This window comes from Leucopleurus acutus (assembly GCF_964270905.1).
Source record: "Leucopleurus acutus genome assembly, chromosome: 13".
Taxonomy (NCBI): domain Eukaryota; kingdom Metazoa; phylum Chordata; class Mammalia; order Artiodactyla; family Delphinidae; genus Leucopleurus; species Leucopleurus acutus.
This window is the reverse complement of record NC_139155.1, coordinates 5,148,041-5,199,455: the sequence shown is the minus strand read 5'-3', so window position 1 is coordinate 5,199,455 and position 51,415 is coordinate 5,148,041. Positions and strand designations below refer to the sequence as shown.

The window sequence follows — 51,415 nt, the reverse complement described above, 5'->3', positions numbered from 1 at the left end:
ACAAGTGTGTTGCCCAGAACAGTGCTCTGTAATTTCCCGACCCATCCCCAGAACTGCCCCAGAACTGCCCCATTCTCACAGGATAAACAAACCCAGGGAAATTGTTCTATAAAAGCAAAAACGTCCCAATGTGCGTAGGACATATGTCGCTCTGAAGTTATTCGCTGTTGACCCTGACTAGGCGAGTACTTGTATTAGTGTCTCCTGTCTATTCTCAACAGTATATTGTTTAAGGTAAATCCTAAATAATTGATTGCTCTTGGAATAGAGTCTGGAACAGTACCTCCCCAGCTGGGCACCGATAGGAAGATTTACAAATGTTCTATTTTAAAAAGGCGGGGGAGAGAATTCCAGCATATTAAAAAGTCGTCTAATATTTATTAAGGTCTTTTTCGGCAATGGTATTTAATTCCAAAAAGAACTACATAATAGGTTACACATGTACGTCATCCTCCCATAAACTAAGCACAGTTCTTCCACACTAGTTGCTGATGAATGTTAGCTTCCTGTCCCCCTGCTTACCTCTTCCATAGGAATGCAAGGCCATGGAAGACATTTTTCGAAACATTCCAAATAGTCTTTAGCCTTTTCATATGATGGAATACATTGATTTTCAAATACTGCACTAGCTTTGCATCTCTGAAATAAACCCCACTTGCTTACGATGTATAATTTTTTTATTTGCTTTTTTAAAAAAGTGAATATAGTTAATACACAATGTTGTGTTAGTTTCTGATGTACAGCAAAGTGATTCAGTTATACATACATATGTTTTTCATATTCTTTTCTGTTATAGTGGATTACAAGATATTGAATATAGTTCCCTGTGTTATACAGTAGGACTTTGTTGTTTATCTATTTTATATATATATAGTTTGTATCTGCTAATCCCAAACTCCTAATTTATCCCACCCCCTTTCCCCTTTGGTAACCATAAATTTGTTTTCTATGTCTGTGAGTCTGCTTCTGTTTTGTAAATACGTTCATTTGTATCATATTTTAGAGTCCATATATAGATGGTATCATGATATTTGTCTTTCTCTGACTTCATCTAGTATGTTAATCTCTAGGTCCATCCATATTGCTGTGTCATAATTTCATTCTATTTTACAGCTGAGTAGTATTCCATTGTACATATGTGTGAGTATATATATATATACACATATACCACATCTTCTTTATTCATTCATCTGTCAATGGACATTTAGGTTGATTCCATGTCTTGGCTATTGTAAATAGTGCTGCTATGAATATTGATTGGGGTGTATGTCTCTTTTTGAATTAGAGTTTTCTCTGGATATATGCCCAGCAGGACTACAAGATCATATGGTAACTCTAGTTTTTTTAAGGAACCTCCATACTGTTCTCCATAATGGCTGCATCAATTTACATTTCCATGGTGTAGGAGGGTTCCATTTTCTCCACACCCTCTCCAGCATTTATTATTTGTAGACTTATTTGTATTGTTTCTGACCTGTGTGAGGTGATAGCTCATTGTAGTTTTGATTTGCATTTCTCTAATAATTAGAAATGTTAAGCATCTTTTCATGTGCTTATTATCCATCTCTGTGTTGCAGAAATATCTATTTAGGTCTTCTGCCCATTTTTTGATTGGGTTGTTTGCTTTTTTGTTATTGAGTTGTATGAGCTGTTTGTATACTTTGGAAATTAATCCCTTGCTGGTCACATTGTTTGCAAATATTTTCTCCCATTCTGTGGGTTGTCTTTTCATTTTATTTATGGTTTCCTTTGCTATGCAAAAGTTTATAAGTTTGATTAGGTGCCATTTGTTTATTTTTGCTTTTATTTCTGTTGCCTTGGGAGACTAACCTAAGAAAACATTGCTACAATTTATGTCAGAGAATGTTTTGCCTATGCTCCCTTCTAGGAGGTTTATAATGTCATGGTTTATATTCAAGTCTTTAAGCCATTTTGAGTTCACTTTTGTGTATGGTGTGAGGGAGTATTCTAACTGCATTGCTTTACATGCGGCTGTCCAGCTTTCCCAACACCACCTGCTGAAAAGATATGTAATTTTTATGTATTGCTGAATTATATTTTGTTAAGAGATTTTCTATCCATATTTATGAGAGATATTGGTTTGTAGTTTTCACTTTATGCATTGTATTTGTCTGGCTTGGCTATCAGAGTAATACTGGCTTCATAGAATGAGTTGTGAAGTATTCCCTTTTCTTCTATTTTTCTGGAAGAGAACGTGTAGAATTGGTGTTACTCTTCTTTAAAAACTTGATAGAATTCTCCAGTGAAATCATATGGGCTGGCAGATGTATTTTTCAGGAAGTTTTAAACTATGAGTTTAATTTCCATAACAGTTATAAGACTATTCAGATCTGTTTCATACTGGGTGAATTGTGGTAGTCTGTACTTTTCGAGGAATTGGTCCACTTCATCTTAATTGTCAAATCTATGTATAGAGTTGTTCATAGTTGTCCCTTATTATCTTTTGATGTCTGCAATGTCTGCAGTGATATCCTCTGTTTAATTCCTGGTAGTAGTAATTTGACCACTCTTCTTGTTGTTATTGTTGTCAGCCTTGCTAGAAGTTTGTCAGTTTTATTGATTTTTTCAAAGAGCTAGCTTTCTGTCTCTGATTTTCTCTATTGTTTTTCCTTTTTTTTTTTAAATATCACTGATTTCTGCTCTTTATTGAGTCCTTCTTTCTGCTTGCTTTGGGTTTCTTTCTTTTTTTTTTTTTCCTAGTCTCTTGGGGTGAGAGTTTAGATTATTGAAATGAGACTTTTCCTCTTTCCAAATGCATGCATTTAGTGTTATAACTTTCTTAAATGCTTTAAAAATAGTAAACCAGGGACTTCCCTGGTGGTCCAGTGGTAAAGAATCCACCTTCCAATGCAGGGGATGCAGGTTCAATCCCTGGTCGGGGAACTAAGATCCCACATGCCACGGGGCAACTAAGCCCTTGCGCCACAACTAGAGAGAGAAAAACCCACATGCCACAACTAGAGAGAAGCCCTAGTGCCACAACAAAAGATCCTGCATGCCTCAATGAAAATCCCGCGTGCCGCAACTAAGGGCCAACGTAGCCAAATAAATAAATATTAAAAAAAAAGTAAACCAGATTATGTATACTATTTTCCTAACAGTTTCCAGGTCTGCTGAACCTCCCCATGACTCTGGCAGAGCAATGAGTCTCTTGAGTGCATGGCTACCTCTATAATCCAATGTCAAGTCTGATTCAGATTTCAGTCCCAGTTCCAAATAACTCCATAAGTGGTTAAAACAAAACTTTGGTGCCAGTGACCTGGTCTTATCCCTGGATTAGTAACTTATCAAATGCGTGACTATGACCTAATCAGTTAACTCATCTAAACCACTGCTTATAAAATGCTTAGCACAGGGTCTGGCACATAGAAAGCAATCAACAGATTTTAGCAAGTGCTATTATCAATCAAGACTTCCTTATTCTAAAACACAGGTATAAGGAAACATCCTACGTGGAAGGTGCTCCAAGGTGAAGTAAATTTAGGCAAATTTAGAAACAAACAAACCTGAGAAATTAAAGGAACATAAGAATTTATAAACTCTTCCTGACCTCCCCTCCAGCAAAGAAATTTTAATAAACATTTAGAAAACCAACTCTACTCCTAAAGTTCCTCAGGTAAAATATACTGTAGAAAGCACTCAGTCTTTTACCATAAAGCACAAATAAGAAAACGTTATTACATTTTTTATTCCTTTTCTAATTCTTTCTGCCACTAATACACAAGAAACACTTCATCAGCTCTTTCCTTCCCATTGACAAATCATTATATTTGTCATAACCATAGAGAGCAGGTTCCCTCTTAACAAATGGGCACTCTTAAAAGATGGACTCCAAATTATCTACATGGATAATTTGTATTAAATCCATGTCTTTTAAATATGTTAGCATAGGTTAACTTTTCCCTTCTAAAAATATCTGTATCTCTAGTATGTATACCCTATTTAGTTGATTTCCAAACAATTCCCCATCTATTAGCAATAAGATCCAAAATTTTCTAAATTTTTAAAATTTTCATTCATCTTAAATAAAGCATTTATGTCTTGAAGTTTTTTTAATCCATGCATATTTATAACACACCAGAATGTCAGTTGATAATCTCTAATCAGTTGAATAGCAAAGGCAGAAATGAGCAGAAAATAATAGGTACCTGATCACAAAGTCAATACAAAGGTCTTAAGTTCATTGCTGAGGTAAGGCAACTTAGTAACTTCAGACAAAGACAAGTTAATTATATGTAGGACATCTTATTGTAAATACGGTCTTAGGCACATTTTCCTTGTATGTCCATCTTTAAGTAGGAGCAGGTAAATAAAAAGATTAGATGTTTGATTGTACATGGTTGCAATATTAAACTTCCTTTTAAAAATCTTTTTGTTTCCAGCACAAGTAAACAGAACAAGAGTAAAATGGTATAGATAAGGAAAGTTCCAGATATCCTATTTAACTCTGTAAAGCCTTCAGGGTTCTAGACAGTTCTATGAAATACAGCTGATAGTGTTATCATCATCAGGTCACCCAAGTCAGAAGCTTGGGAATCATGCAGGTCAGTCTCTCCTCTTTATCCCTACTACCACTGCCCCAGATTTGCCTTTCATGATTACCTGCCTATGTGCTTACAATAACTTCCTAACAGGCTTTTTGCCTCTAGTCTTGAACTCCTCAGACCCATCTTCCATGAGTAATGGATCCATAATTAAAATCTGATCATATCATTATTTGCCTAAGACATTCCAATGTTTCCCAATAACTAAAGTTCAAATTCCTTACCAGAACATCCAAGGTCATTCAAAATCTGTCTCTGTCTCTAGCTTCATCCTTTGTCATTTCCCCCTCAAGCGTTATAGCCTAGCAGCAGTGAGCTATTTTTAGATCTCCAACACACTGCATTCTTTCCTCACTTCCATACCCTTGCTCAAGCCCTGTCCTTTGCCTCTTACCTTAAGTTTACCTCTTACTCTCCTTACCTCCTTTCTCCTACTTCCTTTATCCTGGCCAAGGACTCAGGATCCTTTTTGACTCAGCTTAGGAGTCAACTGTGGAGGAAGCATGAGCTGACCACACCCTTCCCCTCCAAGTAGCACCCTCTCTGCTCCTTTATTCCCCAATCATGGCTATCATGCACTCACTACATCATCGGTCAACATGTCTGTCTTTCTCACTGGACCAAGAGTTCCTAAAGGACAGGAATGGTTAGTCACATCTGTATCTTCAGAACCTAGCACAGTGCCTGGCACTCAGCACGTGCTCCATAAATGTTTTTGAATGAATAAGGGTATAAATGTGATATAGGAGATGGCATGTGAGTACTTGGAAAAATCATAATTACACTATAATCATACTGAGAAATGTGGATTCATTTATCTGACACTAGCAAGAGTATTAGCCAAGTTTTTAACTTTTCCCAGGACACCTACTGAAATGGGGGTGGGGTGGGTAATCATCAGTTAGATCCATTATACCTGTAACTTGCCCTTGCTGACCAAGCTTGCTTTAACTGTCTTTACAAAAAACTTGCATGTACTCCAAGTGTCACACAGCCCAAATAATAAGAGATGTTTGCCCAAGTTGTTTATTGGGAACTTGGAGTCAGCTGTGTCCAGTTCAAGCTCCAGACAGTTAAGACTGGTTAAGATGGCGAAAATGTCTCACGTCAGGCCAAAAACTCCACCCTCAGAACATGCTAATGCCACCATTTTCTGAGCACGTGTCCCAAGAAGCCTGTAGCTTAGCTGCACAACGATGATTACCTCACCTTTTTCTTGTCTCTAATTACCTTTCCTCACACTCCCCGTGCTCCTGACACCCCAGCTTTATTCCATAAATATCCCAAGTCCCTTGCCTTTGGGGAAGTGGATTTGAGATTAGTTCTCCCATCTCCTCACTTGGTGGCCTTGAGAATAAACCCTTTGTCTGCTGCAAACCTCAGGGTCTCAGCGTTTGGCTTGCATGTCAAACAAACCTGGCTTGGTAACACTACAAAAAGTAAAACTGTTTTATTTCTTCCCCAGTTTAGGAAAGTGGGGAAAAGAAGCTAAATGCAGCAACAGCAGCATGAAAATAGTTTAAAATGAATGAGCGTGTGGACCTAACACCAGTCCAAGGTGCTCAATGCAGCCCCGTAAGTGTACAAGTAACATGAATGATGGAGAGGGCAGTGGAGTTCTCGAAAGCTGGGAGTCCCATATCAGAAACACAGCTACCTACCTAAAGAAAAATACCATCTAGGACCTCTAAGGCTGACGCTAGAAGGAAGTAAAAGTTTCTTCTTTCTAGGTATGCAACTGCATCCCTCCATATCCTTCCTTCCCTGATTCCCTCACTGATTACTGATACCACTCTCCACCGCCTACCACTACGCTACTCTCCTTGACACTCTAGCACAAGTGTGGATAAAGAGCCCTTTCTTTGCCTTCTTACAGCAGAGCCAGAATATTCAAATGAACTTTGCTAAAGGATAACCTAAAAGAATTTTCCACTATGAGAGCCTGACATAGTTCATTCACCTTTAATAAATGAAGCAGTGATGCCAATTCAAAAAGTCTGTCTGATTGTCAAATCTCAGGTGACTGTGAGGCGCACACCCAGTGAGGACCCTTTGTAGGGGCCCTTCCTTCTAAGTCCCAGTCTCCCTCTGTATGTTTGAGGGCAGATGATTATACTCTACCCATAAATACAATCTCAGACATCCCAGTTCTTCGAATTCCAGTCCAAGGTGCATGCTGAACCCAGCCGTAACGCCCAATCTAGGTCTTGTCATCTTAGTTCCAGTTTCCAGTCTAAAGATCTGACTCTTCCCCAGGTGGTTCTTCTGAGAAATGACCTTCATTTTCATGTGGTACTTGGCTACCCACAAAGTATGGTCTAATCTTTGCATGTCCTAACGGTTTACACATGATTTAACACAATGCAAGAATCTTAATCTTTATAAAAGATACATACAGGTAACTAGTGGGTGGAATCCTTAAGAGCATTCCTTCCCATTTTGAATGCCTGTGAGTGAGATAAAGGGAAACTTAAGTAACTCATATACTTGGAAAATTGAATAAGCTTGCCCACAAGCTTGTCATCAAAATGTATCCTGTGAGGAAAATTTTTCCCTGGATGAAAATTCTTGCTGGCCCTATAACATTCTGTGGTTTTTTGTTAATTAAAAATTATGATGTAATGTTTTATACACATAAATGGATGTGCATATATATTTTGAAGCATAGTACCATAAATGAACACCAATGAACCCTTCACTTGACTTGGGAACAGTGGGCTCCTCCGATATCCCATTCTTCTGCCTCCCCAAAATCATTATTATCCTGAACTGTGTTCATGATGTCCTTGCCTATTAAAAAAATTAGTTTTGCACATATGGATATATCAACAAACAATTTATTCAGCTTTCCTGGAGAACTATTGAGCTTTATAAAAATAGGATTATACTTGTATGTAGTCTTCTGGAACTTTCTTCTCCATTCAAAATTATGTTTCAAAAATTCATCCATATTGAATAGAAGGAAATACAAAACAAAAGAACAAGAATGGTCTTAGCAGCATTCTTCATAATAATTCTAAACTGGAAGCACTCAAATTGTCCTTCAACCTCAAGAAGGATAAATATATACACACAATGGAACTCTATCCAGCAATGAAAATGAATAAAATACTGCTGCCCTCAACAATATGGATGAATCTTATGAATATAAGAGTTTGTGTTGTATGATTCCATTAACTTTTCAAAACAAGCAAAATTAATGTATGGTATTAGCAGTTGGGACAGTAGTTACCCTAGAGGAAGTGGGTAAGTGGCTGGGAGAGGACATGAGGAGTACTTCCTGGATACAGGTAATGTTCTATCTTTAGATCTGGGTGGTAGGTATATAAAGGTGGTCATTTTCGAAAAAAATTCGAAAAACTGTCTAAGTGTCTACAGTAAGTCCCCTACATACAAACCTTCAAGTTGCGAACTTTCAAAGATGCGCACGTGCATTCACGTGTCCAGTCACGTAAGTTAGTTCACGTGTCTGGCATACATTGTTACGTGTGTGCATCCTCTACAAGTGGTTGTGCTTTTGTGTACTTTACTGTACGGTACTGCTGCTGTGCAACACAAGGAGCTTACTAATGACGACCCGATGGAATTGGAAGCTCAGAGAAAGGATGAAGAGAGACAAGAGGAAGAAGTAACTGAAGAACCGAAGAGATTCACCACGCAGGAAAAGGCAAGGGGATTTTCTTTATTTGAGGAGGCAATGTTAGCTTTTGAGGCACAGGACCCAAACGTAGAATGGTAAACGGAGGTTGCAACAGCCATTCAGAATGCAATCCAGTATTACTGTCACCTATGACGAGAAAAAAAGAGCTACTACGCAGACATCACTGGATCATTTTCTAAGAGGGTAGACAGAATTAAATCCAGCAAGGAACCAGAACCTGTGCCATCAACGTCAGGCGTGAGTGAAATGGCAGCTCGCCCTCCGTCTCCTACTGCTGACGATCCTTCAGCTCTACCATCTCCCACCTCCCCTCCCTCCTCCAGTCAGTAACTTCTTGTCTGTTCACTCGATGCCAGCCCCTGTATGCCAGCTGCTGTACTATACGACTGTACATTTCAAGGTACTGTACTGTAAGATTTTAAATGTTTTCTTTATTTTTTGTTTTATGTATTATTTGTGTGAAGAGTATTATAAACCTATTACAGTACAGTACTATATGGCCGACTGTGTTAGTCGGGTACCTAGGCTAACTTTGTTGGACTTACAAACAAATTGGACTTACAAACGTGCTCGTGGAACAGAACTTGTTCCTATGTAGAGGATCTGCTGTACTTATGATATGTTCACGTTTTAATTTTGAAAGTTTTATCCATATTATTGCATATAAACGTAGTTCGTTTTTTTCTTTGCTGTATAATATCCAATTTTGTAAATATAATTCAATTTATCTATCTGTTCCCCTGTCCCTGAACATTTGGGATTTTGTTTTTGCATTTACTTATTTTATTCAACAAACAATGCTGCTACAAACATATTTCTTGGTGCACATATGTAAGAGTCTCTTAAGGGGAAGTGTATATAAGTAATTTCTAAGTCTAAGGGTATGTTAATATTCAACTTCAGAAGATTACATCACATTGTTTTCAAATTTACATTCCTACATTCCAACAGTGTATGGAGATCTTATTCTGCATCCTTACTAACCCTTAAAATTTTGCCAATACTATGGTATTTCGTTGTGGTCTTATTTAGATTTAATAATTAATGAGGTTGAATATCTTTTCATAGGCTTATAAGCCATCCTTTTTCTTCCTTCTGCAAAATACCTGTTCTTGACCTTAGTGCTTTTTTCTATGACTGACTGTCTTACTCTAATTGATTTGTGAGAGTTCTTTATATAATCTGGAAACTAATCACTTGTGGGTTACTTTTAGGAAAATATCTTCTCCCAACTTGTGGCCTGTCTCTTCACTTTATTTTACTTTTGAAAAACAAAAGTTTTTAAAAGCTTTTTATTATAGAAATGTTCAAACACACCACAAAAGTGGAGAAGATAGTAAAATACATAAAAGCACAGATAATAATAGGAACCTTCACTCATTTTCAACAATTATCAAAACATAGCCAATTCTGTTACCTCTTTGTCACCACCCTCATCTCCCACGGGATCATTCTAAAGCAAATCCCAGATATGTCATTTCATCCATAAATACTTCTATACGTCTGTGAAATAAGGATCTTATAAGTATTACCTTTAGATGTTATTTTGTCATCTAGAAAATAATTCCTTAGTACAATTAAATATACAGAGTATGCAAATTTATGACTTTCATAAATAGTTTTTATAGTTTATTTAAATCAAGATCCAAATAAAAGCCATACATTTTCACAATACACACGGCTTATCAAGCCTAACTGACCCGCTTTAACCTCCGGCCTCGCGTCCCTACCTCTCCTTCCAGCTCCACTGCAGCCAGCTGGTCACCCTCCCGCCTGCCTCAGGCGTTCTGCTTGTACTCGCGATTCCCTCCCTTACAACGTCCTCCCCCGACCTGTGTGTGGCCGCCCACTCCCATCTCCTTTCTGTCCTACATGTCACCTTCTCCATGAGGCCTCGCGACCTCCGAAAGGGCCTCTCCCGGCACTCCGTCTCCCTGTCCCAGCGCACCTATCACCATCTTCCAGACCGACATTTTACTCACTTATCGTATTAATCTATCCCCCAACCCTCAAGTAAAATGTAAGCTCCAGGAAGGCAGGGAACGCTCTTAGTTCAATGCTCCATCAGTGGCTCCTACAAAAGCTCCGGGCACTCAGTAGGCGCTTAATAAATACCTAGGAACTAGCCCTTGCGCCCGGCTTCCGCTCCACGCCACGCTGCAGGGCCCCCCACTCAGGAAGTTCCACCGCCGGACATTCAGCGGATTCAAGGGCCGCCCTGCGCATGAGGCCGAACAGCCCGTCAGTGCGGCGAGCGCGGGGCTCGGCACCTGTGGCTCCCCAGCGGCCATACCGCGCACATGCATCCTACCTCGCTCTGCAAGGCAGCAAGGGCCTCGAGACGGGCCACAGCAGCGCCAACGCCGGCTCTTCTCTCGGGGAACCACGAGCGTCGGCAGAACAGCGCAGGCAGTCAAAAGCTTTGGCGGGAAAAAGTACGGCGCGCGGGGCATTCTGGGAACGCTCGGGGTTACGCTTGGGGTCGCGGGGGGCGCAGGGCATTCTGGGAGCGGTGCCTCAGAGACGCTGGGAGGACGCTGAGGATCGCAGGCCCGCGGCCCGGGAGACTGAGGTGAGGAGGCCGTTACCTGGGAGACCAACTTCTTGTCTGAGCCAGAGACTGAGAGGGCGAGCGGGGGAGGTCGCTGCAGGCCGGGCCGCCTCACCGCGCAGCTCGTGCGTTCGCGTCAGGGGACGACGGCTCTGAGGACTGCTTTGACAGGACGCGCGTGCTGAAGAGCTAGTTCTAGCTTGTGAAAAGGGAAAAGGAAAGGAGCAAAGAGTCGTTCTTTCACGAAGGCCCACAGGTTCCAACAGTAGGGCACCTTATTTAATCGGTAACTTGTAGAACCGCCTTTTAAATAAGGCGCTTCCGCTAAATAAAGCCCTTGGAGATGTTTCCACCAGTTCCATGCTGTGTGTTAAGAAGATGGGGCCCGGCGGGGCGGGGCTGGGGGAGCTGGCCTGTTGACCTTGGAAGCCATCCGTGGGCGCAGGAATCCGACCTGCAGGCAGGCTTCTTCCCACCGAGGGCCCCAACAGAGGGCGAAACTGCCGCTCCGGAGGCGCCGAAAGTTGCTTAGACCTCAGCGCCCGGGCGCGCACAGCGAGTCTGCTTCTCCTGGGGTTTCTGAGTCATCACATGGAGAGTCTTGTAGGGACCTGTTCCTTACTGGTAGCACTTCACCAGGGCAGAAGGGTGGTCAGAATTTTATTTTGGAGTCAGCAAGTTTTCCATTTGTCAGCTTGGACGTGAAAGATGCTAGTCTCCGATCAGTATGTTAATTAACAGTTTATCCATATATGTTATATATAGTATATCCGAGTTTCGAGCCTTAACGTTACAGTTCGTATACAATCTAGGGAAAAAACCCAAGCTTTTAATTTGTAAGTTTTGCCAATTATGAACTGAAAAAAAATTGTTTTAATGTAGTTCTAAATAGTAAAGTTAAATAAATTCTATATTCCTAAACAGGTCGGTGTTGTTTACATACAGTTTTCCGAGCACTCTTGGAAGATTGACAAGAGAAGGGGAGGACCACTCGCAGGAACTTCTTGGTGACTTTGCTGGAAGATATTTAAAGGAAAAGTGACGCAGAAAGTACTTTTAGTGGGAAATGTGTTTTAGAAATGGAAGCAACAAATCTCTAACTTTCGCCCATGTCTTTGACCTATTTCCATTCAAATATGCACAGTTGTACCTCTGGGCCCAAGCCATAATCAGTTCTTTGTTTTATATTTTACTTTATATATTATTGATGCCCTTTACCAAAACGCTTCAGAGGAAGTGAATTTTAGCAGAATTGTGAAGTAGATTGTGTTGGCCTTGGAACTTTGTACTTCATTTTTATTTTATTTATTTATAATTTTGGCTGCACTGGGTCTTCGTTGCTGCGCGCGGGCTTTCTCTGGTTGTGGCGAGCGGGGGCTACTCTTCGTTGTGGTGCGCGGGCTTCTCATTGCGGTGGCTTCTCTTGTTGCGGAGCACGGGCTCTAGGCATGTGGGTTCAGTAGTTGTGGCTCGTGGGCTCCAGAGAGCAGGCTCAGTAGTTGTGACGCACGGGCTTAGTTGCTCCACGGCATGTGGGATCTTCCCGGACCAGGGCTCGAACCCGTGTCCCCTGAATTGGCAGGCGGATTCCCAACCACTGTGCCACCAGGGAAGCCCTGTACTTCATTTTTTTAAAAAAATTTCACAACAGTAAGCATTTACATAGGAGAGTAGAAAAGCAGAGAGAAGGAAGGACTGTTTCTATTTTTAATATCAGAAATCATCTTGATTAGGTATTTAACACCTTGTGTGACTTTGTTTGTGTTAATCATTTCCAAGAGTACTTCCACTTTTAAAAGAATCTAAGTGATCTTTAATGATGAAAATTTCAAGCACTGTGGTACTTGAGTGAGAAAGATGTGTGGGGAGCAGAAGGGCATTGCCACTATTCCTCGAATGGCACCACAGAGACATTTGGCTACTGAGATCAGACCTAAGGCTGGTCACACTCCAGGTTCCAAGACTGATATGTTACTACTTTTCTTCTTAAAGAGAGAAAATATGCAGGTGTTTAAAGGTTTGAATTACTAGAATACCAGTTACCTTCCCTGGATGTATTTGTGTGCCCTAGAGAAATTGAGCTTAAATTATATGCTTTATTTTTACATTGCAGTTTTCTTTTCTGTCATAAATAAGATAGACTCCAAAGGTATGCTCTGTGAATTATCAACTGTAAAATGTGTCCCACGTAGAAGTTTGAAAGCCAGATAATCAGTGGAAAAGGAAACTAGATAAAAGTTTAGAGATCTCAGTAAACATTTTCTTTCGTGTAAAATAATGAAAATATATTCTTCAACTTTGAAGTGCTTTATAGAGGTAACCTAAAACAGCAGAAGACTTTGCTATACATTTTTATTTTTTAAAAATTATTCTTGTTGGGCTTCCCTGGTGGCGCAGTGGTTGAGAGTCCGCCTACTGATGCAGGGGACATGGGTTCGTGCCCCGGTCCGGGAGGATCCCACATGCCGCGGAGCGGCTGGGCCCGTGAGCCATGGCCGCTGAGCCTGTGCGTCCGGAGCCTGTGCTCCGCAACGGGAGAGGCCACAACAGTGAGACGCCCGAGTACCGCAAAAAAAAACAAAAAAATTATTCTTGTCATAGGGAAGATTTCATTTTCCTGAAAACAAAATGAAACTTAAGAATAGCCAGAAACTTTAGAAGGAATTTGTTAAATAAAAACAATATAGTAGGACTTCCCTGGTGGCGCAGTGGTTGAGAGTCCGCCTGCCGATGCAGGGGACACGGGTTCGTGCCCCGGTCCGGGAAGATCCCACGTGCCGCGGAGCGGCTGGGCCCGTGAGCCATGGCCACTGAGCCTGCGCGTCCGGAGCCTGTGCTCCGCAATGGGAGAGGCCACAACAGTGAGAGGCCCGCGTACCACCAAAAAAAAAAAAAAAAAAAAAACAATACAGTAGAAACATATCTAGTACCCAGAACAGAGTAGGCATTTAATACACATTGCTGGGGGGTTTTACATTATTTGTATTCAAATTATTCTATTTGTTGTGTAGAACTGCAGGTTTAAAATTCTAGCTTATATTTTTGGGGTGACAAAAGTGTTCTAAAATGTATCCTAAAATGTATCGTGATGGTTGCAACTCTGTGCATATAATAAAAACCATTTAATTGTACACTTTATTTATTTATTTATTTTTTTTGCGGTACGCGGGCCTCTCACTGTTGTGGCCTCTCCCATTGCGGAGCACAGGCTCCGGACGCGCAGGCTCAACGGCCATGGCTCGATGGGCCCAGCTGCTCCGCGGCACGTGGGATCTTCGCGGACCGGGGCACGAACCCGTGTCCCCTGCATTGGCAGGCAGACTCTCAACCACTGCGCCACCAGGGAAGCCCTAATTGTACACTTTAAATAGGTGACTTGTATGGTATATGAATTACATCCTTATAAAACTTGTCCGCCCCCTGCAAATTCTAGATTATCGTTAGAAAACCTCAAAGGTAAAATGTGAATGATATTTAACTGCTGATGTTTGCTAACTTGTTTTTATCATCTTATACTAACACAATATCAAATATTCTGTAATGAATTGGTATTGAAACCCTATTGGTAAAATAGTTTGCTACCCTTTTATTGTTGTTTATTTTTAAAGGCCTGATTACTGAGACATTCAGTCAACAAGAAAGTATGAATGACTCTAGGCAGCAGTCACTGTTCTTCATCACACTTCCAGATTTACACAAACTCTGTGCTGTCAGGATAATATTGAGTAATGGAGTGGCAGATAATGAGATGAGGAGTACACAGCTGAAGATATGCAGGTAAAAAAACACGTCTTATAAATAAGACTTTATAAACTTTTTGAGACCTTTAAGAGCTGTTTTAGTAGTATCTCCTTTAAAGCAAAATACTCATTTACTCAATCTGTTTACATAATTTTGAAATAAAGGAATTCAGTTTTGTTCTAATCAGGTATATTGAATTACATTTAGGGGAGGACTTGAAATACTTGAGATAGACTATCTCACTGTTGAGTTTTTATATTTGTGGCTTCTTGTCTGATATTTTAATTTAAATATTTTATAGACATTGATGAATTCAATCAGGGTCCCAAAACATAGAGATAGTAATAAATATATATGAAGTACCTACTGTTTTTGAAGCACTTTAGGAGATACTGTAAACATTTTAGATTAATATAATTTTTAAATTTTCAGGTTGATATAAGAGTATTTCTGAAGAGTATTTCTCCAAGAACTATCTTGAAATATGACCCAAGATAGTCTTCGAAAAACAGCTTAGTTGAAGCCTAAAGTATAACACTGTGATTACTGAGGTCCCACCATGTATTAGTCCCTTAAATTGTTTGAGACATTCAAAAAAGAACTCTTAGAATACGTAACAATATTATATCTGTAACTGAATTTCTTGGAGAGGAACAAACACGTATAAGATTGCTAGGGGCCAGAAATAAGACACTCTTGGGGTGTCCTCCATTTTGCTCTTATTTATAAAACTTTTCTCCTGCCCACTGTATATTTTCCCACTCAGGTGCAGCCAGGAGTCTATACCCTTCCTGCTAAAGTACAATTTGATACTCATTGAGCATTCACTTGTGACCCCTTTGGGAAACAAATAAGTAGAAAACCTTAAGAGAGATTTTTTGCTGTTCACCCTCATATGGGTCATGCCCAAAGAGAGGGGTGTTTTGACTCATCGTTCCAATCACTGACAAAGAGGCTGGAACAGAGACAGCAGAGACGTTGTGTCAGACAAAGGCAGGCCTTGCAAAAGCACGTACCTGCTGCACCACAGTTCCAACAAAGATGAGGCCACCAGAAACAGATTGACCCATCTCACCTTTTGATGTAATCCCATACACGCACACTCCTGGTTTTTAAAATTTGTTTCCTTGATGATTAATAATTTTGAAAATTTTTACATTTCTACCTCTATTCCCTTTTATGTTTTTCCCATTTTTTCCAACAAAATTATTGATGGTAATTTGAATTGTAATGATTGTTGTTGTAAGTTCATTTGGCTTTTGAATACTGAACTAAAACTGCTACACCACTTCATTCTGGCTTGGAAAAAAATTCCTTTTTGAAGAAAAAGCATCTAGTCAATAGTTCTCACACTAAAGTAGTTGATAACTTCACTGATGGGTGAATCCTTAGACTCTTTCCTCAAGTGCTTCTGACCACTACTTTAAAAAAAAAAAAGGAAAATGGAAGAAACAGGAATTTAAAAAGCTGGATTCTTCACAGTGGTTAGACTTTTTCAGGTCTATACTTAAGATAAAATTGGAGGTTTTTTTTTGTTTTTTTTTTTTTTGCTGTACGCGGGTCTCTCACCGTCGTGGCCTCTTCCCTTGCGGAGCACAGGCTCCGGACACGCAGGCCCAGCGGCCATGGCTCACGGGCCCAGCCGCTCCGCGGCATGTGGGATCTTCCCGGACCGGGGCACGAACCCGTGTCCCCTGTATCGGCAGGCGGACTCCCAACCATTGCGCCACCAGGGAAGCCCAAAATTGGAGTTTTAAAAGAGAAATTTTGGGGACTTCCTTGGTGGTCCAGTGGGTAAGACTCTGCACTCCCAATGCAGGGGGCCTGGGTTTGATCCCAGGTGGGGGAACTAGATCCTGCATGCATGCCACAACTAAGAGTTTGCATGCTGCAACTAAGAGTCCGCATGCCGCAATGAAGATCACACGTGCTGCAACTATGACCTGGCGCAGCCAAAATAAATAAGTAAAATTAAAGAGAAATTTTGGTTCACAGATGAAAGGAGTTAGGAAACAGATGCATGGACAAATTTTCATATTAATATATCTAAAACTTTATAATTCTCGTAATTCAAATCTTGCCTGATTGCTTACAGTGTTCAAGGTAACATGCTAAGTGTGGGGAGAGATACAGAAATCTATAATACAATCCTTGGCTAGAAGAAACTTAAACTTTTGATTGGAACTAGGCAATTTTTTTTTTTTTTTTTTTTTTTTTGTGGTATGCGGGCTTCTCACTGTTGTGGCCTCTCCCGTTGCGGAGCATAGGCTCCTGATGCACAGGCTCAGCGGCCGTGGCTTACGGGCCTAGCCGCTCCGCGGTATGTGGGTTCTTCCCGGACCAGGGCACGAACCCGTGTCCCCTGCGTCAGCAGGCGGACTCTCAACCACTGCGCCACCAGGGAAGCCCGAACTAAGCAATTTTTAAATGTTCTGGTAAAGTAAAAACAGAGTGGGCAGTCCACTTTGAAATTAATACATTTCATCTCCACAGGCAATTGCTGTTCTTACACCAAGATATCCTGACATCACCTGTACCTGAAATATTTACCCAAATTTGGGTGGTGATGGCGGTTAGTATTTTAACATTTTATAAAGTATTATTACTAATTATTGGGAGCAATATTGATAAACATTAATTCAGATATTAATTATAGCTCAAATTGAACATGGTTTATGAAGACAAATTACGTTGTGTTGTAGGTTGATCAAACCATTAACAGACTTTAACTTTGATATACCTGATGTTTAAGATCCATTTTTGTGGCTCTAAATTCATATTTAGTTTTCCCTGTCATTAATGTTAAGATAAAGATTATCAATGAATAAAATACGTTACAGCATAATTTCAAGATAGCACAGACTTAATCCTTTTCTTATATTTTATTCTTTAGAATTACATTTAATATAAAAGAAGAAGTTTCTTGTTCCAGCAGATCTCCAATTGTTTTTAAAGAACTTAGATCAATAGGTTTTTTTTTCTTTTGAATTTTATTTTATTTATTTTTTTATACAGCAGGTTCTTATTAGTTATCCATTTTATACATAGTAGTGTATATATGTCAATCCCAATCTCCCAATTCATCATACCACCACATGCTCAATAGTTTTTTTTAATTTGGAAATTTCATTAAAATTTTTTCTTAGTAAAATTAGAACAAGAACTATATTTCCAGTGCTGTATATAACTGGGAATGATAAATGAACTACCAAGAATCTTTATAAAAATTATATTATCCTGAGATTTTTGTCAAAAATCTTTCTGAAAATCCTCTTATTCTGAGATTTTAATTCCCCAGAATCTAGTGAAATCAATATTTAATAACAATGCTGATAGACCATTCAAAATCTTCTTCAGGTCTTTTATTTCTCTTCTAGGTTTTATGGTTGTATGTCCATCTTTTATCTTTTCATCCTTAATATAGCTTTTAAGAAAGACAAGCTGTTGGTGAACCAGTAGACAGTAAAGTCTCTTATTTGTGTTCTTTTCTACCTGAAAAAATTATGAAACAAGGAGGACATTGTTTTAGAGTTCTAGTAAATTCTAGTATCCTAATCTTAGCAAGAATAGTAAGAGGAAAATTGCCATCTAGAAATATGTTTTACTTTCTTACAAAGATATTACACGCTGTAAAAATTTTTACAAAAATATTTAAAATAGAAAATGGGATTATTATACATACTATTTTGAAACTTACCTTTTATTTCCCCATTAGCAGCCTGGGTATTGTTCTGTGTCAGTACATATATTTTACTCATTTTTAAGGATTTCATTGTATGGGTGTATAATAATTTAATTATTACCTTCTAATGCTCATCTGAGTTTCTAGTCTTGTGCTATTATAAACAATGCTTCAGAAAGTGGAAATTATATTATTTTTATTTATTTGGTAGTTTCTGTGGGTTAAATTCTTAGATGTTGGATTTCAGTACATTTTAAACTATAATCTACATGCTGCTAAATTGTGCTCTGAAAAGCTTGTACTAGATTACATTTAATAAATAGTGTATGAGAGAACCTATATTTCGACATCCTCACAAGCACTAAATATTAGCAGTCTTTGCATATCTGCCAATTTGTCAGGTTAAAAATATCAATAATATCTTCTTTTAATTTCTGTTTCATTGATTAGTTGGAACACCTTGGCCTTTTGAACTTTCTCTTGATCTTCCACTTGTGTCCATTTTCCTTATTCATGTTTAATAAATTATTGTTTATTAGGAAAGGTATTAAATGTTTATTATATGAACTTCATTGGCCTTTTCACTTATATGGTTTCTGGATTCGGGTCACTCCCAGAAAGGCTTTCCTCACTTTGGAATGTACCCACAGATTCTATTTCAGGAAGAGAATGATTATTACCTGCTTCTTTGTCCTGGGCATAGAAACTGTTGAGATGATGGCCCTCTGCTTTGCTCTGCTGTATAATGTTTAAATTCTTTATGTAGTGCATTATTTAATAATATATTTATGTTAAGTCCTTCTTATCAATGTGGATTTTTTTAATAGATACCATTTTATAAAGCTGGAAAACTTAATGCCTATATTGAAAAATATGGAGCTAAGGTAAGTTTTAAAAAGGATAATAATTCCAGACATTGTTTATATTGATTTTGTATTCAACTTCTTTTGTGAGTAAACAAAAACTGGAGTACCTTTCTCATAAGTTATTGCTATGCATGTGAAAGAACCCAACATTTTTTTTCCCAGAACAATTATTTTGTGCACATTTAGTAGAGAAAGACGGGAAGAGTCTTAATTTTGTTGGGTACTTTCTTGCAGGCATTTTATGTGGCATAATTTCACTTATCATCTGTATCTTCCAAGAATAAAATATCCCCATTTTTACGGGTGAAGAAAATGAAACCCAGAGAGGTGAAAATATTGTCCACAATCATATAGCTAATACGTAGGGGAACAAAACAGTATAGATTGTATTTCCCGTGGTGGTGAGTGTCTGGATCTTAGCAAGAAAAAAAAATGAATACGTGGAGTTGAGCACCTGTCATGTCTCAGTTGCTCAGGCCGTGGAGACTTTGAGGGAGCTCCCTTCATGTCTCTGCATTGATCTCTGAGGCACTGTATTCTTGGTTATTCTAGCAGCCCATCCAGGCATCACTGCTGGCCTCTGTTCCTAGACCTAGTGGGGTTAGGGTTAATGAGGTTTTCGGTCATCTCCAAGATGAGATGCTTTCTTTAAGTTCTAGGATGATAAGATCTCAACAATACCCGGAGATTGTTTGCAGTTCCCTGAGAAATGTTTGAATAACCTGAAAGCTGGTTTTAGCCATCATTTACAATCTGTGGGAAGGCAGTATTCTTTCCCACCCTTGTGGAGACTTCATGATTATGCTCAGTTTTTCTTTATATAGATATTTTCTACATGATAATAATCACAGCAGGTATCTATAATATACTGAGCACTTTACTTGTTTCTGGAGATAAAGCTGTGAACCAGATAAACTTCCAGCCTTCAGGAATCTTAAAGTAGGAAATAATTCCCTCCTTTTTACTTATTGGGTGACAGTTACTTTGGCTCGCTCACTTTTCTACATGCTAGCGAAGGCAATGGCAGTGTTTTCTTCTGGGCTACATTTGTAAGGACGTTTGTATAGCAAACAGCCCTGAGAAGTTTCCTCATATGCATGTGCTATTCCATATGTAACTGAATACTCAAGGAGGGACTCCGCTGATCTCAGAGTTTCTCTCTATGCAGCTCTCTTCTCTCAATACTTAACCCCCAAACTCTACCTTCTTTGGCCTCCCTAGACTCTAAGTTCTGTCTGCTCAACCCACAGAGCCCACTGCCTCTTCCAGGATTCCTCCTCCCTACACTGCAGCCTGGAAACCCTCTTTAATCAATATGCTGGGGGTACTCATGAATTTCCCATCTGATCATTAAAAATTCTGTACAAGTAGAGATACTCTGCTGGTTGCATGTGTGCCCATGTAAATATTTAATTGTTTTGTGATATTGAACTAGAGTGAACCATAATGAGAAATATTACAGTGTAGTTCTGGACTTGTTTCCTTTGTGTACAGCAAAATACAAAGTAAAGTTTAAGGTCCTAGCACTGGAGCTCCAAAAATTTAGGCTTATTGAGCCAGGATAAGGAGGTAGAATTTGCCCATTATAGTCATAGTTTCAAAGTGAATATATTTTAACACTTCTTTAACTTTAGAACCAGATAGGATTAGCTGTAGTGATGACTATAACTTATATCCAGGATAGCCCAGTTTGTTAGGTGGTGATCTAAACACACAGACATTTTTCTCTGAGTTTATAGGGACATAACAATTGCTGTGAACTTGCCCATATTTTGTGCTTTAATATTTTAGGTGGAGGCTCCACAACGAGTAATTCCTGTAATTCTTCAAAACTGCCTTTCATATTCACTCACAGCTAGACTTGCTCCAGCCTGGAATAAAGCTGGCCATCTCTTGGTGCAAGGTGACTTTATCTCTTTCAGTCATTGGGGCTTTCTGAACTAGCTTACTGCTATTATGTACATGTGTTTTTAATTTTAAGATATATTATTTTTAGGGAATGGTTTTTAAAGCATAGCCCCAAACAAGGATTCTCAAGCAAGCCCACATCAACATAAGTGTCATCTCCTTACTTTGGGATTATATCTAGAGGGCTCCTAGTGTTTCTTTGAAAAAAAATGTTTTTATTATAGAATACTTGATGTTTAAAGAGGAATAAATATAAGTTATGTAGCATTATAATAAAATGAACACAAATTACCAGCATTGTTGGAACCAAAAGTCTGTTCGAATTTTTTGTTGAGATCTGTTTTCTAAATATTTTATACCAGGAATAAATATTTGAGGGAAGAACTGGGTATTTCTGTCCTTTTAATTGAAGAGATACTTTTTGAGTGATTATATTTTTTCTCTGAATTGTCATTAGATATTCATATAAAACTTCATTTTATCTATTTATTCATTTATTTATTTTGGCTGTGTTGGGTCTTCATTGCTCCATGGGCTTTCTCTAGTTGCGGCGAGCGGGGGCTACTCTTCGTTGCGGAGCACGGGCTCTAGGCATACGGGCTTCAGTAGTTGTGGCACGCAGGCTCAGTAGTTGTGGCTCATGGGCTCTAGAGCGCAGGCTCCGTAGTTGTGGCGCATGGACTTAGCTGCTCCACGGCATGTGGGATCTTCCCAGACCAGGGATCGAACCTGTGTCCCCTGCATTGGCAGGTGGATTCTTAACCACTGCACCACCAGGGAAGTCCCTAAAATTGTATTTTAAAGCATTTTTCATAGCTTTGATAATTTTACATAAAAAGGTTATATTAAGCATGATTTATAAGTTTTAATAATATGGCATATCCTATGAATTTTTTAAGGAAGAGAATTTCTTTCTCAGATGGGAAAGCAAAGTGCTGTTGGTAAGTAAAAATACATAAGTTAATAGTTAAAACATTAATATAATAACAGTTTAAAGAATGGTACAGATGGTTAGGTTGTTAAAATCTTGATGATTAGGTTATATGAGAATTTAATCATATATTGTTATAATCACAGTTTTACTCAGGAAGTCACCTCTGGTTCAAAATATACGTTCTACTTACATAAGAAAAAAAATTCACTTCTCTTAATTGGAATAAAAGCTATATTTTTAATTTCTCTACTTAAAGAAAACTGTGACCAAAAAGGAGTTTAATTCTGCAGGCATTTATAAAGTATAGTTTCCAGAGCCATATCATAAGAATTCTTTAGTACTGTTGTAAGTAAAAACTTTCTTTTGAGTACATGATTCTTTTTCTTCTTAAAAAAAAAAGATTGTCTAAAGAGACACAGATGATCTAAAACACACAGTTTACAATATGGTTTAATCTAATTCTTTCATTGATGTGCATGGTTGTATTGCAGGTAGACATGTTCCTAAATAGTAGTCCAGAGATAGCAGATGGGGGAAATCCTGAGCCAAGTAGACATTATTGTCAGTCATGGTAGCTTTTACCACCATTTGGCCACAGCCTTAAATCTCAGACTAGCACATGTAATCCACAGAGTATTTTCTCTGAGTTGACTTCCAAGCTGAAGCCTATTTGCCCTCATTGCTCTGGTTTTATGTTTAAGTTGGACAGTGGCAGTCACTGTGTATTAGGTCTGGATGAACGGGTTCATTACCTAAATTTTGTTCCATCCCCAAACACTGTCAGGAGACTACAGCTGTCGGAGGTTAAAGATAACAGCTTAGGAGAGCAAAATTCCTCGCTCACGTGTTAGAATTTTTTCTTCTAGTTTTACTGAATGTAATATTATATGGCAAAACTGACAAATTGTAGATGTGTAACACTACCAGTACACCAGAAACCCCCTCGTGCTTTATTCCTGGTACCACTATCTGACTTGTATAAGTAATTTTAATCACAAGAAAGCAAGATAGAAGCCTTGGGGCTCTGAAATATCTGGAATATATCTGCCAGTATATTTGAGGACATTTGTTAGTAAGACTAGTGAAGTCAAAAGCATGGCCTGGTACCTCTTCTAATTTAAGAAGAGCCTTTATCTTTCACATATAATAGATGTCAGACTTCTAAAAAGTATTTGTTGAATTTTCCTCTCAATTGTGGGATGTCTCATTTTTCTTATTGTAACCCTACCCTACACATGCATACCCACATATGCTTTTGTCTTCTTTTAGATGTCTCATCTATAGACCATCAAATATTATATGGTGATTATTTGAATTTTACCATGTGGGAAAAAAATCCGTTCTTAACTGAGTTTCCAACTTGAATAAATTGAGCTAAATTAATTTCTTTTGTTACTAAAATACTTAATTTGATAGGATGGAGTAATAATTCCGGAAAGTTCATGGTTAATAATTTTATTTTCAGTATTAGACATCAATGTAACAGAAACTCAAGTTTGTCTAAGCATAGAAGCTTACACAATCAGACTGCCACCACCTCAGGTACCACATATTTTGATTTCTATAATTAACCTTACTATACTTACTGTATAATTAATATATTTATTATTAATACTGATATGCTAGGAGGTTTTAATTTTTAACAAGAAGAGTGATAAAGTTTTTATTATCAAAATCCATATTATTAAATGCTTGCTATATTGATATTGTCCTAAATCTGTTTATCAAAGAAAACACGATTCTGTCAGTTTAACACAGATCTAATTATATTACTCCCTTGCTCAAAAATCTTTTTAGGTAGCATTCAAGACTCCACAACCCTGCCCTGCCTCAGCACCCACTTCATGCCTCTTCTTTCATCTCCAAATATTAAAAATGCTATTTCAGCTCATACTAAATGCAATAACCCCCCATTGGCATTATTAGAGCTTTTTCTTTCTCATCTGTTTTTTACACATAACAGTTTTTTCCTTCTTAGTGGAAGGATGTATCTTTTATTTTGCTGATTCTCATAGCACCCAGCATAGAATCTTACACATTAATGGTAACTCAGTAAATGTTATTTTCCTTCTTCTATGACAGTGGTTCTCAACGGAGAAGGGTGGAGGGCAAAATTAGTGATTTTGTTCCCCGTGAGACATTTGTAATGTCTGGAGAAAACTTGGCTATCACAAAGTGGGAGGGGTGTGTTGCTACTGGCATTTAGTGGATAGAGGCCAGGATCCTGCTAAATATTCTATAGTACACAGGACAGCAACCCCACTCCCATCCCCACAAAGAGTTTTCCAGCCCAAACTGTCAGTAGTGTCCAGATTGAGAAACCCCACTCATAGCACAGATGACTCTTCCTTTGCTTAGAGTGCCCCTCTGAGTGGCTATACATTATGCTTATTCTGTAAGAGCCAGCTCAAATGCTACTTTATTCATTTCTCTATAATTTTTTGATTACCTGTTATGTTGAGGCAATAGACAAGTCAAAAACGAATAGGATCTACTTTCTGGCCTTCAAGAGTTATGTAAGCCAGTAGGAAAGCTGCCCTGAATATAAATAATTGGAATCGTTACTGAGTCAAAGCTCGTACTGCCTGCTGCACAATAGTCCAGTAAATTGAAAGATGAGGTGTTGGGCAAGGAGGAGTCACTTGCCAGCAGACCGAGACTGTGGTGGACTAGTATCCCAGAGACCCATTTTACCTGAGTTAGAGTTCAGGCTTCTTTTATACTAAAAAGGGAGGGGTGTGGCTACTTGTTGCAAACTTCTCCGTGCCGAATTCTTTGTTCTTGCAGCTGTCCACGTAGGTCAGGTCACTATGTTCCTGTAAACCTCCAACAAGACAAGTGTTATTCTCTGTTCCACAACTTTTTATCTCTATATGAACGAAAAGTGTTATACCTTTAAAGGTCAAACCTGGGAGGCAGAGCCTTGAGAATGGGCCATCGTGTATATTTCAAGTTTGTTCTTCTCTGTTACAGATTGGGCGGCATAACATGAGTATCTGGTACTGATGAGGAACCTTCCCAAGGCTCCAAACCCACTGTGGTCTCTCACCCTCTTTTAAACCTTCACACTACTCTTCACCATGCTCACATACTTATTTGTATTTTTATTTAGTTAGTTACTTTAATATTATTTATTTATTTGGCTGTGCCAGGTCTTAGTTGTGCCACGTGGGATCTTTGTTGGGGCATGCGAATTGTTTAGTTGCGGCATGCAAACTCTTAGTTGCGGCATGTAGGATCTTGTTTCCTGACCAGGGATCGAACCCGGACCCCCTGCATTGGGAGCACGGAGTCTTAGCCACTGGACCACCAGGGAGGTCCCCCTATTTGTATTTTTAGAGTTATACTCATTTCTGTATCTCCAACTTGCCTTATAATTAGCTTCTTAGGGACCAATATTGTGTTTTACTGCCCTTTGAATTTCCTACAGATGATACTTCTGTTTTATATATCTGAGATTTGAACCAATTAGAGAATGACAAAGAAGAGTATGACATATAGAGATCAGAACACCACCTTTATTACTAGGATGAGAATATAATTTATCATCCAAAATGAACACTTTTGAGAGTGAAAGGGGCACTAGCTAACCTAATGGGATACTGGCCCAATGTGTATGAACTGGGATATGTTAAAAAGTAAAATGAGATCAGTCAAAATTGTATTTATTAAGAATTTATTGTGCATAAAGCTATAGTTTGTGAACTGGGAGTCTTCAAACCAACAGTGGAATGAAGCTCAGAGGTGTGTTGTTATAGGACGGCTTATATAGCAAAAATGTGGAAGCTGTTTAATCTTTATAATGATTGGTTGTAGCAGTGGGGTTTCCAAATGACAGGGGATTGGTTAAAAGTTATTGTAGCATACCACTTTGGAAAACAGTGTGGTTCATTTATGATTTTTGGAGGCATTTACAAGAAATAATCTAAGTTAAATTTTGCTTGGGTTGCAGAATAAGCTAAATTAGGTTTTGCCTTTGTAGCTTAACTGGTGTTGTCTGCCTAAGGAATTTTCAAGTTTGGTCTCCATTTTAATTATTTTAACAGATATATGGTCACACTGTTTATTACCGAAAAAGAAAAACAGCTACTGGAGAATGTGACCTGTCTGAACCCTAGAATTAGGTAGATTGACCCACGAACTTATGGCAGTAACAGAAACCCACAGATTCACTTGGGAGATCAGGCACCATTCCCAGTATGACTGAGAGAATACAGAAACTCTTTGCCAGCAGGCCAGCTCCCAAGAGGATGAGGTAGGAGTTGTCCCAATTTTACCAATCAGATAAGCCATCCCATCTGCCCTGGGAGGGGTGAGTGAAGGAGGAGAGTGACATCATGAATATGTGTTAGTACATCGTTCTCGACATGGAAGCAAACACCAGAAATGGGGGCGATACGCTCCTCTCTTCTGTTCAACATTTACACTCAACAGATGCTTGTTCAGTTTATTTAAATTGATTCCCTAAATTATAATTCCTCATCAGTTCCTCTAAATCTCACTTTACTTATACTTTCGATATGTCATTTTTCACCTCCAGACTGCTATAAAAATTAGTTTCATATATGTCTTATGTTCCTACTAAGTTGTAATTTCTTTGAGAGTCTGGGTCCTGCCTTATTTGCCTTTGTTCCCAATATACTAAAAGATAATTGGATTGAATTTTCATTTTATCAAAATCTAGTATTGGTTATAGGTCCGGAGGGGGGAATAAAGGTGAGGAGGAGGATATTTACCATCTCTCTCCTTTCCAGTTCATCTTCTACACTTTCATTCTCCTTATTAAAAATCTACCATGGCTTCTATTATCAATAAGATAAAATCTCAACTCTTTAGTATAATATACCAGTCGACCCAAATTCATCTCCCCCATCATTGCTCTCCAAGTAGCCAAACTACTAATTGTTTCTCAAAGATAACATGGTCTTTCATATTTGCATGTGTTTGCTCATACTGTTCTCCAAGCTTGTCGTGTCCATTCTCTGGCTTATCTTCCCACTCGTCTTTCAAGGCTTATTTCAGATATCACCCCTCTGTGAAGACTTACACAACTCCCAAGACTCATCTCTCTCTGTGCTCCCCTGGCCATGTGTATCACATATTCTTGTCCACGTAACTATCTCATTAAACTTAGAAGTCTTAGAAGGAAGGGCCTGTGTCTTAATTGATTTTTCTATCATCAGAGCCTACCATACTACCTGTCACTCCAGTAAATATTTGTGGAATGAGTGGAAGGTTGAGTGGAGTAGAAGACTAATTTATATGTTGAACTAAGTGACATTTGTTTCTATATCCTATTTAACTCCTGTGGGCTACAAATTAGTAGTTTTCTAAATTCTGATCTTTGATCCTATCTAGGCAAATTTTAAGACAGTTTATCATAATTCATTATGAGAAATGGGATTTTAGCCTTTATCTTTAGAGTTTAAATGGATTCAAGAAGTATTTGAAACAATAATTTACTCATTTATCAAATTTTAGACTATTTTAAACTTTAAAATAATGCATTCCTGACAGTTAAGTGTTTAAAAAGAAGTTTATATGCATAAACTGCCGTTTTACTGGTTGATGCTTTACAATTATAATTGAATCCACAGTTACATGAGGAACATATTCCAGAATAGCATTATGTAATCTTAAGCTATTTGCCTTGATCATTTAATTATACAGAAAATTTGGGAAATGGGCACCTGGAAACAAATTTGTATTTACTCCATAGACAACTATTTATTGGTTGTCATTATGTATATGTGCATGGTGCTGATGGAAGACATCTTTTCCTTCCAGAAGTTTTTATCTTGGTCAGAAGAAAAGGCATGCGCACACAACTTACCAGGAGAAAGGAACATTTCCTCAGCACCGGTTAAATTCACACAACGAAAAAATTCAGTGTAGGCTTAGAACTACATTAAAGTCCCCAGTTCTGCACTTAGTAGCAGTGCCTCTCTGGGCATGTTACTTAATTGCCCTGGATCTCTTGTAAATTGAAGGTAATGATATTTACCTCATACAATGTTAGGAGGTTAATGGGATAAAGTACATTAAGTGTACATAGTAGAGGTTCATAAAGGATGGCTATTGTTATTTGTAAGTAAATCGAGACACAGAGTTTAAGTAATTTGCTGTAGGTCATAAAAGTGAATAGATTCAGGATTTAGATTTTGTCCTTCCACTCTCTTCTTTCTACTACACTACATCATACTTCCTTCACCTAGGCTTGGGTTCCTTGGCTCAAGTTTTTATGTCCCAAAGAGCCTTACAGAAGTACATACCTAATAAGTATTGAGTAAAAAACACAACAATTGAATAGCAATTTTTTTGGCAATAGAGTATCAAAATAATTGTTATAGGAACTATGTTTCTTTAGGAGTTCAGAGAAAAAGGAGGTGTCTGAGGGAATTCATATTTGAAACCTTTGGAACTTTGACAAAATTTTCCTCTCTTCTTGAATCAGCTCCTTTTTTGATTTCTCTGAAACTGTTTTGGTTTTTTTTCCCCAGAATCTCCTCCATTCATTCATGGCTCATCTTTCTCTTATCACAGTGTAAATGTTGCTTATCACACTGTAAATGGAACCCTTGGGTTCCATTTTCAGCCCTCTTTTCTTCTCCTTCACAGGCTCACCCATTCCAGTGTTGAACCTATACAATGATACCTCCCAGACATCCTTGTATAATTTCAGCTTGTCTGTCCTTTCTCTGATACTTTCACATGAATGTACTAATGGTACTCAGACCCAGTTGTGTCTAAAACTGAATTATTTACTTGCCACCCTCCCCAGCCCCAACTCTGCTCCTCCTTTGAATTTACTCTTACTCTTGAATTTACCCAGCCAGAGGCTTCAGGGTCATCTTCGGCTCTTGCTTGCTATATCCAATCGCTCTGCAATAGTCCACCTTTGTCTTTGAAATCTCTTCCTCTCTGTCTTCATTTCCAGTGCTCTAATTTAGACTCCTTTCCTTTCCTTGAACTATTAAAATGGTCTCCATTTTGGCCTTCCTGTTTCCAGCATTTTTCCTTCTTGTTCTCTAATTTTTCCTCACAGTGTCAGCAGAGTTCTCTTTCTAAAACAGATGTCCCCAACCTAAATATCTCTAGTATCTCAATGTTGCCTACGAAAGATAAAGTGCAAATTCTTTAGGTTGGCATTATAAGGAGGAAGTGATATTTATTTGAGTACCTTCTTATGTGGGTTTGCTCACATAAGGACACAAATATTTGTTAAGTAAATAAATGCAAAGAGTTAATAAATGATAGGTAAATCAGAGTCTGTTGGGGTGTATAGTGAAGAGGTGAGTGGTTTGCTGGTCTTCAGAAAACTCTTAAGTTGAGAAAGACCAATATAAACATAGTGCTAGTATCATGGAGATCCCTGCAGCAATTGCCTTGAGTCCCTGAATAGTGTAGAAAATAATCAGAAGGATATAAACACAAGCTGTGTAAGTAGATGTATGTTAGAACTCATAAACTGCAAACATTTGGAACTGATACCCACCTTCTCTGAATTCGATTTCAGGTTCTCTTTTCCCTAAATAATTTATTCATCCACCTGCAGCCAGTCTTTTCTAACAGTCATAGCCATTCCTGCACTGACCATCTTTTTCTTAACACACAGCTCAGGCAACTAATCTCAAGCACAGAGTATCACAGCACAAGATTTATTTCCAGTGTACAGCACAATAGGTATCTTTTCATTCTTGGTGTCCTTTCAACATGACCAGCGCTTATCATCTTCCTCTTCCTACATCCATGGTTTTTTGCTCTGCCCTGCTCCCCATTTCCGTTAATCTAATAAATGCAGTGGAAATTCAGAGAAGGATAAGTCACTGAATGTGGAGAAGAAGGGTCTAGATTTAGGCCTGTAAGGTTTGTATTGGTAGAACTCAGATAAATCAGAGTGGGGGCAATGCTTTAAGCCAGTGCATTGTTAAAATGCTTATGACTTGTCCAGGCAATAAAAAATTGGCCAGGTTAGCTGGAGTTCATTGAAAAGCAGTAGGCAATAAAGTTAGAATGTTGTTTCCCAAAAGATGGATGATAAGGGCAAATGATTGTGAACCGTTCTCTCTAATCTTAATACAGTGTCCTCTCACCCATTAATACTTTATTTTCCACCTCACTTGAGGTCTCTCTAATCTCTGGCTCACTGTAAGAAAATGCCCCACACTTCCCAGGGTGAGAAAACTTTAAGTGGCAAGTTGTTGGCTGCCTACAGGCTTCAATACCCTACAGACAGGGCACCTGAGGACTGCAGAAAAAAGCATTCCAAGACATGGAAAAGGGATACAAAAGGAGAGTGAGAGTATTGGCTCTGTCCTCTCGCCTCCAAAAGACCAGATAGAGGTATAACTCCCTAACACATCCTCCACTTAAAAAATTTTTTTTTTTTTTTTTTTTTTTGTGGTACATGGGCCTCTCACTGTTGTGGCCTCTCCCGTTGCGGAGCACAGGCTCTGGATGCGCAGGCTCAGCGGCCATGGCTCACGGGCCCAGCTGCTCCGCGGCATGTGGGATCTTCCTGGACCAGGGCACGAACCTGAGTCCCCTGCATCGGCAGGTGGACTCTCAACCACTGCACCACCAGGGAAGCCCCTAAAAATTTTTTTTTTACTTTAGTTAAGATGCTATTCTGACAAAATGTAAGTACCTTCCTTTGGACAGAGATTCAACTTCTTATAAATTAACATAATTAAAGAAACTGAAAACCAGTTCAAATAAGTACAAAATAGGAGTTTGGGTTTGGAAGATAAGAGGGAAAGCATGAAATATTTGATATACTGTATAGAGGAAAAACAGGATGAGCTGACACACTGATTACATTATGTAAAGTGGTTGTGTATGATTCAGTGTAATAGCCTTTGAAACTATATAATGCATAACTAACTGTGTAATAAATCTGTGTTGTTTAATGTTTCTTTTTGTTTGCCAAATTCTTTTGAGGACTTATGCATTAAAATCTTATTTCTATTCAAAGCTAAGAGAATTTGATATTTCTCAAAGTATTATAAAGGATTTTGAAACTAACAAGAATGCTGTTATTACGGGACATTCGATTTTGAGCAACTGGTGCTATGTTTTGCCAAGGTGAGATTTAAATTTGTAATATCTAAGATGGGTTCAAGATAGTAGTTGTCTCTTATTTTGCTTCAACATTGATATGTGCAAAAGTATAAACCATTTTTGTGAATTTTTGAAACTGAATTATCACTTTAAAAAGGTATTGAAACAATATTGTCATACAGAAGCCATCAAATTACTAAAATAATTTTGTTATACATTTACATTTTTTTTTTGCTGAACATATATCCAACAAAGCAGCTTTACTGAGAATACATAATATATTGAATATATAAAGTACTCTTACAATTCAATAATATACAATTCAATTAAAAAATAATTAAAGATTTAAACAAGTAATTCACCAAAAAGATATATGGGTGGCAAGTAAGCACATTGAAAGATGCTCAACATCATTAGCAGTCATTAGGAAAATGCAAATCAAAACCACAATAAGATACTGCTACATAACTACTAGTATAGCCAAAACTAAAAAGCCTGATATAATATTGATGAGAATGTGGAGGAACTGGAAAACTTATACATGATTGGGAAGAATGTAAAATGGTACAACCACTTTGGAAAACAGTTTGGCAGTGTCTTTAAAAGTTAAACATATACTTACCATGCAGTTCAGCCATTCTACTCCTAGGGGTTTACCCAAGAGAAAGGAAAGCATATGTCCATACAAAGATTGACATGTATACACTGATGTGTATAAAATTGATGACTAATAAGAACCTGCTGTATAAAAAAATAAATTAAAATTTATCTAAAAAAAAAAGACACAAATGTTCATAGCAGCTTTATTTGTAATAGCCAAAAACTGGAAACAACCAAATGCCCATTAAAAAGTGAATAGGTAAACAAACTGTGGTATATCCACACAATGGAATATTATTTGGCAATAAAAAGGAATGAAATATTGATACCACAACATGACTAAAGAATCCCAACCAAAAAATAGTACATATTGTATTATTCCATTTATATAAAAATCTAGAAAATGCAAACTAAGGAAGAATTGGAGGGATTACAAGGACAGTTTGGAGAGCGATGAGTATGTCTGCTGTTTTGATTGTGGTGATGGTTTCATGGTACATACATAGGTCAAAATGTACCAAGTCGTACAGTTTAAATATATGTAGTTTATTGAGAGTCAATCATACCTCAATAAAACTGTAACCAAAAAACTACCTTATTTCAACTCATTTTTTGTTTTTTTGAGATTATGAAATGTTCTAAATTTACTGTGGTGGGAGTTCCCTTGTGGCCTTGTGGTTAGGATTCCAGTCTTTGACTGCTTCAGGCCAGATTCAGTCCCTGTTCGGGGAACTGAGATTCTGCAAGCCACGTGGCATGGCCAAAAAATTTTTAAATAAACAAAAATAAAATTGACTGTGGTGATGGTTGCACATATCTGCAAATATACTAAAAACCACTGAATTGTATACTTTAAATGGGTTAATTAATTGTATGGTATGTGAGTTACATCTCAATTAAACTGCTTAAAAAGGTCTATCTATTGGGAATTCCCTGGTGGTCCAGTGGTTAGGACTCTGTGCTTCCACTGCAGGGGGCACGGGTTCGATCCCTGGTTGGGGAACTAAGATGCCACATGCCACTGGATGTGGCCAAAAAAATAAAAATATCTATCTACTTTTTTTTTTTTAATTTACATAAGAGTTCAACAAATTTTTTTTACCTGGAGGAGATACTATAGGCAAGTACATGATTAAAAGTGGGAATGTATATATTAAAAGTGGGAATGTATATATAGAATCTGACAATAACAAGTAGAAACAAGAACTCAAACAGCTCTCCATTCTGGGTCAGCAAACAGCTTGAAAAACCTCAAACTGCCATGAAGGGAGAGCATCATTTTACTGTGTATACATAGTACCTGGGACTATACTGATAAGCCAAAAATGCTACTCTATTTGGTAAACTCTGCTAAACAGACCACATAAACACAGTACACTTTAGAGAGAGAATCTTAAAGTGCACGACTCTAAAGGCCTCTGATATACATTTACATTTTTATTAGAGCTAGTTTTAAAACAGTAAAATTTCTAGGTATCTCATTACAAAATTACAACTATTATAGTAATATCAATAGAATATTATAAACTTGTACATATAATTAATGATTCATTATCATTTGATATGAGCTGTTTTAAGTTTGTACTGTCTTCAGGGGAAAAAATGACTTCTTATTAACATAAATATGACTATTGGCATGAAATTTTAACCTGCTTAGGCAAAAGAACTTTCAAGCAGCCTATATACCATGCCTTGGTCATTGAAGCCAAGAAAAGGTAGGTAGGGAACAAGATTTGACTCTGATTCATTCAGCTCTTAACAGACTTTTCCCTAAAGTCTAACAATTACCAGGCATACCTCTATGTGGCAACACTGTATTCATTAGTTTGTGTTTATAACTGGCTTATTGTTTGCATCAGTTCAACTTAGTTTTGTCTAACAATTGTAGTTGTTAAGAATTTAGTACAATGTTAATTTAGAACTGGGAGCAAATGAGTAGCTTATTTACTTATGTGTTGATAGTTGCTAAAATTTTTGAATGCTTTCCAAATCACATAGTTAAACTGTATCTAAGCATTGGCTCATAATACTTCACCACCTCTATCTTTTATAGTATGAAAATGGGACAAATAATAAGTATTCTTCACACCATACCCCCTGACTGTCCTTTTCACTCATATGAAGATTTCCAGATGCACTGGGATGACCTGGTAAGGAATAGAAACATATATTACATTAGTAGCTATTTGATTTTACTTCTTGTAATTTAACCTTAAGTTTAGCTTTCTCAGGAGAATTTCAACTTTGTTCTTAATTTTTAGTATAGCTATAAGCTTCCAGAAAATTATGGAACTACTAAAATATACTGCAGCATCTACTTCAAAATGATAGGAAGAAGGATCTTCACATATCCTTTACAGATGCTCTCTGCCCACCTTATGATCCAGGCTTACTCCTGCCCTGATGTCATCATTTTCAACCTTCTCTAAGTTCAAATGAAGCTACTTTCCCTCTACTTCTTTTTATCTGAATAAGTGTTTTTTGTTTTCCTTAGAATTTTGCTATTTTTATTTGAGGATGAGCTTAATAAAAATATTTTTTCCCCTTAGACACTACTGCAACAATTTAGACAGCAGAAGAAACTTTAGACTAGATAGGAAAAATGTTTACATGATTCCTAGTAGAAAGTAAGAAAATAATTGCACGCTTGTTAGCCAAGGGCTCCCTCCTGTGGCATGCTGGATATTACTGAAAGGGTAGAATTAAAAGAATTAGTCATTTAATGAAAATCTTTTTTCAGAGTATTTAATTTTATGGTCAAAGTTTAGAGGATTTGAGTTGCACTTAATGCACCCCATTGATTCAAGAAAATATTTTTCTTAATGTTATTTTTAAAAATCAACATACAAAAAGCACACAAGCGCTCAGGTGAAACTCTTCCATCTTAATTAGTACTTATTTCACCATTTCTGTCTCTTTATACTCTGACCAGCTGGAGTTTCCAAATGGAAGAGGGAGGAGCCTAATGTTCTCTTTCTGTATTCTGCATTTCCTAACTCAAATCTTAATATAAAACTGAGGTTGACAGGTATCAATTTTTCCCCTTCATTAGATGCTAAGACATTATTCCAAGTCTTCAGAATATTTTTCATCAGAAAAAGTAACTGCTTTTCTCAGAGAACTGCTTTTAGAGCTTGAGTACACTCTATACATGTTGTTTACTGAATTTTTACTGCTCTTGGAGATGCAACCTGTTTATTGTTTACTATAAACACTTATTTTTATAATCTATAAAGATCATAGTATCTTTTTTATAAGTCATTTTTTTTTATAAATTTTAGTTTGCCAGTCTGTGTAGAAAGCCATATAGTAAGGGTACTGTGAGTTGTCTTTATTGTGAGTGTTAAAATTTAAGCAGTTAAGATTCCTGTGAGTAAACGTTCTCTATAGCTTTGGATAATATGGAATAAGCAATACATAAAATATTTAGGATTTAGTTGTGTGCCTTTTAAGACCGTTTTACTTCCATTAAAAAATGCTGTCTTCTATCTGCAGAAAATTTCCCACTGTTCTTTAACAATGTTCAGATACCCTCTCAGTTGCATCAGAAGTCAGCCCATACAGTTCTTTCCAAGGGTAGATATGGAAAGTGTGTTGAAAAGTTTTCTTTCAGATTTAAAATCTAAGCTGCCCCATATATGTGGATTTCCCATAAAGATGACAACTAAACCGTTGTACTACACACAAGAACTAACTAAACTGTATCTGCAGGTAAGAGATTTCGTATCCTACCAAGTTCTCTAAGACATGCTATGCACCTTTTGCCTTCAGTGATGGACTACCTATCCACTGTGCTATAAGTCTTTTCTCTCAGTTCAGTGTTTCCCTAATACTATTTGTCATTGTTGTACTTACCCATTTGTTATTGTCATTATTATTATTATTATTGTATTTAACTTGGCATTATGGTAGTAGTTGTTTACTGTTCTATTTCTTCTAATTTAACATGACTTCCTAGAGGGCAAAGAGCATATTCATCTTATTCCAAGTTCCTGGTACTTAATAGGTGTTCATTAAATGTTTTTTCAAAGAATAAATGAATAAATGATCGTATAGGATAGTTTGGAAACATTTGCCTCATACAAATCCAAGTTTTCTTTGAAATTCTGCCACTTCAGTCATTTGAGTCTGATTGATTGAAAAAGCCTTTGAATAATTCCATTTATAGAAATTGAATTATGGTAGCATTTTCATTGTAAGATGATATGCTAAGTGAAATCTTATTTATGAAAAAAAGAATAAGTAGCAATTAAGCAATATTGATGAAGAAAATATGATGGCCTATCTTCACACTCAATAGAATAAGATTTCTTTGTCAAAAGGAAACAAAATTAAAAGGGAAGTTTTTGAAGAACAAGTGGAAATTCAATTTAAATTTTTCAACAATGATCTTTCTTTTAAATGACAAATATGTGTGTTTTCATCAAAAGGAAAGACGGAGGTTTGAATAATTTGAACAGTTCGGAATGTAATATGAATTATTTGAATATTTCTGTGTCTTCTGAGTCTCCTTTCTTGACTTACAATACTAGCGTCTTGTTTTATTGTAGCTTCCACTGCTCCAGTGATTTAGGCTTTCATGTGGTGTTGACTTGCTACGGCTCAAACACTATGCCTCATGGCATTTTTTTCAGCTTTTGCTGCCACACTGCTTGCTTCATTCTCTTTATAATCCTCGAGTAAAATTCACCAGAGCCAGTATTTGATAGATCCCTTTTATCTTTTCTAGCCAGGTCACACCATCTGTCACTAGCCAGCCTGTGGATCTGGTATCCTTGGGTTAGGGGCTAACACCTCATATAAATGATATAAAAACATAACAGCCAAGATATCTTGGCTATAAGGCAAGGCCATTTCCTTAGAAGGGAGTGTGCGTGGACAAATACCAATTGACATCTTTATGATCTTTATGAATCTTAAAATTTTGCCCTGACATAACATTTTAAAAAGTTTAGTTGTTGGCCAAGTCCAAATCTGAGGAATTTAGAAGATATGTCATTACATCATGCATTTTTATTGAATATATTTATTGAATACCTTATATTTCCAGCCTACATCTGTTTTGAAAGTGGTGAGTCCAGACAATATATTTGTGAAAATTTGCTTCTTAAATGTAAAATAACACTTACTTGGAAATTCTGGTCTTTATATTGCTTCTGACAATTGGTACATTGACAATAAGAATTTCTCCTCAGTTTTATTGAGTGCCTTCTCTGTGCCTTCTCACTTAATCATCAAAATAGACTCTTGGGGTAAAAAATTGTTTTCTCAGTTTTGCAGAAGAAGAAACTTGAAGCTCACAGCATTCAAGTAATTTAACCAAAGCCACACAGTTAAATACATTGCAAAATTAAAACTGAAACCCAAAGAATGGATTCTTAGTTCTAAAATTGGAAAACGTTTAGATTTGTGGTTAAGAGCCAGACTCTAGAGACAGGCTGCCTAGGTTTGAACTCCTTACTACTTGTATAATCTTGGGCAAGTTATTTAATCTCCCTGTGCCTCAGTTTCTCCAATTGTAAAATGGGGCATAGTAGCAGTGGTAGTAATAGCACCTGTCACAAATTGGGCTCTCTAGGAGGCCTACTCTGAAATGGAGTCCAGTGCGTGTGATGCTTATCGAGAAGTGCCCTTGGAATCAACACCTACAGACAGCAGGGAAGGAAGAAGAATGGGTAAAGGGAGAAGTCAAAAGCAAAGCAGGTGCCAGATAGCCACGGCCAACCTTCTGAGGAGCACAGGGGCTAAAACGGCCCATCACAGTGGTTCTGCATTGGCCAAAATAGCCAGGCCTTTATACCTCTTCCATCTGTCGTTGGATTTGGGCCACCTGGAGACAGGCAGGTTCTAGGGTGAGGTGGGTCTCCATAACTGAGGCAGTCTCTGCAGGGGCTGACTGCCAAAGGTGGTTTGCTGACAGTACCCTGGCAGCGGGGGAGCAGCCCTTTCTTGAAGGGGATCTGGGCAGCACATCACCATTTCCTTCCCAGTACTTCATAGGGTTTTTTGTGTTTTGTTTTTGGATTAGATAATCCTATTTGGAACAGTTCCTTGTACTTGAGCTCTCAGTACATGTTAGTTCCTATTATTGTTACAACCTTGTTAGCTCTAAGTACTAAAAAGAATAAATTAAAAAAATGAAAAACAAATTGATCAAACTACTTGATAAAACTCAACTGACTTAAAAAAGTAAATTAGTAGGAGTGCTTAGCCAAACTAGCTTTTTTTTTAACTTACCAGAATTCTCCAAGATACATAAAAGAAATTACTATAGTATAACGAACTCTTGTATGCCTGTCATCTGGCTCTTCCTTGATGGATTTTTGGGGTGGGGGTAAACTGTAGTATTTTAAAACAAATCCAAGATATGCTGTTATTTTAATCTGTAAAGACTTTAGTATGTGTCTTTTTCTGATAAGAGCTTTTTAAAAATATTATGTAATAATAATTGATTAATATCACCTAATACCAGTTCCTACTGCAATTCCCTATTTATTTCAAAGATTTATTTTAGAGGTTTCGTTTAAGTCAGAATCCAAGCAAGGTCCACATAATTTGGTTGTTCTATCTCTTAGATCTCTTTTATTGAATAACATTCCAAACTCTCCTCCTTTTTATTTATGCCAGTTATTTGCTGGGAAAACTGGATCATTTACCTGGAAAATGTCCCATATTTTGCATTTGAATGATGGCTTCCTTGTTGTGTCATGTCTTTAAATTTAACGCATTCTTCCAAGCGCCATATTTCCTCCAAACCTGTACTTAAATCCTAAGCTTAACTGAATCCTGGTTGGACTTTAATCAAGAAACACTCAGGTGGTACAAGACACAGAACCAAATTTTAATAGAAAAAAACACGTTTGATCCATCATTTTGATCAGTCCTCAAGCTTCATTTAACAATTTCCTTAATTCTAGGCCTCCATTAGATGTCCATTCATATCTAAATATAAGTTAAAGCTTTTGGCTTCCCTATAATTTTATGTTAATGTACAAAGTTATATAAATTGTATGTAAAGTTCTAGAAATTAAAAGTCAACTAAGCCACACTGACACCTGGCAGAATAATGGTAATAATGTGGTAAAGCATACGTTTTTTGTTAGGTTATGACCTCACAAAGCTTTGGTTTGTTGACAATTTAAGTATTTTAAGTTCTGTGAATTACTTATGATTTCATCTGCTGTTTACATTGGCCCTTTTTGTAGTCTTTTTAAAATTTTGAATGTAAACCTAGAAGAGGTTTCCCCCTTTGGGCTGTTTACTATATTTTAGAAATTGAAAGAATGAGTAAATAATACATTGACAGGCTAGGGAGCAAAACAAGCTCCTGGAAATTATTTCCACCAGATATATATTCCTGAGAGACAGATGAGGATGAAACTGGGTGTGAATATAAACGTTTCAGATACATATTCTAGATAAGTTTTATATCAAAATACAGATAATCTATTCTTATATGAATCTGCCTAGAATGAGTTTTTCTTTTGGTATCTCAAGTAGTAGGTATATTGTTTAACAGTTACTACGGTTTATGAAAACCAAAGGTCTAAAAACGTTCTTTGATTTTCTACAATTGATTTCAACTTAGTTCTTGACCTGTTTTTCATCAAATGGAAAAAATTCAGTCTAGCCATTTTAAGATGATTCAGCCGCTTATGACAAAACATCTTTTTGAGGTAGAATTTCATTCAAATTTAAGAATCCTTCTCCCCGTGATACCATCTACGTACAGGGGAAAGCCTACATAGGGTGAGGGCGTTTGGTGTGTTTGCCTCAAATGGTCCACATCAGGAGAATGAATGCGCTAAGCTCTGTTCCAGACACCTGCAAAGCTGGTGAGTGGACACTTGGGCTTCTGCTAACTCTGCAACTGAAAAACCAAAGGCATTCATAAGTAAACTTTTCAGCAGAAACTACAGAAGTATGGCTTTACCTCACTTCTTTCTTCCAAATATTGTATGAGTGCATCTGACTGGTTGATCCTAAATCACATCCTGAACCCTAGCTGCAAAGGAGAAAATGTTCATTTTAGATTTCCAGGCTCTGGAAGGAATGCTAGAAGGAGGGTGGAATGGGTATTGAACACCAGTCCACCGTATCCGTCACATCCATCACACAGTCACAGCTGAGTAGTGGAGGGGAGAGGGCAGGCATTAACTTCTTGACTTGCATTAGTCTGATGTTGCTGGTCTCATATGGTATCTTGACAAAGATGGTGTACAAGGTGTTCTTCTAGCTCCTTTGAACAGATAGTCTTCAGAAGAACAGCTGTATCCCCTCTTGAATTTCTCTAGCGCTACATGTCAAACCCTGTTATGGGTAGAATTGTGCACCCCTCCCCCCCACAAAAAAATTGACATGTTGAAGTCCTAACCAGCAGTACCTCAGGACGTGACCTTGTTTGAAATAGGGCTGTTACAGAAATGATGAGATACTGGCATATGTGGGCCCCTAATCCAGTGTGACTGGTGTTCTTATATAAAAGGGAAATTTGGACACAGACTCATTTGCAGGGAGAATGCCATGTGAATATGAAATGGCCATCTCCAAATTGAGGCAAGAGGCCTAGATCACATCCTTTTCTCATGGCCCAAATTCTGCCAGCACCTTTATTTTGGACTTCTCACCTCCAGAACTTTGGGGCAATACATTTCTGTTGTTTAAGCCACCCAGTTTGTGGTGGCTTTGTTATAGCAGCCCTATCAAACAATACAAACCCCTTCTTGATGCGTGCTTTTTCACTCAGCCTAGCAATCTCCTGGCATTATAAACCATTCCTCAGTTAGCTTCTGCATCACTTCACTCAGGGTCATGAAAGCTGGCTAGTTCCTCTTCTGTGCCCTCTGCAAATTATGAGGAAGTAAAGAGGGGCGTCTTCTTGCCTCACTGACATGAATAAGACTCCAGCTTGAGAAGTCTACAGACAAAAGTGAACCCAGTCACCTACTTTGAGCATCACCCAAACCTTACCCAGGACTTTATTGGGGACTTCCCACTTCTCCCACGAATAGCCGTGGTGGGAGAAGGAGCGTTATTCTCTGTGGTGACTTTGTATTATGTCAACCTGAGTACGCTGTAGGTATGTGTCCTTGAATTCCTTCCTACATCGTTCTGGCTTAGGGTGGCACGTGATTGGGAAGGTGGAGGCGAAGCAAGAGCTACGTTCACACAGAGAAAGTCTGTGTGAGGCCAGTGTTGCAACTCAGCCTCATGGGGATAAGCTATGGCAGCTTGTTGATGTGGAGCAGAAGTTGGGCCATAGCTCCATCTACCCTGACCACATCTCCTCCTTCAGCTCTCTAAATCCTGCGTCGGGTTTGTATGCATCTCCATTGCCAAGTGCACCAGCCCTTTTGTAGGTCACCTGTACTATGATGTCAGAGGCTTGAAGTTGGTAAGAGACCAACTGCTCTCTGACATTCTACTCCATTTTTCAAGGTGGCTACAAGGTCACCCAGCCACATGCCCTTCTGACCAGTGACAACTCTTCTATTGTAGTATGGGGTCTATGTCCCCTCCTTTTGGATCTGGGCAGGCCTGTGATAGAAGTGATGCTACATGACTTCCAAGACTAGGTCATTAAAAGAAAAACAGTTTCTTCCTGTCTCTTGGGACAGTTGCTATGCCACATGTGAGGGATCCCAGTCTACATGAAGAGGCTACCTGTAGGTACTCCAAATGACAACCAGTGTCGATCATCACACATGTGAGTGAGGAAGTGATTCCAGCCCCAGAGTCATCTAACCACAACTGCCTGAGAGCCTCTTCGCTAAACCATGTCAAATCCCAGAATCAAAAAATAAATAAATTTTTTTTAAAAAATCCCAGAATCATTAAAGATAAAACATAATTATTTTTGTTTAAAGCCACTAAGTTTTGGTATGATTTGCCTAATAAGTAAGTGGATCACTCACTCACTTTTCCTCTGCCTGTTCACAACTCTTATCTCCTAAAATTCTGTCCTACTGTCCTCCCAACTATATTCAACAACTGAATCTCCAGTAAGGGAGAGAAAAACCAATTGTTCTGGTTTGAATATTGTTCCAGATTGTTTTTTTTAATTATATTTCAAGGTGTGAATCTATGTGTTTTTTATGTCAGAGGGTGAGAAAAGAACTCTGTGTTCAGTGTTTCCGATTATTGTCACATGTCTCTCTTTTACAGACACTAAGACTTAATAGGTATGTATTTTAAAAGACTATAAGCACTTCCCAGCAACAGATGAATAGATAAACAAAATGTGGTATATACATACAATGGAATATTATTCAGCCATAAAAATGAATGAAATTCTGACATGTGCTACAACATGGATGAACTTTGAAAAGCTGAATGAAATAAGCCAGACACAAAGAGACAAATATTGTGATTCCACTTACATGGAATACTTGGAGTGGGCAAATTCATAGTGACAGAAAGGAGAATGGTGGTAACCAGAGCTGTGAGGAGAAGGAAACAAGTTATTGCTTAAAGACTATGAAGTTCCTGTTTGGGATAAAGTTTTGGAAATAGTGATGATTACACAACAGAAGTACAGTGGGGAATGTACTTAATGCCACTGAATTGTATGCTTAACAATGGATAAAATGGTATATTTCATGCTTTATATTTTTCTACAACAATTTTTTAAGAAGACTATGAACACTTGTTTCTCTTTGATGTATCTGACAAGTCAGTTTGACAAGTACTTGCTGAATTGCTTCCAGATACCAGGCACTCTAGTAGGCAATAAGACTGCAAAATGATTAAGACACAGTCACTGCCCTATACTCAAAATCCTACTTGTTCTGAAAGGCATAGTGTAGATGCAACCACCTCCTCCATTAATTTAATTTCTGAGTAAATGTTTTGTTAGTAACTGTGTGAAAGATTTAAGCATGTGAAGGATGTAAGAATAAGTAACTCATAGTTCCTACCCTCAGAGAATCTAGTATCTACTTAGGGAGACTGAACATGCACACTAAAAGATAAGAGCATTACCTTGTCCTATTTTTTTGGTGACAAATAGTAACTGATAGAAGATCCTTGGGAAGTTGAGAGGGAAAAATTGGAGAGAAGAGGGAAAGACATTCTGAGAGAGACAGCAGAACGAGCACATTTGGAGGACAATGGTAGCAGCTAAGGGTATAGTTTTTATAGTTGATTTATATACAATTTAGAATATAACTTCATCTTAAAATATTACCTTGAAAGGATGGTATCTAAAGAAGGATACAAATCATAAGAAATATACACATGTCCTCACTAAGGCTCATTTGTTTGTTTTTCTTTACCTGTTCTATGTATTGTAGTGTTACTTTTTATCCTTATTTTGATGATATCTTATATCATTTCTTTTCCATTAAGGACATTATTACATTTTCGAAATTTCCTAATCTTTATCCTTTCAGGAAAAGAAAGTCAAGCCGCCTAATCTAACCACTAAACAAAAGTTCAGGTCCTCTCTGGCTCAGGCCCCTTCCACAAGACCTGCCCAGGCTCAAAGTATTCCACTTCATTCAGTAGCCACAGACCGCAAGGTGGAGCTTTCGGTCAGCCAGCCGAAGCCCTATGTGTCCTCAACTCTGCACCTCCAGCCAGAATCTGTTCAGAGCAGAAAGAAATCCCTGCCTGAGAAGGCAGCACAAGTACATCGGGAAGTACCAAAGCTCAACAGAGGAAGTACTCAAGTTCAAGACACAGATTTTAGCTCCCAACATAATATTGCCCCTAAATTCGTACCAGTTTTCAAAAATCGACAATTACAGATGAACAAAAATATCTTAGAACCTGACAACCTGAAAAGAAAACATGTTACAGAATCTAAGTTGCTTTCACTTAAAACTAGTGTGATCCAGGATGATAAACTGAATTTAGATCCAGCTATTAAAAAAAGATCTAATCGCAGCATTCAGATGAAGACTTCTAGATCTCTGCAAGAAAAAAACACTGAGTCCTTTGAAAATATGACAGAAAATCCCCCTTCTAGTGGAAAATTATCGGTCATGAGTTTAGGTGAAATTAAACAACTACCTAATAGTTCAGTATTTCAGATGTCAAATAACAAGTTAGGTGTAATAAAAAGTGCTGTTGACTTCCAAGTGAATGAAAAAGAAAATTTGACAAGCAAATACATAACACAAATTTTAGGGAAAGGCCACGAGTCACTAAAAGTGAAAAGACTACCACACATTTTTGAATCAGACACAGAAACGGAAGATTCCCAACTGCTGCAGCAACAATCAGTTGATCAAACTAAAGAAGCTGATGTAAGTGACCACCGGTTAATAGTAAGCAGAACAGCCCACAAGTCTAAAAGGAAATTATGTCAGGACTCTTCAGAAACTTCAAAGAAGCCTCACTCCAATACTATCCATTACGGACAATCCAGTTCTTCTAAGAACCAGGTAAAAAACCTAAAAACAATTTTAATCTGGGGATATTGACCATGTGATAGACCTTTAAAACCCCTAAATAAAGATTTAAATGATTTGCCCAAGATCATCTAGAAACACAGTAAGAAACAGAGTATCTAACACAACTGCAAGTATATACAGTTAATTTATAACAAAATGTGATTCTTCAATCTGGTTACAGATACATAACTTGGACAAATCAAAACATAAGAAATCTCTCATCATTCCTAAAGCTTAGGACATGGATGTGAAAGAAGGAAATATCCACCAGGTAACTTAGGTGATATCTTCTGATTGGTTGATTGATTGATTATTATTTGGCTGCGTTGGGTCTACGTTGCGCGCAGGCTTTCTCTAGTTGCGGTGAGCGGGGGCTACTCTTCGTTGTGGTGCGCGGGCTTCTCATTGCGGTGGCTTCTCTTATTGTGGAGCACGGGCTCTAGGCGAGCAGGCTTAAGTAGTTGTTGTGTGCGGGCTCAGTAGTTGTGGCTCGCGGGCTCTAGACCGCAGACTCAGTAGTTGTGGCTCGCGGGCTTAGTTGCTCCGCCGCATGTGGGATCTTCCCAGACAAGGGATCAAACCCTTGTCCCCTGCATTGGCAGGTATATTCTTAAACAGTGTACCACCAGGGAAGTCCCTGATTTATTTTTTATTACATTAACAAAATTGGAATTACCAAGTTTATATACCAAAGGAGCTACTTTTAATTCCTTGAAGCCTTAAAATCAGCAAGGAAATAGTAAATGGTGGGGACAGTACAATCCTTGACTAAGGACTGTACACAGCAACTGTAACGTGTTGTAAAGGCCCCTAAAGAGGGATGAGGTAGAGAGAGGTCCCATCACTGGCTCCCACCCACTCTGTTCTGGGGTCTTTGCAGACTAAGAACAAGGCGCGGCACAGACTAACTAAAGATACAAGATTTCATAGCCATTAGAGAACACCTACCTTTTGGACTCTTACCCAAGATGATTAACCTTAAATAATGTTTCAAAAATTAATCATTAAGTTCAAGTTAACTCCAAAAAATTTTGCAGTGCTCGCTAAAGTTAAACTTGAGATTTAGCTGATAAGGCTGAGTCCACAGCACTGAAATCACAAAACCATGCATCTGGAAATTGCATTTTATTCCATTCTGCCATCTGTTTAATCTAACAAACATATTACTAAAATACCCACAAATACTTTTTTGCATAGAACTGTTGGAATATTTTCAATTCAAATTTATTATGAACAAAATACAAAGCATTTTCTTATTTTGTTTTCCAAATGCTATTTCTTTCTATAATTAAAAGAGTTTTCAACCTGATTTGAATTACCAAAAGATACTTAAATCTATTTTCATATATTGTATAATGTTAAGTTTCATGTAGTTTTTGATGGCTTACTATATGCAGTCAGTAGGTGGTTGAGGAAAAAATGTATGTGCTAGCTAGAATGCCTTAAAATTTTTTATTTTCATTTTTAAAAATAAATGAAATCTACTCTAAATCTCATATTGTTTTAGAAGTATAGCACTTTCCCACTTTGAATTACTTAAGACCTAACACAGTTTTTAACAATTAAAACATCTGTCCATCAGCTAGAAAGAATAACATAATGAGAAAAATCATAGGATATCATAAAAGAAAAGAATTTCCCCAAAATATAAAATTAATATATACCCCTGTAAAATTGTTAAATAATACAAAACAGTTTCAAGAAAAAAGTAAAAAAACAAAAAACCACCTGCAATTCCTTTTTGCAGAGATAACCACTCTGAACAGTGGATGGACACACATGCACTCCTGTGAACATGGAATCAGGCTCCATACGCTGCTGTGGAAACTCTTTTATCACTCAGCAGGTTTCTTCATAGTTGTATAGTGTTCCATTGCAATGTGGATATCCTATATTTAACTATCCCTACTGATTGACATTTAAGTTGTTCGCAGCTTTTCACTATAACAACGTCATGTAATTAGTCTAGTACAGATCTTCGCAAAATGCCAGTTATATAGTAGTTTTGTTAGTTGGAAATATCTTTATTTTGTCTTTTTATTATTGAAATGTATTTGAATTCATTATTTTTACTGTTGAAATTTTCAAACCACACAATATGCATAGTATAAAAAAACCTCTCAGTACCTATCACCCTGCTTCAACAATTATTAATATTTTGCCACTCTGTTTCATCTATTTCTCACAGATACATTTTTTTTCCAGTATATATGTATACAGATACACTATTTTAAAGCAAATTCAATATGTCATGTAGTTTTACCCATAAATACTTTAGTGTATATCTCTTACAGATAAGGTATAGCATATTTTTAAAGAAAAAAAAGAATGTGTATATATACATTAAATTTGGGGGGGTCTACCATATCTTCATTGATTCACTAACTTTCATTTTAGTGTAAATATGCAAACTAAGAAGAAGCCCTCAATAAAAATAAAATCTATTTAACAGAAGAACTAGAGCCTTCAATCATATAATCAAAATATTGGAGGGAGATTTATTTGTTCAGCCTTATTTATTAAGCCTATGCTATGTGCCAGGTAGTATGTTATACACTGGGTTACTGAAATAAGACTGCAATCGGCCATGTGGTCTCTTTTCCAGCAAACCCATTCTGGGTGCCTGGCAAAGACATAGGAGTATAAATGTATTGAAACAAATGTCAACAATGATATTTGGTCCATATTACAAATAAATTATCTAATATATAAAAAGAGGGAAACAGAAATGGAGCTTCTCTCCTAACTAGTATTATTCTGGCTTTCAAACATTTTAGAAATTAAATTTACAAAATGTGATATAATTGTTGTGGTAAGATATTTAAAGAAACCAAAATCCTCATTAATATTCCACTGAAATAATCCTTCATTAAAAAAGAGCCTGCAGAGAGTCAAGTATAAGTTGAACTTAGATTTTTTTAGTGTGACTCACTGCTTTTGCTACTTCACTAAACCACTGCAATTAAGGGCAAAAATGAATACAAACTTTACTTCAAAATTGTAAATATAATTCTTGTTCTTGAAATTATGCCCTATTAATTTACTGTATAGCTTTACTGAAAAAGTTTCTATTTTCCAGAATTATCTCTATTTTATAATTATTTTACCATTTTCATAGGGAAATACATCCGGTTTAAAGCCTATTTTGAGTGTACCTTTCTCATTCTAAAACTAGTATGATAGATAACTAGTAGACTGCAGTAAAAAACAGTATGTCACTTTGTGAGGACGTGGTGAAAATATTTGTTTGTGAAGGTGCTGTTAATAAGGATATATATTTGGTCACTTGGTCAGTCGACCACAACCTGTACTCATTCTTGAAACCAGTCTTCCTCCTGCTCCGTGGAGCTTTAGGCTGCCTTCCTGCTACTGTCCACTTATCATGTCTCAGGTAATACAAACTTATTTTACTATTAGACTTAGCAAATCCAATGCTTAAGTAGTGTGTAGTATCTTCCAATTCTTTATGTAAATAATCTTGATAGCCCCTCCTCCACTCCATTAGTGTCTAAAATTTAGAATTTATAGGAAAGTACTTCTTTAGATAAATATTAACTTATATGGCAAAGCCTGCTTATGTTAGAATCAGTCTATTTTCTGGTATAAAGTAGGTTTATTTTTCATCTTACAATATTTATCCTAATGAAAATTTACCAGAAAATATGTATACACATATAACATATAAAGACATATACATATGTGTGTGTGTGTATATATGTATATATATATTTAATTTACTGTAAAGATAAATTGATTGATTGATTAATTATTTACTACTCCATGTTCAGAGACGAGAGTCCAGACCAAACTGTTGTGCTCAAATTCACTGGAGAAATCAGTGAAGATTTTGGTTCATTATAAAGAAGATTTTGGTTCCTTGTTTTAATTTATATGCATTGTGGAATACCCCTTACCCTGCCCCAAATCATTCTTCACATTCCAATTGTATGTCAGTTTTAGAACCATTACAATTTTAAAACCATAAACAAATGATTTTGTTTGCCTATGTATAGATCAGCCATGGCATTTAAAAACCGAGTATGCTGAAATTAATGCTAAAAATCACCTTCATAAAAATGTAAAAAAGCTTTTTTTATACCTTTCATATTTTAAATTTCACAGTATTTGTTGCTTACTATGTTACTATTTTAGTGATATTTTATTAGATATTACTATATTATACATTATATTATTTATATTTTATTTGTTGCTTACATAGCAAATAAGTAAAAAATACGGGTTAGTCAATGATTCGCTTTTATCTGACTAACCAGTTCACTAACCAGTTCTTGCTTTCTTTTTCAAATTGCTCATCATCTGCTGTTATGCTGGAACTGACAATATATTGGGTATTTATTGATACTTAAGAATGGTCAGTATTGATAAATGCTTAAAGATGTCATGGTCATTATCTATTGATGCTTAAAATATTTATGCTGTATCCTACATAGTGTCATAGTGTCTTATTTTTAATTAAAAAAACTATTTCAAATAGATGTATTTTTCTGTGTCAGAGTGACTATATAGGAATGGAAAGGCTTAGATAAATTACGCATTCTTTTACCTCTGTGGTTCCATTTCTTAACATGCATTTGCTGCTGGACCCACGTAAACTATTTTAGGTTCTCACCACTTTACAGAACCTTTATTCTCGAAGTCTTTCATTCTTTCATACAACAGACATTTATTTAGTATTTGGCATGTGCCAAGAGCTATTGTAGATGCTTGGGATATATCAGCGAACACTAGCAGGGAAAGACAGACAATAAACATAACAAATAAATAAATTATATAATGTATTAGAAAGTGACAAGTGTAGGAACAAAGAAAAATAGAGTAACGTAAGAGACATGGTTTAGGTAGGCTTCCTTGGGCAAAGACATGCAGGAAGAGAGGGAGTTAGCCACATGGATATCTGAAGGATGAGCTCTCCAGGTCTAAGGAACAGCCTATATGTTCAGGGAGACATCAGGGAGCCCAGAGTGGCTAGAGTTAAATGGGCTGGAGAGGAGAAGCCAGGAGGTATGACCTGATCAAGAACACATACTTTGACCCTGAGTGAAATGCAGTTGGGACCAGAGGGGTGACACATCTGGCGTAGATTTCAGCAGCATCATTCTGACTGCTGTGTTTAGACTAGACTGGGGTAGAGCAGAGTTCAGGAGAAGAAACAGGGAGACCCGCTGAGAGGCTGTTGCAGGAATCCAGGCAAAGATGAAAGTGGCTGGTAGCAGAGGAGGAGGTGAGAAGTGGCTGACTCTGGATATGTTGTGAAGGTTGAGGTCCACAGGATTAGGGATGTGAGAGAAAGAGGTGCTGAGGAGGGCCCCAGGGCTTTTGGCTTGATCACTTGGGAGGATGGAACTGTTATCAACTGAGATGAAAAGGAGCAGGCTTTGGAGTAAGAAGAGGACTGAGGATTGACCATTTCATAGCATGGAGGTCATTGATGACTCTGACAAGCAATTTCTGTGTCATGATGGAGGTGAAAGCCTGACTGGGTGAGTTTAAGAGAGAAGGGGGGCACAGGGGGGGATTGGAAATCACGAATGTAGACTGCTCACTTGAGAACAGTCACCGGTGGACTTTTCTAACTCATTTTCATTTACTCCTTAACAATATTATCCTGTGATTACCCCTTTCTTGAAACACTGTTCTCCCATGACGTCTGTAATCTTACATCTCTGGACACAATTTTTCTGTTTCCTTTACTCACTGGCATTAAATATCCCAAAGACCTTGAAGGATAAACAGTGGTTGTGCCTGACACATTTGGGACACGGGAGGAACAGTAAGAAGGATATTCCAAAGAGAAGAACTAAAACGAACAAAGGCCCGATGAGGTTACATGTGTTTAAGGAACAGTGAATACTGATTCTGGTGTGGTCAGCATGTGCTTCATGCAGGGACCAGAATGAGTGTAGACTGGGCCACGGTGATCAAGGAGAGTTTTAGGCATGTCGAAATCATCTGGAGACTATTCCAGAAACCTAATCCAAGGAGCAGAGAATGGAGAATAAGACAGTACTAACAGACCTAGAAATGGCTGGTCAGGGAAACTGGCTGTGGATGGCACATGCTGGAGAGGTAGGCTCAGAGATGAAGCTGGATTTTCAAACTTGACCAGTGCAAGAAGGGCATTCCCCTTTAAAAATACAGAAATGAAGGAGTGGTAGGGAAGATGTAACAGGAAGATGACTGATTCCGTCCATCGTAAACTGGGTTGGACTGAATCAGTAGACAACTAGATTAAAATTCAGGACATGGTATCGTTTGGGGAGTCATCCACATAGAAATGTTAGTTGAAGGCATGTGTGAGCGTGTAAGCAGCAAAGAGAAGAACACAATGACAATTTTGAGGACAGGATATCAATGCATAAGGAATGGGGGAGAGGGAGAAGGTGCAGAGAAAAGCAGTCAGGATAAGGTCAGAAAGCAGAGGTGTGGAGTTCCAGAGCCAAGGAAAAGGAGGGTGTGTGGTGGCAACATTGGTGTCAGTAAAAGCCCAGGAGAAGGAGGCCTGAGAGGCAGAAGGCTTCGGTCTCAGAGGTCCCTAGTGGCTGCTGTGGTTCAAAGGTGAAGTACAGAGGATGGTCAGGTGTGCAGGAAGCAAGTGCTGGAGTTTTCTGTGAGAGGTTCGGCTGTGAAGGGAGGACGGTCATTGGAAGAGATGGCAAGATCAAAGGAACATTTGTGATCTGAAACAAAAGTGCAAACACTTCAAAATAACCAGAAGAAAAAGAAACGCTGAGAATATAACAAATTAATAGGATTTTTCAATTTTAAGCTTTTCATCTATGATTTGTAAAATTTCTGAAAACTGCTACCACTAAATTTAACAGAAACACTCATAAACAGTTGATCATCTTAGTTTATCAGCTTATGTTTTTAAGAATGCTCATGATTGATTTTTTTAATATTACATGTATCTTTCATATGTTTTCTGCCAGTGAAACTTTTCCTAGTTTCTACAAAAAATAAAATGCATTGATGTTTTATTGCATTCCACAGAGATCATCCTTGCTACTTTATATTATTAAATTTCTGAATTTAAATATTCAAGGAATATTTTACTGTTAACATTCAAAGATGAAAGAAATTATATATAGTATGCAAGTAATATTTTAATATTTTGTTCCCCTAGCTTTTATCCAGAGGATCATTAGGAATTATTTACATTTGGTAGCCTACATTCCTGTATAAAAAGCGGAAATCTGCAGTAATATTCAAGGAGAAATCTGGCAAAACATAATTGGCTCTGTGGTTTATTATATATCTACTTATCTCATTATTTTGGAATAAAATATTTAAATCTCTGAAGAACAGGAGTTAAGCTGCTTTAAAATAAAATCCTGGGTCTGCATGTAGAGGGAACATATGTCAGTATAATCATTTAGCTAAGATGAATGACATAATGGAATCTTATAAACATGCTGTTTCAACCATTATAAG

The 51,415-nt window shown here is 37.6% G+C and overlaps 1 protein-coding gene across 1 annotated transcript; it reads left to right on the top strand.

Moving 5' to 3' along the window:
* Positions 1–14,393: 14,393 nt before the first annotated feature.
* LOC309970220 (uncharacterized protein C18orf63) lies at positions 14,394–44,201 on the top strand (the record flags this gene model as incomplete). The annotated part of the gene is made up of 12 exons (XM_082852491.1): positions 14,394–14,554; positions 17,012–17,090; positions 19,028–19,084; positions 20,858–20,969; positions 21,874–21,915; positions 23,374–23,450; positions 30,883–30,992; positions 33,622–33,718; positions 33,830–33,915; positions 35,096–35,279; positions 42,959–43,954; positions 44,145–44,201. Exons 1-12 carry the CDS (start codon positions 14,421–14,423, stop codon positions 44,199–44,201), a joined length of 2,031 nt encoding a protein of 676 aa, XP_082708617.1. The 5' UTR covers positions 14,394–14,420.
* Between the last annotated feature and the right edge of the window lie 7,214 nt (positions 44,202–51,415).